General features: G+C 44.7%; 1 protein-coding gene and 1 long non-coding RNA gene across 7 annotated transcripts; one reads left to right on the forward strand and one right to left on the reverse strand.

Annotated features, from left to right (window-relative positions):
• Nucleotides 1–17,266: 17,266 nt before the first annotated feature.
• On the forward strand, nucleotides 17,267–41,112 carry AK2 (adenylate kinase 2). 2 transcript variants are annotated; one of them, XM_036742504.1, is made up of 8 exons: nucleotides 17,267–17,453; nucleotides 27,317–27,442; nucleotides 31,224–31,334; nucleotides 31,485–31,579; nucleotides 36,317–36,389; nucleotides 37,092–37,287; nucleotides 39,624–39,678; nucleotides 40,166–41,112. In XM_036742504.1, the coding sequence occupies exons 1-7, from the start codon at nucleotides 17,352–17,354 to the stop codon at nucleotides 39,650–39,652; spliced, it is 732 nt and encodes a 243-aa protein (XP_036598399.1). In that variant the 5' UTR covers nucleotides 17,267–17,351; the 3' UTR covers nucleotides 39,653–39,678; nucleotides 40,166–41,112. The 2 variants fall into 2 exon arrangements, with proteins under 2 accessions (XP_036598399.1, XP_036598400.1); XM_036742505.1 differs by lacking the exons at nucleotides 39,624–39,678; nucleotides 40,166–41,112 and adding an exon at nucleotides 39,032–39,591 and having other exon boundaries at nucleotides 17,276–17,453.
• Nucleotides 41,113–43,027: 1,915 nt separating this feature from the next.
• Nucleotides 43,028–51,411, reverse strand: LOC118835315. Of its 5 annotated transcripts, none has more exons than XR_005009498.1 (3): nucleotides 51,216–51,411; nucleotides 46,210–46,318; nucleotides 43,028–45,333 (listed from the first exon to the last, which is right to left on the reverse strand). It is a non-coding gene; the product is annotated as an uncharacterized LOC118835315 (long non-coding RNA). The 5 variants fall into 5 exon arrangements; XR_005009500.1 differs by lacking the exon at nucleotides 51,216–51,411 and adding an exon at nucleotides 50,995–51,209; XR_005009499.1 differs by lacking the exon at nucleotides 46,210–46,318 and having other exon boundaries at nucleotides 43,028–45,315.
• Nucleotides 51,412–68,519: the final 17,108 nt, after the last annotated feature.

Below are 68,519 nucleotides of genomic sequence, written 5' to 3' on the forward strand. Positions count from 1 at the left end.
GGTAATAAGGTATAGGCTTATCAAAGTGCTTAACACATTGTAGGCACTTAATAAATGCTCACAGTGTTTGACATATTGTAGGCACTTAATAAATGCTTATTGACCAACTGGTAGCTACATCAATGCTTATTGACTGACAAGAAATGCCATGGTTAATGGATTAGAATAGGCCTGCTGCCTTATAATTCAACTCAATTAAACAAACATTTGTTGAGTGCTTACTGTGTATAAGGCAGAGGTGTCAAATTTGCCTCATGTAATACTCCTAAGAACAGTCAGATTAAAATTTAATTGAGAAATATTTAATAAAATAAACAAAAATACAATAGAACATAGATAATGTTAATCTGTGGTTTTCTAAGTCAATACTAGAGGGGGGAGGAGAATCCTTAAGTAAGATTTAGTGGCCCCTATTTCTCCTTGAGTTTGGCAAAACTGGTGTAAGACACAATAGATACAAAGAGAAAAGCAAACCATCTCTATCCTCTAACACAGGTTCCCAAAGTCGGCAATACAACCCCCTGGGGAGTACTGGACCCATCCAAGGAGGGGCTGTAGTAGCCTCAGGTACAGTTAGGGGGCATTGAATAAAAATAAGGTGTCAGTGGAAGCATAAGGAAAGACTAGAAGAGGAGAAAATTTTGAAAAATTGTTCATACATGTTTCATCTATTGTGTAAAAGAGTTAAAGTTGTAGAAAAGGGTTTTATTTTTTTCTTCCCAATGGGGAGGTGGAGGAAAGAGGGAGAGATTTTCTTATTACCAAGAAATTAAATTTTATAGAAGGTAGGAGTTGAGCTGTGCTTCAAAAGAAGTTATGATATGGTTAATATGAAAATATATTTTACATGACTTTACATGCATAATAGGTATCATAATGTTTGCCTTTTCAGTGGGTGTGGGACAGGGTGGAGGAAGGGAGAGAATTTGGAGCTCGAGATAAAAAAATGAATGTTAAAATGCAAATATATACATATATGTGGGTGTATATATATATATATATACATATACATATATATGAAGTTTGATAGCAAAAAAAAGCATATTCCAGACATGGGGAGGCAGTCTGGTTATGTAAAGGCATGTGGAGTACTGGAGATTAATGATGACAGACGTGGCAGGGAGCTGGTGGGTGGAGAGGGGAATGAGAGTCTAACATTCCCATGTGGCCTTCTGGTGCAACAAATGAAACCCACAAATTCCACTCCTAATTCCCCTTCTTGAGTTCTCTGAACCTAAAACTCAGGACTTGCCTCTGACCAGATCCCTTTCAAGCCTCATTATAGAGTTTTTGCTTTCCACCCTGCTTCTTTCTCAAGCGTCCCCTGCCTCTGAATCTTTCTAGCTTGCCAACTGGTCTTCTGAGTTCCCGGTATTGTTGCACCAGACTCCTCGAGCATCTTCTGTTCTGGGATTCCCCTTCCCCTTCCTCCTTCCTTCTTCGTCTTTCCTCCCCACCCCATTCCTCCCCACCCCTACCCCAGCAAAGAGAATCCACACATGGGAGGTCTTGGATCAGCTGAAACAGAAGTTTCGGTTCAACACATTTCTTTGCTTAAAAAGCTAGAGAAGTTTGCATTTAAGGTGTTCCATCTGAGGCTCTTCAGCCCACCCTAGGGGCAATGAGGAGGAGTCTCAGAACACCTTTATCCTAGAGCTAGGCTAGGCTAGGCTAGGCTCTATCGAGATGTCCTTATCACAGACTCTGCCCCTACCTACCAAAGCACTAATTCCTCAGCCCCTGGAGGACCTACCAGGCATAGCCACAGCACACAAAATGACAAGGAAAGGAAAGCTCTATCGCACTGCTCGATGGCGGCTTTTCTGCTGGTCCACAAACTGGAAAAGATACCAAGAGACACACTCGTGTCAGGAAAACACCTCAAGAAACCCAGACAATGTAGCCATATAACAATAAAATATAATGATCATTATAAAAACAATTAAAATTTATATAGCACTTCAAGATTTGCAAGAGGTATGTGTCATCGCATTTGAGCTTTACAACAACTTTGCAAGGTAGGTACTATTACTACACCCATTTTCCATATAAGAAACTCGGGCGAGGGGAGGTCATGTGACTTGTGCAGAATCACACACAGGTAGTAAGTGTCTGCAGCAGAATTTTAGCCCACACCTTTCTGACACTCAGTCCTCTGCTCTAACCACTAGATTACCTAGCTGCCTGTCCTTCCTGACCTCTGGAGGGTGCCTTGTTCTGACTTCACACTTAAAATAACAAAATCTTCCTAAAGGGAAGGGAGCAAGGCTTTGTTAAGAGCCCATGGTGTACCAGGCACTGTGCTAAACATTTTTAGAATTTTATCTCATTTGATCTTCGCAACAACTCTGTGCTATTTTGAACTCCACTTTACAATTGAGGAAACTGAGGCAGATAGGAGTTAAGTAATTTGCCCAAGGTCACACAGCTAGTAAGTATCTGAGGCTGGATCTGAACTTATTCCTGACTCCGGGTTCAGCTCTCTATCTGATGTGCCACCTAACACCAATTTAACAACCTCCTGGTATGGTTAAATACCATAACCAACGCTTCCTCTTCTATTTCCATGGCCTGACAAAATGGCGGCTTGTATACTCACAGAGCACTTCTCCTGGTTTCCACAAGTCACTTCTCTAATTAGAGTTCAGACACACATTTGCTGTATTTTGTTTATGAAAAGCTTTTAAAATGTCATCAAGAACCAAGGATCGATGTTTATTAAATCGGTCATAGCACATACCCTGGTATCGAGATCACTAGGAGTACATTTCATTACTGATAACTGTTGCCATATTTTTTATTTCTTCTGTATTTAAGATTTGCTCCTCCAGCTAGATTCGTGGCTCTTTGCATCAGCACCAAGGTGTTCATTCTAAGCAGGCTCAGAGATTCAGAGCTGGAGGGGACCTGAAAGAGCAAGACTAAGCCTCTTATTTTGCAAATGGAATCTTGATGGGGACCCTGGTCAACAAGACAAGATGCTGACATCCCCATCAACCATACTAGAAGTGAGCCTTTGCTTGGGACTCTGAAGGACATGTGGATATGATGAGAGACAACATGGTATGACTGACAGAACACTGGACCTGGGGTCAAAGGAACAAGGGTTCAAATTCTATCCCAAGACACTTATTATCAGAGTGTCTTCCCTGCCTTCCTTCAAGTCCCAGCTAAAAGCCCACCTTCTACAAGAAGCCTTTCCCAATGCCCCTCAGTGCTAGCGTTTTCCCTCTGCTAATTTTCTCCAATTTATTCTGTCTATAACTCGTTTATATGTAGTTGTTTTCAGGTTTTCTCCCCAATTTAATTATGAGCTCCTTGAGAGAAGGGACTATCTTTTGTCTTTCTTTGTATGCCCAACACTTAGCACAGTCCCTGGCACATAGTAGGTACTTTATAAATGTTTACTGACTGATGACTTCCCTGGGCCTCAGTTTCCTTATCTGTAAAATGAGAGGATTGGATTCAGTGACTTTTAAGGTCCCTTCTACCTGTGATCCTTGGCCCATTAATGCCTCTTTGAGAGGACTGAGGTCAGTACTTTTTGATCCATTCACACGTCATGCAGGAGAATCCTTCAACAGTATCAGCCACCAGCACCAGAGATAAGAACCCAGCATATGGTCCCAGAACTGGAGGAACAACAAGGTACTGAGATAAATATAGAAAAGCAGAACACTAGACTTTGCCCTTCTCCTCTGAACTATTTGGATTTTGCAGGTCCGGTGAGAAAAAGGGTGCCTTTCTAGCAACCCTAAATCCATTTCCTTTGCAGGGAGAATCAGAGGTTATTCACAGTAGGCAAAGAGGGCTTCCTGATTCTTATTGATTCCCATGAGTCAAGAGATTTTTAACTCATAGATTTAGAACTAGAAAGGACTTTAGAGACCATCTGGTCCAACACCAACTCCAGATCCAGAACTCTATCCACCCCATTAGAAGTCCTTTATGTTTTCTACATTGATTGAAGGCTACTGGAAATCTTTTATATTGTTTAATATATTCTTTGTTGTGAAATAGAGGCTGTTGTATGTCTGATACATGTTCTTACAGAGGCACAGGGGATCCTTTTGCCCATATTAGCGAGTTGTATATTCTGTAGTTCCCAGAGGAGACTCTGCATGGAGACAAAATAAGCCAAAGAGAACAAATTCTTGGATGAATTCCCAACATGGAACCCAATCCATGTAGACACAGAGCTTAGGGCTTTGGGCCATAGTTTACACAAAGATGATGAAACTGAGACATAGAAAGGTCAAGTGACTTGTCAAAAGCCACATAAACACTCAGCAGCAAAGTTTTGAACTTGGGTCCTTTGACACCAAATTCAAGGGTTTTTCCACTTCACTATTTGCTTTCTATTCCTCAAACTTCCCAATTTTAACCAATTTTGATCATGGATAGTGATATAAAAACAATTATAATAAAAATAAAAATCTACACATTTGTTTCATTGTTTTTTCATTGTTGTTTCAATGGTTCAATTGACCCAGTTGTTTCACTGGGTGCATCTTTAGATCAATAAGAAGCTAACTTTTCTGTCATCAATTTCAACCCCCCCCCTCTCTCTCTGTCTCTCTCTCTCCCCCCCCCCCCACCTCCAATCTATCTTACTCTCGTGCCTAGAAATGTGCTCATTTCTCCAATATAAAAAAAAAACAAAAGCTTCCCTTGACCTTGTCATTCTCTCAAGTTCTTATTTTATCTCTTCCCTTCACTGCTAAATTTTTAGAAGGAATAGCCTTCCTTAACTCCTTCACCACCCATTTATTCCTTAATTCCTTGCGATCTGGCTTCCAACCCCACCAGCAGACTAAAACTGCTCTCCAAGGTCACTAGTGACCTCTCAGTAACTTTTAAGTCATAAAACTTAAACGTGTCATATAAATTAATAATAACAGTAGCATTTTCTAAGTCCTCATCCTCCTCAAACTTTCTGCAATAGTTGATGCTGATGACCACTTCCCATTCCTTCATAGTCTCTCCTTGGTTGTCTTCCATGACACCGTTTGGTCCTGGTTTTCCTTCTACCTGCTCCCAAAGTGCAGGATTTCACTAAGTCTTAGTCCTTGACTCTTTCCCCTTATCTCTCTACCCTCTCTCCTTTGGAGATCTCACCAATTCCTATGAGTTCGACTCACATCTGTGCAGCTGATTCTAAAATAGATGCTGAGTCCAATCCCACACCTCCAAGTGCTTGCATGACATTCCACCTGGATCAATCCACAAACATACACTGAGCGTCTGGTCACTATGCTAGGCCCTGGGATACAAAGACTAAAGCAAACAGTCCCTGCCCTCAGGGAGCTTACATGTATTCCATGTATGTATATAAATTGTCTTGATCTGGCTTCCTTTTGTCTCTTCTAGGAGCTTGCTCTATAACAATCAATTTTCCTCTCTCTCTCTCTCTCTCTCTCTCTCTCTCTCTCTCTCTCTCTCTCTTTCTCTGTCTCTCTCTGTCTCTCTCATTCTCTCTGTCTCTCTCATTCTGTCTCTCTCATTCTGTCTCTCTGTCTCTTTCTCTGTCTCTGTCTCTGTCTCTCTCCTCCTGTCTGTCTCTCTGTCTCATTCTGTCTGTCTCTCTATGTCTCTGTCTTTCTGTCTGCCTCTGACTCTCTGTCTCTCTCTGTCTCTGTCTCTCTCTAGTAAATATTTGAAGAAAGTCAAAGTAAATATTTGAGGGGTGAAGCCCTAGGAGATGGAGGGATGAGGAAAAGTTTCCTGGAAAAGATGGCACTTGGACTGAACTTTGAAGAAAGCAAGGAATTCTGAGAGGTGGAGGAGAGGAGGGAATGCATTCCAGTCCTGAGACACAGCCTATGCAAAAGCATGGAGACAAGAGATGTTGTGTACAAGGGTAGACCCATTTGGCTGGACTGTGGGGTATGTGAAAGATTCTGGAAAGATGGTCTATAGCCAAATGGCAAAGGGGAGGTGGTGTATTTGATCATAGAAATAATAGGGAGCTCCTGGAGCTTCCTGAGTCCGGGAGAGACATTGAGCTTTAGGAAGGTAATATAGAGCAAGCCTCAGATTTGAACCTAAATCCTTTGACTCCAAATCCAGCACTTCTGTTCTATGTACTATGGTGCCTCCCCAACCAATTCAATGCAAACATTAAGCACTTACTATATGCAGAGACCTGGCTAGGGACACAAGGATAGACATAACAGAGACTTTGCCTTCAAGGAACCCAATCTAATGAGCAGAATCCACATGGACAGAAATAATTGTAGTACCTAGGAGAGCCGGATAAATACTGGTGAGCACTGAAGCCAGCTCTAACAGCTTTGCAGAACTGACTGTTAAATTTTCAGTGTGAGTACTTATACTCTGAAATCAGAAATCTATAGATCAAAGCCTGATTAATTCTTGTCAAGACCTAAGAAAGTGTTAGTAATACAGATTAAACTTTAAAAATTTTTATGCCCAGAGGACCTGGTTGTTAAAATGCTTACCAGCACACCTCTCTATTGCTCTATAACCATTGCTTGAGCTCAGTAGGACTACACTATGATAGAGGATTGTCCCTTACTTGCAACATGGGGGTGTCATCGCATGGCTAAAAGGGAGGCGGAATAGGTATCTCTAGCCTCTTTCTGGCCACCCTTCTCCAAGGGAACCTTTGTTTCCTGCCAGGAGGGGAAGCAGGAGATTAAGGTCAACAGAAGTTGGCCACTGCTCTCCTCAGTGAGAGGAGGTACCAGACTAGAATAATATCTATCTGTTCTCTTAAATACTATTGGTCTAAGGGATATGATTTCCAAGTTCGAGGTAACTTCTGATCATTGGGATGTATGAGTCTGGGAAGGCTCCCTGGAGAAGTGGCACCTAAGCTGGACCTTGAAAGAAAGAAGGGAGTTACTTCAACAAATGAAGGTGGAGATGGAGGTGGGGATGACTGCATAAGCAAAGGCAAGGAGATACGGAGGATGGAATGAGGACCAAGGATGGAGAACCTTCCTGTTTGAATGGAAGAGAGAACATGAAAGGTAGTACCATGAGATAAGTTTGGAAATTTATCCCACAGTCCTCTATGGGGGAAAAATTTGGAAAGGTAGTTTGGGGCAAAGTTCTAGAAGGCCTCAAATGCCAGGATCAGGAGCCTTTTTTTGGCAGACTGTGGGGAGCCACTGAAGGTTTTTGAGTATTTGAGTGACACAATCAAAGCTGGGCTTTAGGAGGAATCTTCAGGCAAGATGTGCAAAATGGAGTGGAAGGGGAAAAAACTACTGTAATAGTCGAGGCAAGAAGTCTTTCCAATGTCTCAATGGTCTTTCAAACTCAATATATCTAGAACGGAGCTCATCATCTTCCCCTAGCAAAGCAGAATTGAGACAGCTCAAAGGAAATGCAGGATGTGCAAATTTGGAGTATCTACCCCAAATGATCACACAGACTATTTGTGCCCGACCTATGGTAGAGCATTCCAAGCTCACATTGGTTTGATCGGCCACAGTTGGACACATTGAAACTTGACACTAGCATAACAATGTCAATTTGGTCCTCGAGAACAAAGGACAACAACCAATCAACCAATCCTGCTCCCAACTCCCCTGTCTCTGTTGAAGGCACTGACATCCTCCCAACCACCTAAGGTCAAAACTTGGGGAATATTTTTGAAAAACTTCCTTTTATCTTACTCTCCATCCCTATAATTGAACCAGTTGCCAACTCCTGATGATTCTGCCTTCATAATATCTCTGGCAACCATTCCATCTTATCTTCTTTATACTACCACTACCCTATCTCAGGGCCTTATGACCTTTCATGTGGGTAATTACAATGGTCTCCATCATTCATTCTAGTCTCTCCTCTCTCTCATTGGTCTGTAACCCACAACTCAAAGTCTATTTGCATAAGACTGTCCTCACTGGTGGAGATTAATTATTCAATGCTTCACACCTACATAAGGGGTAGAGTTGAGGAGAACAGAAGAGAAGAGACTTCCTGGTCTTCTGGCTTCCAGTTTTGAGAGAGAAGACACATGGTTCCAACCTCTCTTCATGTCCCTGAAGGGAGAGAAAGACTCTGAGAAGAAGTCCACATGTAGAGGAGCTTGAAATCTCTATCATGTCCCTGTCTCCCACTTGCTAGACTAGAGACTTTGGAGAATTTCCTCTGGGGTGATATCTAAGACTTTCTTGGTTGAGTTATTTTGCTCCCAGCAGAAGAACCTATTTATTTTGTATTGGCTGGTATATATTCTTCTGTGTAGACAGTCTCTGATTTCTGACTATTACCTATTTAGATAAATGGTTTATTCACTATTAGCTATGTGTGTTCATTGTAGAACTGGCTTTTAGTGGCAAAGAAGTCAAGCCATTAATATACAGTTTGGGGCACTCCTTCCCCATTAAAGGATAGTGATCAGGAGCACATCTTGAACCTAAAAATTACTTCCCCTAGACTAACAATATTTAAGGGAGCAAATAGATATAATTCTTGCCCAGTATCTCCTCTCTCTCTGGGGAGAGCAGAGTGGGCAGCCTCTGGCACTAACTTCCCGTTTGCCATCTGGGCAGGAATTAAAGACTCCCTTGAAGATGGTTTGAGGGAGGAGATTGTAGAGATATCAGCTCTTGCCTTCCTGTGAGCCATATCTAAACAGACCCATGAGTATACATACAATCACATGGGCAAAACAAACCAGCAAACCCCATATCACCCCTTATATATCCTTCACAAAGCTGCCAAAATAATCTTCCTTATGTACAAGTAGGATCATTTCACCACCACTGAAAACCCTCTAGTAGCTCCCTATTTCCTATAAGATAAAATGCGAACTCCTTGGTCTGGAATTTAAGGACTTCCATCATCTGGCTCCATGTTACCTTTCCAGCCTTTTTTCATATTGTTCCCCTTTACACATTCAATGGTGCTACCAAAGTAGACCAATGATCTCACCCTACATCTTTTTATTTTGAGGGGGCAAGGCAGGGCAATTGGGGTTAAGTGACTTGCCCAAGGTCACACAGCTAGTAAATGTGTCAAGTATCTGAGGCCGGATTTGAACTCAGGTCCTCCTGACTCCAGGGCCGGTGCTTTACTCACTGTGCCACTTAGCTGCCCCCTCACCCTACATCTTACCACCTCCATGAACTTGCACAGGCAACCCCCTTAACTGGAACATACTTCATCATTGTCTGGGTGAAATCCTTCTTTTCCTTCAAGACTCAGCCAAGGAAGCACCCTTCTACTCCTGATCCCCTCACCCAAAACACCCAACTAAAAGTGTCACCTCTTCTCAAGTTTCCTTAAAGTACCTTGTCTGGATTTCTCTTTTGTTCTTACGGATTCTGTGAAGTATATCATTCTTCTTGTGTAAACATTACCTTCTGCAGTAAATTTTGAGATCCCATACTGTATATTTGTTCATTTCTGTATCCCACCTTACAAAACACAGGGCCCTATGCATAGTGAACCCTGGGTTCAAGCCTGGTGCATTTACATGAGATTCTCCTCGTTGGTAGAAAGAAATGATTGCTCAATGCTCAGGGCCTGCATCAGAGGTGGAGTTGCTGAGAGCTTGGGAGAGGAAAGAGCTTTGAGAGAGGATGCATGAGGTTCCAAACTCTCTTCAGAGAGAGATCCCTGAAGGGAAAGACTTTGGAAAGAAGCAGACTTATAAAGACTCCAATGCCCCCACAGGTCTCTGACCTCCAGCTTGCTACATTAGAAACCTTGGGGAATTTTCCTATGAATAGGATGAGGGACTACTGAGATATTTTGTTCCAAAGAAGAGAGCTAATTAACTAAATTGTCTGATTTATTCTAATCTGTATAACTTCTCTTATTTTCATAACAACCCTGAGAGGGAGGTGCTATTATTATCCCCATTTCACAGATGAGGATACTGAGGCAAACAGGTTAGGCAACTTGCCCAGGGTCATGCAGGGCTTCCCCACAGAGTCTAACTTTGAGCATTTACAGGCAGAGCATGTGTTTTTGCTATTAATGTCATAAGTATTTTCCAGGAAACTGGCAGGTTCCATGGAAATCTGCTTTTTACTGCAATGATCTCAAAACAGCAGCTGTTCCTAAAAGGCCGTGGGTATTCAGAATTATGAGTAGATGTCTAGATTTAGCCATACTTTTGTTATTTAGAAACCACCTTTCGATTTTAAATTGAACTGAGCAGAATTGAAAGTCAGAAATGGAAGTTACCTTACAAAATAGAATACAAAATGTCGGCATTGGAAAGGATATTAGGCCATAGACTGTAAAATGACTGAATTGACAAGATTAAAACATAGAATGCCAGAACTGAAAAAAAAGCTTAGGATATAGACGATTAGAGCTGGGGGGGAGGGGCAGGAGAAAGGGAGGGAGAAGGCGGGGCAGGGCTCATCTCAAAACAGAGACAGTCAGTGCTTCCCAGTCATCTCCAGCCCACCTTGGCAGCACAAAGGTTATTAACCTCATCTTCTTCTTCTTCCTCCCCCCAGAATCTTAGATTCTACCCCTAAAATCAGCCCAGGCTCTGATGACTGAGCTTCCACCTTATCTTGCCCAGATCCAGGACCACTTCCTGGGCATTTCTAAACACGCCTTCATGGATACCCATGCCATGCTATTTTCTGGCTATCTTTTATGTGTTTTCTTCCCTAGTTAGAATGTAATCTCCTTAAGGTCAGAGTCTGTCTTATGCAGCATATGCTCTGGAGCTGTTCACTCAATCCCCCACTTGGACTGAAAGGCTGGGTCCTGTAATGGCAAGCAGCATGGGACCTTTGATGGTTTCTGTTTTGGAGTGCTTCTCAGCACTAAGGCAATCAAGTGCCTTTAAGTCTTGCCTTTGTTTCAATTAAGAGTCTGTGATTGAATCAAGAGTCTTTGATGACCTGCTTAAGTCACAGGAAGGCCTAGGTCACATGGGTTTGAATCAAGTAGTTGTGATGCTCTCTGACCCTGAAGAAGTATATATATATATACAGAGAGAGAGAGAGAGAGAGAGAGAGAGAGAGAGAGAGAGATGGAGATGGAGATGGAGATGGAGATGGAGATGGAGATGGAGATGGAGATGGAGATGGAGATGGAGATGGAGATGGAGATGTAGATGTAGATGGAGATGGAGATGGAGATGCAGATGTAGATATAGATATGTATGGATAGCCGTTAAGGAGTCCCCAGGCTTTGAAAACTCAGCTGTTGATGCTTCTCTCTCTGGTAACTATGTATGTAACGCCTTGGACAGACAGCTTGAAGCCTGTCTGCTGATTTGTGTTATTTTGCTCTGTTTATATAATTTCTGCTTGTAATTTCTGTTTGTGTTTTCTCTGAAGTTCAGGGCACTGACTTTTTCCCCTGAACTAAGTGAATGATATATGTATGTTTAATTAAAGTGAGATTGTAAACCCCTTAAAGTTCCTTTTCTTAGAAAAGCAGATCAAAGAACCTGTGCCAGCAGCCCTCCTGTGTGCTGGTGTTATTGGCCTTACACAGCTACAGTAGCAGCAAGTAGTACTGGTGTCACAAGTCCCCAGAACTCATCTAATATATCCCTCAAGGCTTTAGCATTAACCATGAGGGGCTGGGGTATGTCTTTCTAATGCTATATAGTATAATTCCTCCCATGATTATATATTGATATTAATTAGTAAGCCAGACAATTTTGTTGCTGCTGCTGTTGTTGTTCAGCTATTTTCAGTCATATCCAATTCTCCATGATGCCATTTGGGGCTTAGTTGGAAAAGATACTGGAGTGATTTGCCATTTCCTTCTCCAGCTCATTTTATAGATGAGGAACTGGGGCAAACAGGTTTAAGTGACTTGCCCAAGGTAGTAAGCTAGAAAGTGTCTGAGGCCAGATTTGAACTACGTAAGATGAGTCTTCCCGACTGCAGGTTGGGCACTCTATTCACTATGCCACTTAGCTGCCCCCCACCCCCAACTTAATTAGCTTTTAGAAAAGGGTATTTTATGAAGATAGTATAGCAGGAACAATTAGCCTAAAACATTCCCCCAAAAGTCTATGACATATTTTCCCATAAGTACATAAAGAGTCCAGGGGAAGGCAGGCTCAAGCTTAGAGGGCATATTTGGCAAAGGAATAACTTACTGTTCCTAGACGTCTTTTTGTTGGAATCTCCGAGATGTTCCCCCTTTGGTGTTTTCTTATTGCTAACATTTATATAAAGCTTTACTGTTTGCAATGTGCTTGACAAATATTTTACAAATTTTACAAATGAGTAAATCAAGGCAGACAGAAGTTACATAACTTGCCCAGGGTCACACAGCTAGCTAGTAAGTATCTGAGGCTAGATTTGAACTCAGGTCTTTCTGACTCTGGGTTCAGCATTTCACCACCAGGTGTGTAACTTTTCTGCTAGGCTCTTTGTGGAGGCTCACATCTGCTTCCCTCATCATAACATTTGTCCTTGGCGCCAGATGCAGACACTGCCATCAGTCATTCCAGGGATGTTGTAAGGACACTGAAGAAAAAATCCAAGTCCTTCAGACTCTCTGAAATTCACAAGGCCTCTTTGGCCAAGGCACGAAGTGTAGCCCAAGACTTCGGCCAAGGCCTGGAGTCTGAGGTTCTGCTCCTCTCCCCACACCTCAATTGGATCCTTCCCGGGGGTTTAGCTGGGACATCTCTCTGCTGCCAGGCACTGGCATCTCTGCTTCTAGCTACTTTTATCCTTCTATACAGTCCTCAGGGGCCATGACCAAGACCCTCAGCCAACCCAAACAGACTTCCCAAGGGAGGTACCAAGGGAGGTGTCCAGGCCACATTCTCATCTAGTTAAAAACTGAGATGTGATCTCACCCAACAAATGTACCCTATCATTTGCTTTAGGTGGGGCGAGGTGATTTAATGGATTGACTCAACCTACCCTCCACCTTAATCTGTATCATAGAATTTCAGAGTAGGAAGGGACCTCAATGGCCATCTACCTCAATCTGTACCTGCAGAAGAATGCCCATGACAACATGCCTGAAAAGCAGCTATCCAAATAAACCTCTCGACCCAGGGGGAAGCCCACCACCTACTGAGGCCCAATCTGTTTGGGGATGAGTTCTTAGTTTTTCCTTATCAAGCAAGAATTTGCCCTTTTGCAACTCCCACTCATTGCTCCTAATTCTGTCCTCTTGGCCACATGAAACAAGTTGACTCCCACGACTGCCATGACAGGCCTCCTTCTATTAGGTCATTTTCCTGATGTCATGCATAAACTTGCCTCTTTGCTACTTCCACCCATCACTCCTGGTTCCACCCTTTAGGGCCAAATAGAAGAAGTCCAGTCCCTCCCCCATGACAGCCCTTCAAATATTTGAAGATAGTCATCATTTTACCCCTGAGTCTGCCATTCTCTAGGCTATAAAAATCCCCCATTCTTTCAATTGATCCTTACTTGGCATGGATTGAAGGGCCTCCACCATCCTGGGTGTCCTCCTTTGGGTACTCTGAAGCTTATCACCATCCTTCTTAAGCTGTGGCATCTAAGACTACAGACAGTTATAGGACTTAGAGCTGGAAGAGATCTCAGAGATAATCCAATCCAACTCCTAATAAGAAATAAGGAAAACTGAGGCACAGAAGATAGAGAATTGTCCAAGGCCGCACAGCAAGACCTAGAGATCATTTAGCTTATCAGTTCTCAAAGTGCAGTCTGCAGATGCCTGGGAGCCCCTCATATCCTCCATGAGGTCAAAACCATTTTCAGACTAATACTAAGACATTGTTTGTCTCTTTAAAATACTTCCTTTTCCAACTACAATTCTGTGTGAGTCCAGATTTTCTTCACATACTTCAACCAAAATAAAATATCCCAACAGATTTAATGCAGAAGCAAATATGAGAATCCAGTTATCTTCTAATCAGGCTAGATATTAAGGAGATATTCTTAAATATGTAAAACAATGTTATTCTCATTAATTTTTTTTACATTTTGACTCTGCTTTAGGGAAGAATTTGCAGGATCTTAGAGTTAGAAGCATCATAATGTCAGAATATTTAAAGATGGAAGCAACTTCAGAGACCATCTAGGCTTCTTCCCATTTTACAGAGGGGGAAACAGAGGCTAGGGAAAGTTGTGACCTGCCCAAGGTCACACGGATGGTAAGCCACCGAGCTGAGATTCATGCCTTTCTTTTCTGCCTACCATTTTTACTTTTTTTTCCTAATGCCCCAAACAGATTACCTGTGGCAGTGGCTTAGCTTGGATTGCCTAAATACAATGGGCACTTTTTTCAAAGTCTGTGTGATCTACTCCTAAGAGCACTGAATCTGGAATCAAACAGCCTGGGTTTAAGCCTTAACGCTGTCACTCACTGGATTTGCAACCTGGGCCAAATCCCTTCTTTTCTTTGAACCTCAGTTTCCTCATCTGCATAATGAGGGGTTTGGATCTAGAAATCCCCTTCTAGCTCTGATGGCCTCGTATTGTGGGACTGTGAATTCCAGTGGTCAAAACGACTCAGCAGCTCGGCCACCTCCCAATCCCAGGACACCCATCTTCCCTTGGTCCATGTCTTACCTGCTGAATGATCGCTCTGTTCTATTTCCTATCCCATTTAACAGAGCCCTCGACTCCATCCTTTCCCGGTTCAATCTCTAAACACAGATAACTACCTTGAGAATGTTTTGTTTGTCCTTCTTACTCAAAGAAGATCACTGACATCGTGATGTCGGGATCAAGGTATGGTGTGTTCAGCTGTGGCTGCTCAGACCAATATGAGCTCGGGATGCTCTACCACAGGTCGGGCACAAATAGCCCATGTGAACATTTAGGATGGAGATGTCTCTAGATTTGGCATCGTGAGTTTCTTCTGAGCTACTGCAATTCTGCTTTGCTTATAGAACACAGCGCCTTCTTTGATGTAAGCATGCCACACTTGACAGGCCCGTGCCAGCATCTCCAATGTCTCACAATTGACACTAACGTTCTCCAGAGAGACCTTGAGAGTGTCCTTGTATTGCTTCTTCTGACCTCCAAGTGAGCACTTACCTTGTGTGAGTTCTTTGTAAAATAGTATTTTAGCCAAATGTACATATGTTTGGCATTTGGGGTATGGGTCCAGCCCTTCAGAGTTGAAGTTTCTGCAATAGAGTTTGAATGCTTGGCAGTTAGCTCAAGAGAAGACGTCAGTGTCTTGTTCATTATTCTTCCAGACGATCTTCAGAATCTTCCTAAGACAATTCAAATAGAAGCAGTTCAATTTTCTAGCATGGTGCTAGTAGACTGTCCAGGTTTCACAGGAATACCAGAGTCCCAAAGTCCTTTGGTATTGGACTCTCTCCTCACTAGTAGAAATAACTTTTTTTTTGGGGGGGGGGGCGGGGTGGGAAGGAGGTAGAACAGATGAGAGCTCTCTTCAGTCTCCGAAGTTTTCTTTGTTTTTTTTTCAATTCTCCTTGGATTTCTCTTCGAACTCTTGAGTCTCTTCAGGTTCTTCTGGCTCCCAACTTCCAGAGGGAAGGTGATGATGCCATTCCCACTTCAGGTTGCTGAAGGAAGGAAAAAACTCTGGGAAGAAGCCAACATGAGAAGAGTTGGAGGCCTGCATCATGTCCCTATCCCCACCTTGCTACACTAGAGAATCTGGGGAATTTTCCCTTTGGGTGAGATCTGAGACTCTCTCAGTTGAGTTACCTCACTCCCAATGGGAGAGTGCCTTCAGTATTGTCTGGTATATATTTTCATATATATATATATATATATATATATATATATATATATATATATATATATATATATTCTCTGACTTTTGTAATTTATTTGAATAAATAAGTTTCTTTATTAAGGTCAATTCGTGTTCATCATGGAATTTATATTTGGTGGGGAGATACCTTGAATTAAAGCCTGGGTCCTCCTTTCCCCATTAATGACAAAGCGATCAGAAGTTTAGCATCTGAGTGAGGGACAATGGCTCCTGGTGTGGCCATGGTGCCAGGAGCGTGAAACCCCTTCCCCTAAATAAGCAATATTTAAGGGAGCAGACAGATACACTTCTAGCCAGATATTCCTTGTCTCTGAGGAAAGCAGAGTGGCCAAACTTCAGGCCCCAAATTCCTGCTTCTCCTCCTGGCAGGAAATAAAATCTTCCCCCATGGGCAGTATGGGGTGTGGGGGGTGGGGTGTTGTGTGGGAAGAAAAGACAGCCTCTTCACCACTCCCTCCTCCCACCCTTCTCCAAAGGCTCTGGAATTTGTCCTTTTGGATTTTGGTACTTGACATGGGGACTGCTTGGAGAAATTTTAATTATTGCATAATCCTATCCAACAGCAGACCCTCTGGGTGTTCTGCACTATGGAGCACTGGCCTTTGCTCCCTAGAAATGGTGGGTTGATCTTTATCATACCAAAAGACTGTCAAAGTGGTTCAAAGACAAAGTCTGAGAAGAGAATTAAAATCCCCTAGTATATAGTATCGTAGTAGCTGTCACACAGTCTGAGCGACCTTGGACAAGTCACCTAAACTATCTGATCCCAATTTTCTCAATGAGACTGAGGGTAAATGTTCAACAGCCAGCTTTCCAGATTTAATTTGCATCTTCGACACCTTTCTGCATTGCTTTCGTAAGTCTAGACAATCAACAAAGCAATAAATCAAGCTCTGATATGTAGTATTTGTGGGTCCTGGTAGGAGATGGCTCCAGTACATAGCTCCTGGTTCGGTGAACTATATGATCTCTAGGGTGCTTTCAGCAATTGTTCCACTCATCTTGACCCCATTTGCGGTTTTCTTGGCAAAGATACTGGACTGGTTTGCCATTTCCTTCTCCAGCTCATTTTACAGATGAGGAAACTGAGGCAAACAGGGTGAAGTGACTTGCCTAGGGTCACACAGCTAGCATCTGAGGCTGGATTTGAATTCAGGTCTTTCTGACTCCAGCCTCAGGGCGCTCTCCATTGCCCCGTGAGTCTATCTAGTTTCTATATTTAATCAGAATTCATGCAACAGAGGGAGGCCCAACATAGTCTCGGAAATGGGGGTATGAACTTATACCATAGATCTCTCCACCGCGTCAGCCCTCCACCGGGTCAGCCCACTCTAGACTGGATCAGTTCTTCGCAAACCCCTCCTACTCTGAGAGCGACGCTGCCCCGCCCCTTCTCAAAGGTTTCTTCAATCATAAACGAAATCTCACACTATATCGAGCTTCATTGGTACAGAGAAATGTCTGTCGCCGATGTGGGGGGGGGTGGGAGGGGTGGGGGTGGGAGTATAGCCTTAATGGGCGTCTCCATGGCCCAATGGCGGCGTCGGACGCAGTTGCGTCACCGGTGTGCGTGGCGGCTGGCGTAGCGTAACGTAGCGTAGCGTTCGTGCGTGGCGGGACCAGGCTGCCAAAGGTCTCGGAACCCACAGCGTTGGGGTCGAGGCGCCTAGTGAGGGACGATGGCGCCTAGCGTGGCCACGGCGCCGGAGCCGAAGCAGGACCCGCCCAGGGGCATCCGCGCCGTGCTGCTGGGGCCGCCCGGGGCTGGCAAGGGCACGCAGGTGAGCCGCCGGGCTGGGGTGGGGAGCGAGCCCAAGGTCAGCTGGGGCGAAGGGGAGGCGGGCCTCGAACCCAGGGTCCGCAGAGGGGGTAACGGAGTTTGTGGGAGAGCAAGGAGAACCCCGGGCTGAGGGGCTGCGTGAGGTCATAGCCGGCTCCGACCCCCTGACTTTACAGATGATAAAACTGAGTTCTGGGGTGCCGGGGCCCAGTGTCTGCGGGAGCATTTGAACCCAGAGCTTCCCGATTCCAAGTCCAGCATCCTCTCCGCCAAGATAGGCGTTCTTCACCTTTCCCCCTTTTGGTGACAGTCTGCAGCCTCTGGACCCATTCTCAAAATGAGGATTTTAAACGTATAGAATACACTTACAGAGGAAACTACTTACATGGAAACGCAGCTAAACTACTTTTTTCAAGTCAAAGAGCCTTTGCGTTAGGAGGTTGGTTTGGGGGAGAGGGGAGAGACTGAGCTCTTTCTCCCGGGTGAAGGGGCATCCTCATCTGGGAAGGCGAGAGGCCCGGGCTGGCCATGTGCACTTCCAAGCCACCCGAATGGAGGTGGGCCTTGAAGCCATGGGGAGAGTGGAGTAGCCATGGGAGGTGGCTCAGAAAAAGTATTTAGGGTAGTGGGAGGGGGTCATCCAGTCACCGTCTGCTTGAAGATTTCCGAGGAAAGGGACCCCCTCCCCTTCATTCTGACAGCTAGGAAAGTTTTCTAGACTAAATTCGCCTTTTTACAGCTTCCCTCCAGGTTAAGTAAATGGTAAAATGGGAGTGGTAAGTCAGGAGAGTAGTAGTGTCTCTGCCAAGGGAGGGGAGATAATCAGATGGAATGAGGGATGAACTACAATGTCAAAACTGGCTTTCACAACGCATGCTACTCCTCTTCCTAGAGTCCACATTCTAGCAAAACTGGGCTACTCTCTCCCCTACCCTGTTCTCACCTTACCCTCCCTCCTGTCTCTTTGCTTTTGCCGGTGTCCAAATGAATTCCTTTCCCCTCCTTTTCTTTTCCCTCCCTCCTCATCTCTGTTGAAACATCTTTCCTTCAAGGGCCAACTCAGGTGCCGCCTTTTTCCGTGAAACCTCAAATGAGGTAATGTATGTAAAGCGTGCTACAAACCTGAAAGTGCTGTGTAAATGTCAACTATTACCACTTTTTATTAAAATGAATCACTCGCGCCGATCTCTCAGGAATGTCACCTTTGCATCTTTTATTATAATTAGGTGTACATATCTTCTTTCCTCCCTATTATTACAGCTCCTCAAGAGCACAAAGGTTTGTTGCCGTGTGGAGGGATTTGTATCCCCAGTGAGGAACGCTGTGCTTTGCAAACAGTAGTCTCTTAATAAACTTTTGTTGAATACGAAGAGGATTAAGAACAACCAAAAAGGCTGTTGAGTTGGAAGTTTCGGGCGTCACTGATGATCTTAAGGAGGCATTTTCAGTAGTGTGTTAGAAAATGAAAAGCATATTTCGGTGTTGAGGAGAAAGCAAGTCCTAGGGAATTGTAATTATATGTTCGGATAGCTTTTCCAAGAAGTTTATCAGTAAGGAGAAGAGAGTTGCGACAACGAATGATTAGAAAGGAAGTCTTATAGGAATGGGCAGAGCTGAACATATATGAAGGATGAGTAGTTGCTGCCCTTGGCCAAGTCACTATGACTCAGGGGCCTCCCTTGCACAGTGGAGGTTGGGGGGATTTGGTTGTACAGCTAAGTAATCTCTGATTCTGATTTTCAGAATCTCTAGGTCAGTCTTATTCATTCAGTACCCAGGTCTCCAAGGCTTTCTTCAGACCTCTGAGCCCTGGTAAAAATGAGGGTCTTGGGGACTGATCCACTTCCCCTTAATTCGAATCATAGTATTTTTATTTCCTTCATTTTGAATTCCTTAGGGCAAGATTTACACAGTAGTCATGGAGTAATTATTTGTTGAATTGAATGAGGCACGTAGTGTTAGAAGTATATGTAAGGGTGAATAGGGGAGATTTGTTCATGAAACTTATTACTATAACACATTGTTCATTGGCCTCTTGTTATGCCTTACCACATCCTCAACTGCCCTTCTGGAAGATTAAAGCTGGACCCCTATTACCTTGGGATTCTGCTTAAGGGTCTCAGATGTTGATATCCCCCTACCTGCCAAACTCTGGTTTAGAAATCTGAGGCCTGAAGCTCGCTATTGTAGCAGCAGGGGTTGGTGACCTGACTATGTGGTAGGGACACTGTAGGTACAAATTAATGGTTTCTTATTTAGGCTTTTTCTTTCTTGACAATATTTCCCAAAATTGGTGTGATAAGGCGTAACCCGCATTAGCAGAGCATTTTAAGATTTGCAAAACACTTTCTTCAGAACAATCCCCTAGGTCAGGTAGTAAACCAAATCCTTTTTACAGATGTGGAGACTAAGGCTACAAGAAGTTGAGTGATTTACCCCAAAATCATAGATCCAGCCAGTAAGCATTCAAGGCAGGATTGGAACCCAGATAGCATGCCTCTCAAGTCCAGCCCCTTCTCCGCTACACCAGAGAGGTCAAAAACCTGGCCCTTGGGCTCTGAGTGCAGCCCAAACGAGATTAAAATATATTGGGAAATATTTAACAAAATAAATTAAAACATAACAAAATAGATAGATAAAGTCAATATGTGCCTCTCAGGGTTCCTTATGTAGTGGTTAGTGGCTTAATTTCTCTTTGAGTTCGACACCACTGCATTACACCGTGATGCCTCTTATCCAGAAATCATCCTTTTCTGATACCAGCTATGTCAGGACAAAAGGTGGACTTTAGAAACAAGTCATGAGGTTTTCAGAGGCTTTCATACCAGTAACCTGGTGATAAACCTTTAACTACTAACTGAAAAACTTAATATGTCAAGGTGTTTTTTTTAATGATTGTTAGGTTGTAAATATGAAATCTAATTTTAAAATTGCAAGTATGTCATTCCAGGTATTCAGTTGTTCAGTCATATCTGACTTGTGACCCCAACTGGGGTTTTCTTGGCAAAGATACTGGAGTGGTTTGCCATTTCCTTCTCCGGATCGTTTTACAGATGAGGAAACTGAGACATACAGGGTGAAGTGACTTGCCCAGGGTCACATAGCTAGTAGGTGTCTGACTCCAGGCCCAGTGCACTATCCACTGTGTCACCTAGCTGCCCCATTATAACTGTAAACTACTTCTTCTCCAAATGTGCCCCATAGAAAACCTGAATTAGCCTGTCATTCCACTCCAGTTGTTTTCGTCCATAGCCTTGTGTAGTTTGATGGATTCTTTCCCCTACAGCCTGTGAATTTGCCAAAAGTCCCTGCTTGCTGTTGACATTGTCCCAAAAGCCACCAATAAAAGATGCAGTTTAACCCAGAAACATGATTCTGTCCCAGATAGCTCTGGACCACGAGAATAGCTGTTTACCTCCCTCAACTGTCCAACTTTCACAGTAAAAACTTTTTTGTTTTGTTTAACTTTTTTTCACTGTATCCAGGAAAGTCCTGTTCCAGTCTCTAATTGTGGCTAGAGGTGCTCCTAGCTCACTAGGTAGGACTTATGTCTTACCAGAAAATTATAGACTTAGAACTAAAGGAGATCTTCAAGTTCAACTCTGGCCTCGTTTTCACAGATAAAGAAACTAAGACCCAGAAAAGTTGTGGCTTGTCCAAGGTCACCCAGGTAGTAAGGAGCAGAGCTGGCTTATGGACCCAAGTCCTCCACCTCCAAATGCAGGCTTTCAGTACAGAACCAACAGAACCAACAGGCTGTTATTCCTGTTGTCCAATGACCAGCCCCCATGGATGTGGAAAGGTTCACCACCAGCTCGGCTGCAGAGCAAAGGATCTTTCAACAGCAGAAGCTCTCAAATACCATCCTAAGTCACCAAAGGATTGTGATCTGTGGCAGTGACAGTATCCACCCTGATAAAATCCTGAGTCTGGAGTGGGGAGAAGGGAGAGGAGAAAGTGTATATTTCATATATGTGTACTGTATATAAGTTTTCTTGGCCACAAAGTTCTCATTTTAGAGGCACAACCTACATTCTAAGCAAGTCTGTATTCAGACCAATACACTTAAGTATGTTTATATTGTTAACATAATTATGTTGCTTTGTTTGAAAACTCTCTAGAATAAATAAGCTTGTTTTAATTAAATAAAGCAACTTCACCAGCTTATTTTTTGTGATAGTCTTTTCCTTCTAATGATACCTTATGCTTGTGTGACACCTTGGCTATCATACCTGGCCTCATTTCATCCCTCTAACATCCCCTGGAGATAGGGAGGAAAGAGATTGTTATCCTCCTTTTGCAGATGAGAGGATTGAGACTCTGCCCTAAAAGAATGAGGGATCTACCCAAGGGCTCCCCAACAGAAAGGGAGGCCTTCTGACTCCTGATCAGACCTCCCTCACCTCCACCAAGATGCCTACTAAGAGCATCCAGTACTGTGCTGTAATGTTTCAGGGCTTAGAGAAGACTCCCATGAGAACCCTAGGGGAGAGAGAGGGAAGGAGTGGAGCACCTACCTTCCGATGAGGAAGGGAAGAGTCTTCCCTATGGCCATATAATTGGTAACTGGAGCCAAGATTCAAAATCAGGGTCTACCGTCCCAAGTGTTTTGCATGTTCTGCACCAGGTCACCTTTCAGATGTGGTCAGAACAGTCATAAACTATGGCATGTTCAGTCTCCTCATGACTACAACCGTCTGCTTCATAAATCGAGTAATTCATTCTTCTGATAGAGTTATTAGCAAAAAGCTGGAAAATATTAAAGAGAGTTTCTCTTGTGTAGTGGAAACCTAAAAATGCAAGCCACTCCCATTTGTGGATTACAATGATGTGTTCAGTGCTATTTCAAGCAATTGTATTTTTGTAGGACTTAGATATTAAGCTGTTTCTTGTACTCATGCTGTAGGTGCTGGTGATATGAAAGCACAAAAAAGACTGTCCTTGAGGGTTTACATTCTGGTTGGGGAAACAAAGTAGGTGCATGAGGATGAAGAGCTGGACTTTTAGTATACGCTAAAGGCCATATGAGCAGCAGGTCCATCCTTTAATTCCCAATTCATGTAGCCTTTCCTTGAACTTTTCCTGATCCCAAAATAATCTCTTTTTGCTTTGAACCAACGTGATGTTTTATAACTCTTATGCATGTTCTCTTTTGTGCCTCTTTTTGCTCCCTTCCTAGACTGACCCTGAGACTAGGGACTGTTTTCTTCTTTCTTGTCGCCCTCCTAACACCTGATTTGTCAAGGGTCAGACCCCAGCGTTGGCCCAGTGAAGGAGTAATACAAACCGCAGTGGGAAGCGGGGTGAGAGGAAGTGATTGGTGGAGCTGGGCTGTGGAAGGACTAACACAGAGGCAGGAAGACTTGTTAATTTGGAGGCAACAGTGGATGTAAGAGCTGTGGGAGATAAAGAATAACTGGGTTTGCATTCAGGAAACTTAGGTTTGAATACTGGTTTGCCTTGTGTGATCTTAATGTCTAAGGGCCCTTACAACTCTAAATCCTCTGTTCTAATAAGTTTGGAGGGAAAGATAGTCAGATTATGGAAGGCCTTGAATGCCAGACTAAGAAGTGAGTGACAGTCCATCAAAGGCTTTTGATTGGTAGGGTGGTATATACCTTAGGAATATTATGGCAGTGATTTTGGAGGGAAGAGAAATTACATCTAGGATTACACTTTCAGAGACTTAATTACAGTAGTTTAGGCATGAGGTGATGAGGACCTAGACTAAAGTCGTGGTAAATGGAAAGGAAGATTAGCAAGGAGGACATTCTGTCTTCCTGACTGCTAATTTGTCGGTTTGTTCCTACGTACTGAAGTTACTGAATTTTTATTTGGGGGTTGGAGGAGTACCTTTCTGCCAGCCTCTTGGAGGTCATGTGGCTACTGCCTCTTGTCAGTAACCAGAACACAGGATGGCCCAGTGGCCTAGGAGTCAGGTGATCCCAACCCTGCCAGGAGCTCAGGTTGTGAGTGTAGAGCAGATGGTGGTCCACAGATGGGTTGGAATAAGAGCCTGAGTTGTATTTTAGAGATGTGATGTGGTTAAAATCAGGTTGTTTTGATGAGCAGACAAGTGGTATTGTCCAGATTTTCTATAAGTCTCCTCCATAGGGTAGTTGAAAGAGCTCTGGATTGGCAGTGAGCACCTAGGCTCAGATCACAGATGTCTTCACCTCTCTGGGCCTCGGTTTCATTTTATAAAATGGGGGGATTGGATTAGATGATCTCTAAGGTCCCTTCCAGCTCTAAGACTGATCAGCCATCCAGAATTAGAAATTAGCATTAGGTTCCCCCCAACCCTCCTTTTCAAGGCCTGTTGTTGACACACCAGCCTGGCACTCGTTCACTTGGAACAGAGCACTGACAGTTGGGTGCCAGGCATGCATTTGGGGGAAGGTAAAAATGGGAAAGTCGGTTCAGTTGTAACAGTTCTTTTCTGTGGTTTCTCTGCCTTTCCTATCCCATGAGTAAGCACTACCTCTCCCTAGAGTTGATTTCAGCAAATAAGGAGGTAGATTAACAGAAAACTTTGTCCTGCTTCGGTGTAGGGTGTGGTAATAACCCGTTTGGACAGTATGAGAGGCTTTCTCTTGCCCAATGGTGCAAACCAATAGTTATTGCTCAAAGTGTCCTATTTTTAACACTTTAAAATGCAGTTTTCATTTTCATTTTACTTTAATTTATTCCTTTGACTAAATTAATCTGTTAACTGAAAGCTAGAATGAATAGCACCAATTTGCTATATGGATCTCAATTTTTTTTTTTTAATTTTGGACTGTAAGGCGGTGTGGTATAGGAGAAAGGGTGTTAGGCTAGAAGTAGAGGACCTGGTTTTGAATCCTGGTTCTGCCACTTACTACATTTGTGACCATGGGCAAGTCATCTGTCTCCTCTGAGCCTGTTTTCTCATCAATAAAGTGATGGGATTGGATTAAATGAGCTCTGAATTTCATAAACCAGAGTCTCTACTGAAGGAACTAGGAATGTTTAGCCCAAAGAAACCTCAGTAGCCCTGAATCCCATCACCTATGAGTGAGCCAGGAATTTAATTGTTGCTTATCTTCAAATAATTTTTGACTTATAATCATGTGGAAGAAGGATTAAATTTATTCTATATGACTTTAAATCATAATTAGGACCATTCATTGGAAGTTATAGTCAGGTGAATGAGAAAAGCTGTCAGGTAGAATAAACCACCTTGGCAAAGAAAGATTTCTCTGTCATTAGAGGGGTTCAAGCATAGGACCACTTGGTGATGTTAGAGAATAGATACCTACCATATTTCCCCATGCATAAGACGCTCCCATGTATAAGACACACCTTAATTTTGGGGCCCAAAATTTGAAAAAAATGTATTACATAAAGTTATTGAACTCAAGTTTTATTCATCTGCTCATAGCTTTCAGGAATCTTTTGGGCAAGTCTGGTACGTGTACGCATACTGTGTCCTCCTTCGAAATCAGTAACTTCTTTTTCTTTGTGGACACAGGAATTCCAGTTGCCCTTTGCTCTTCAATCCATATCTTCAATTCCCTCTCTAAATCAGGCCATTTTGCTGACTGGCCTCTCATGGCCTTCTGCCGTGGTGTTTTCAGTAGGGTTTCTTCTTCCTGTAGCCAGTCTCAGATTGTTTTCTCAGTTGGAGGAGGACCAAACTTACATTCAGCAGCACGATTTCCATTCACTTTTGCAAACGGGATCACTTTTGACTTGAATTCAACACTGTACGAAAATCTTATATATATATGGGTAACAACAATATATGGGTAACAAATGCGAAACAATGAGCACAAAGACAAGAAGTGGGAAAAAGCGGGAAATGCAAGTTAAAAAAAATCTGCAACCACCGTATAAAGATGCACCCAGTTTTTAGACCCCAAATTTTTTGGAAAAGGGTGCATCTTATACATGGGGAAATACAGTATATGATAATTTTAGGGGAAGAGAGCCCGTTAACTAGGTTAATCAGGAGAAGCTTCACAGACAGGCAAATAGGTGTCTGAGTGGTTCCTTGAAGGAATCAAAGTTTCTAGGAAGTAGAAGTTAAAAAGTTCTGCGTTCCAGATAGGAGGGGACCAGCCTGTGCATAGACCTGGAAGTGGGAGAGGGAGACCCAAGTTTTGGAAGTAGGGCCAGGTTGGCTGATATTTAAAGTGCTTGGAGGTGAATAAGGTGAGATAAGGAAAGATGGGCTGCCAGCAGTCCATGGAAGGACTTCAAAGGCCAACCTAAAGAATGTGTTTCATCCTAGAGGCAATAGGGAACCACTGCAAATATTTCCTAGAGGACTTGTTTGTTTAGATGCGGATGGCCTTCAGATTTTGTGATCCTACAACTGAAAGTGTTTTAATTAATTATTTGGTTCAAGCCCGCGTTAATCGTGGATAATCTGTTCAGTATTTTTATAACTAACTTGGGTGAAGACACAGTAATAGCATTGACAGCTGGCATTTATGTAGCACCTGCTGTGTGACAGGCACCGTGCCAAGCACTTTACATATAGTTTACGTGATCTTCAGACAACCTGGGACGTGGGAGCCGTTATCATTCCTATTTTATAGTTGAGGAAACTGAAGCAAACAGAAGGTAAGTGACTTGTGCAGAGTCACACTGCCAGTAAGAGTCTGTGGCTGGGTTTGAATGCAGGTCTTCCTGGCTCTCACTGCAGGGCCAAGGGCCGCATAGGTAGCTAGCTAATCAGATTTGCCAATGGCGCTAGTCTGGGAAGGATAACTGATGAGCTGGATGATCCAAAGAGACAGCGGAAATATATTCAGTAAACTTTAATAGGCATAAACGTAAAGGCTTGCCCTTGCGTGGCTGGATTCTCTAACCCAAACGCCCGCTGAGGGAAGTAGTTAAACAGCAGTGCTTGAGGGAAAAGATGTGGGGTTTTAGTCAGTTACAGCCAGTTTGGTTTGAATGGGTCGGTTGTGTAACAGCAGCCCAGAAGAGCTGGTGCGCCTCAGACCGCCCTAACGGAAGCAGCATGGTGCTCAGATCCGAGGAGGTCATTGTGCCCGGCCTGGTCTGATCACATCTACAGCAGGAGGAAGAACGGTGACAAACCCGGAGGACTTTAGGAGAGGAGCAATTTGGCAAGGGGATTTAAAGCCTTGTCACATGAGGATTAATTGAGTAAATTGGGGACAATTCCCTAGAAGAGATAAGATGGGGGAGGGTGGGGTGAACTGTCTTCAGTTACTTGAAAGACCGTCTAGGGGCAAAGAGATTAAATTTATTCTGTTTGGCCCCAGAGAACAGAATTGGGATCAGTGAGAAGTTTCAGAGGCAGATTTGAGCTAAACTGAAGGGGAAATTTCCTCAAAATGAGAGTGGTCCAAAAGTGCCCCGCCTGCCTTCCTTCTTGGAGAGGCAAGATAACAGCTCCCTGGGATACTGCAGAAAAGCTTCCTGCCTCAGGTTCAGGAGTGAGACGATCCCTAAGGTTCCCCCAGCTTTGAGATTTTGTGATTCTATCTGCCTGTTGTGCTGGGACAGTTCTTGTTCTAAGTTTCTAATGTGAAGAGGCAATGTCATGTGGTAGAGTAGTGGCTTTGTAGGCAGAAGACCTGGGTTCAAATCCTGCCTCCACTACTTGCTACCTTTGTGACTTTGGAGAAATTACTTAACCTCTGGGCCTCCATTTACTCATCTCTAAAACAAGAGACTTGGCTGTTCTTGAGGGTCCCTTCTAGCTTTTGATCACTGATCCTACCAACTAGGTCTTTCCAATTAGGTGTCCTCCTAGTACATGAAATAGTATCCAGTCTGAGAATTCCAGATGCCTTCCTGTTGGTGTCTAAAGGGTATGATAACAGCTCCTTGCTTTTTTTCCCCTCCTTCTCTTTCCCTCTGCAGGCTCCCAAGCTGGCTGAAAGTTACTGTGTTTGCCATTTGGCTACAGGGGACATGCTGAGGGCCATGGTAGCTTCCGGTTCAGAGCTGGGCCAGAGACTCAAGAAGACAATGGATGCTGGAAAACTGGTAGGTTTGGTGGCCTCGAATGTTTACAAAACAGAACTTTTTTGCCATCTTAAAATAATAGACAAGACACATCTGCTTTGATTGGTTCAACTTTCTCTGAGAAACAGAGACCTGATGAAATTAATTTTTGGCCTTTGGTTTATTCTGAATATCACTTTGTTCGCAATTCTGTTGAGGTCGTTTGCACTGATGTATTTTATAAGTTTGCTAATTATATAGTAAATAAGTGAAAGATGTTTAATCTTTTATTCCTTCTCCCTTCCCCCATACGCTTCCAGGTCAGAAATAGAGGAGAATCCACAGAGCCATCAAAATGTTTTACGTACTAGAGACCTGGTGTGGCTGTTGTGGTCAGTCAGTAGCTTTAAAGTTCCCATGATTTTGTTTCCATGACTTGAAAAGATCCTCGACTTTTGTTGCCCGCCCCGCCCCCGGCACATGAAGACCTCTCCAAGCCTTAGTGTTGCATGAGCCCATAGACGCCCATAGACGCCGCTTCTCTGTGAACCTGTCCCCGGCTTCCCCATCTTCTTCTGTCTCCTGTCCCAAATTGGTTTGCATTTATTTATAACCTGTGCACATCTTGCATTCCCCCAGGAGATCGTCAGCTCTTTGAAGGGAAGGATTGTTTTGTTTTTGTCTTTTTATCTCCATTGCCTTTCCTGTAATGAGTTCTGAAAGTCGCTAAGTCACCAAAGTTCTGAGGACAAGCCTCGAATTCTTAGCTAGGCTGGTGAATTACAGGCACAGGACTTTATTGGGCACGTACTCAAAACTGGCCCTACTTGGTAAAACCTGCCAGAGCTCGTCGTCTGTTGGCGTAGCCTTGCAGAGACCAAGGTCACCTTCAGATGGTGACAAAGCATCGAGGTAGGCCCTTTGCAAAGGTTCATTTTCAACATGTGCTAAAGTTTTCTCTTCAAGTCACAGGACGTCCACATCCACAAAGAGTGTTATATGCTGTCTGGCTGCTCAGCCTCCCTCATTTGGAATAGGAAGTAAGGGCCCGAGAGATTGTTACCCAGCCTTTCATTCCTGTTATGTCACCTTGCCAAAACAAAATTTTAGTCCAGTATTCCTTTCACTATAATACATTGTGTTAGTCTTTCAGTGACTTGATCTCTTATAATTGATTTTACGGGATTTGTGGTTCAATTCAAGTTCAACAGACATTTCTAACAACCTGCTATGTTGAAGATACAGTTATGACAATGATATTCCAAGACTTGGTTTCCAGGAGGCTTTTTTTGCCTGTTTACCCTTTGTTTCTAGTGGATTTTAGCTTTCTAGAATATCACATGGAGGCTTTGGGGGGATTTCCCTTTCCCTGAGAAAGAGAATACTTGGAGATACAACTGTCTTTAAATATCTGAAGGGATGTTATCTGTGGCGCCAGAGGACAGGACAGGGATTAGTTGGTAGGAGTTAAAGGGAAGCAAATTTTGGCTTAATAAGATGATAGAGAGCAGAGCTGGAGTGGACCTTCATTTTGCTGATGAAGACACTGAAACCTCGGCGCTAGGCCTGCCCAGGGTTACACAGGTGATCTTTATCAGACCTAAGATTCTTTTGGAGCTCCTTTGACTCCAAGTCTAGTACCCTTCCTGCTGTCCTCCAAGAAATAACTAGTTACCAGTCAGAGCTGACCAGCAGCAGCATGGGCTTCCTTGGGAGGCATTGGCCTCCCTGGCACTTGAAATGTGAATTCAGCTGGAGGCTGGGTGTCCCCTGATTAGGATTGTAAAAGTGATTGCTCAGGTCCCTTCTAACTCGAGATTCTGTGCTTGCTACACCATTGCTTCCTTTTGAAACAAGTTGTACCCAAGAGTTTTTGATGCAGATTTGGGCTCTTTTTTTCTTTGCCCTATCTCTGCCTCTTGTTAGTATGGCCTTGAGTCACTTTGGAATGCCTTTGTGGACTTTGGTGCTTAGCAGAAGGGCCTTCGGGCATATGCCAGCAAAGCTTATCTCTAGTTTTCCCTTACTCTCCAAGCTTGTACTTTGCCCCTGAGTTGAACTGGCCTTGGCAGATTAGAGTATTAACTGGCAGACTGGCAGCCCCTATGTGGCAGTTAGAAAAAGTGACTTGGAACTGCCTTTTCTATGCAGGCCTGTCTAAACATAGGATCTCTACTCATCTAAATTTTGAGGAGATGTGTTTTAGGGATGTTTTTTTTTTTTCCATCTCCCCATGAAGTAGTTACAGAGTTCTGTAACAACAGTTTGGCTAGCAGCAGCTGTAGGGGTGTAAGACCTAGCAAGACCAGCAACAAGAGCTGCCAGAACAGGTTCTTAGATCTGCTTTTCTAAGGAAAGCAACTGTAAGGGGTTAACAGTCTCACTTTAATCACACACACATATATCATTCACCTAGTTCAGGGGGAAAAGCCAGCACCCTGGACTTCAGAGCAAATACAAACATACATTATATAAACAGAGCAAATAAACAGTAATCAACAGACAGGCCTCTTGTTTGTCTGACCAAATCATAGTAGTTACCAGAGAAGAACCAATGGGTCTGGGTTAGCAAAGCTGGGGAGGGGGGGGGGGTTGAGGGGGAGGGTGGCAATAACAACGGCTTGCCCAGAGTCTCAAAACTCCTTCCATGAGTGAGCCCCCAAAGGCAAACCGCCAACCCTCTGAGTTTATATGCCCTGTTCAGGGTGTCACAAACATGCGACTCAAACCCATGTAAACTAGGCTTTCCCTTGAGGTAAGCAGGTCATCAAAGACTCCTGATTTAATTTAAGAAAAAAAAAAGGCTAGAATCATCAAGGGCACTTGATTAAATAAGTGCTCCAAAAGAGAAAACAGTAAAAAAGTCCCACCTAATTACTCTTAACAAGTTTCTCATGTCTGCATTTGAATCCCTGCTCTGCTGCTACTGCCTGTGTGACCTTGGACAAGTCACCTCAGGAAATCATTATTTCAGTACAACTTGTTTCCTTTGCAATCATATTTAAAAGTGGGGGAGCGTCCCTGGGCTAGATGATCTCTAAACTCTCCATTCTGTGATCTGCAGCATTAACTTCATAACCATGATGTTCACATGAGTATTTCCTAGTTGCCCACATTTATCTGCACCCTTAGTCTCCCACCACAGTTCCATTACTTGGCCCTCTCCGTGTCAGCAAATCCCTAATAGGATATCAAGCCCCTTCCAGCCCACCAAACTCTTGGCACCACACATGGAAAGTCCCAAAGGAGAGAAATTGTAGGCCTGGCATGGTATGCCCAGCCCTGGAGGCGAGAAGGCATGTAGCTTGTAAGGTTCAGACAAAACTACAGAGACATTGGATCTACCTCCAGATTAGATCTGTCAGAGAAACTCACTTCCATTTTCTCAGTTCTCTTCCACGTTGGGGAACGCTGAGAGCAGCCTGCACTGCTGCACTAAGGTCAAGGATATAGTGTTAATGTTTAGTAATTGGGCCTGGAGTACCCAGTGCCAACTAGGGTAGCTGGCCCTTCCCCCAACTCCCAGGCAGCCCATATCTGTCTCCCTTCCCCTTGCCCTCTCCTTCAGAGGGAATCAGGAATCTTTGCTCCATTCCTACCCTTAGGCCCACTTCCCTCTTCCCAGTGCTGGTGGGCCTTTCCATTTGCCTTGCGCCCGAAGCCCTCTTTTATGTGTTGACTCCCCTAGTTAGAGTGTGAGCAGAGACTGTCTTCTTTTTCACTCATATCTCAGTACTTACCTAGTGCAGTGTATGTTCTGACTCACTCGTTCATATCACCACATTGGTGGATAATAAAGTGTTGTTCCTTCTCTGACTTTCAGGTGAGTGATGATATGGTCGTGGAACTGATCGAGAAGAACTTAGACAGCCCTCCTTGCAAGAATGGCTTTCTCTTAGATGGTTTCCCTCGGACAGTGAGGCAGGCAGAAATGGTACATGAGTTTGTTCTGGTGCCTTGGGGTGGGAGGCAGGCCTCACCATGGCCTCTGACTCATTTAACAGTCCAGTCATTTCTTTAGAGAAGATGGGGTCAGGTCACAGCTCCACAGTGTAAGTGCTGCCTCACTTTCCCTCTCTTTCAGCTTGATGACCTCATGGACAAGAGGAAAGAAAAGCTAGATTCAGTCATTGAGTTCAGCATCGCCGACTCTCTGCTAATCCGGAGAATCACAGGAAGGTATTTACTTTCCCTGCACCCCCAGCCCCATCCACTTAACTTCTAAACCCCCTGCTTTCAGACTTTTCTGGTACTTTGTCAGTCCTTAGCAAGGTGGGGTAGACTTAGGCTCTTTCAAAGAATCCCATTGGAACATGAGGTTCCACTGCATCCTGGTAATTGACTGAGAGTGACAGAGATTTGCTGACTTGGTTTCAGCTTCTCGAAGGTGACCATACCTTGTAGTCCTCCTATGGGCTTCATTTATAAGGTCAGGGTCAGCCCGTAATCCTAGCCTGTGTATCAGTTGAAGAAATGAGGGAGTTCCTATCCCTGGGACACAGGCTTCATGCTCCCAGTCCTTGTTCTCTCCATTCCCTACGATGAATCTTAGGAAGTGAGTGCAGCTGCTGTGACCTCCATCCTGGACAAGGGTTTAGATGCTTAGTGTCCTGTTGCAGTGCCAGAGTTCAAACACACCAAGGGGAACTTCTGTGGATGCTCAGAAGACCTGAGGCCTCCCGGGCTACAAGAGGCTGCAAGAACCTCAGAGGTGGAATGTGGATAAAATGAGTGGGTTTATTCAGCACATACTGCCAGGACGTGCTCAGCAAGGGAAGGGATGGCAGGCAGCTGGGGTGGGGCAGATTGTCCTTAGGTAGGGAGTGGTGCCAGAGAATTAGCCATACCTGGGGCTTGTAGAGGGGCCAGGGTGGTCCCCTCTTAACTGACCCCTAGTCAGGATACTAGTCATGGCCAGGACTTAATGCCAGTTAGCCCCACCAAGGCAGGAGTGTTCCCAGCTGGAGATAGTACCATTGGTTCATGATGAGGGTGGGGGTGAATCAAATCAAGTTCTAATTTGCTAATTAGGCAACCCTGAAGTGTCAAGGGAGGATCCCAATAGTGAAGGAGCCACCTCTCAAGACATCCCAGGTGTGGTCCATAGATGGTCCATACAGTTCACTACAATTGTATTTTTATTGGTCTTTAAAATGTTTCCTGTCTTATTTCACCAACTATATCTCGTAAACTTTTACAGAACAGTAGCCAAGTCGACCTAACTTTGTAAACCCAGTGCCTAGCGTAGTGCTGTGTTCATAGCAGATATAATACTTGTTGGCTGATCCACAGACCATAAAGGGGTAAATTGGAGGCATCTTAGGGGCTGGGAAGCAAAGACTAGGAGAAATCATTCAAACCCAGTGAGAAGAGCTTTTGTTTCAACCAGTCTACAAGCACTAATTGTCTCCCATGTGCCCGTTACTATGCCAGACGTCATAGAGAATATATAGAAGTATAAGACAGTAAGTACCACACTCCAAAGAGAAGCAGCTTCCTGTATTCCGAACAAGTAGACATGAAGGCCTCATTGTTGAGACCAGTGTGAGCCGAGCTACTGTGGAACAGTTGCCAATCTTCGGAGCCCAGGTTTCAAACACATGGAAGCCCAAAAAAGCCAGTGCCCACTAGCCCTGCAGTAGAAGAAGCCACAGGAAGGGTCACTCTCCCTGCGTGAAATTTGGCCCTGCTCACACCATGTCTGTGAGCATCCTCAAGTGCATCCAGAGGAACGGACCTGGGATGGCAAGGGAACTTGAAGCTATGACACGTGAGATACAGCATCGTACGGCGTCCTGGCAGAAGGAAAGCTGCTTGAGCAGAGGCTTTTTAGAAGCTTCTGTCTTTGTATCAGTCCCTAACAAAGAGCACATAGTGGGTGCTAAGTCTACACCTGGTTAATCGAATCTCACTTGAACCTACCAACCACCCTGTAGGGTAGAGAATATAGATATTATTGTGTCTGTTTTGCAAATGAGGATACTGAGGTTCAGGCAGATTAAGGGACCTGCCCAAAGTCACCCAAGTAGGAAGTGTCACACCAAGATTTGGGAAGAAAAAACTAGAGGACTTAGTGACCAGTGAGGCCAGAGCCTGAGGAAGAGAGAAGAACCAGAGGGCTAGCTTCCTGTCCTGGGCAGCTGAATGAATAGTGGTTCCGCTGGAGGGAACCTTAGAACTCAGCTAATCCAACTACCTCATTTCATGAATGAGGACCCCAAGGCTGGGACAGGCTAGCCCTTGAGTGGGAATTGTCTTGAGTCAAGTTTGGGACATGTCTTCTCAGCCACCTCCATGGTCTTTTCTTCTACAACCAGTTTGGTGAAAGTGGGCCAGAAATGAGGCAGGGGGAGCAGACAGAATGAACATAAACACATTTGGGCCTTGTTGGCAGTTTGAGGTGACAAGGGACATGGGGGGGAGGCGGGGAAATATCCCTTCTTGGGGAAATCTAGGATTGAAATGCTACTAAATGCAAGTCGAGTTAGAGACTTGGGTGTCGCCTCTCTAGAACCTGTTGTTGAAGTTCTGAGAGTGACTGTGAAACAAAAAGTATAGTAGCAGCAGGTTTCTGGTTAAACATTTGATTTAATGGAGCAGTTTGGTCCATCAAGATTGTTAAAAATGAGATCTTTCTGTCCATCTTATATCCATATTTGTGGTATCACTTCTTGTCAAAAAGCACCTGATATTATTTCTGTCATGTTGGCCTTCCCCCCTCTCTGTTGTGCAGTAGGCATCTATCTTCTATAGGTAGAGAAAGTGAGGCGGCAGAAGGGCGTGCCTTGCAGTCTCTGGCCATGGGCTTAAAATCATCCTGGTCTTCTACTCTCAACACTACAGTAGGGGATGTCGTGGGGACATCACAGAAAGCTGTCCTGGCCAGCATCTGAAAGTTGTAGGTGAGATTCTCAGGTGGGCAGTCCTAACTCAGGGCCTGGTCTGGGGTTTTGCTTTCGGTTGTTGTTTGTGAGCAGAGCAGTTTTGAGCATATACCTGGATGAGTGTGTGTGAGGAGGGGAAGGAGCACAGAAGGAACTGGGAATGAGTAACTGCATGTGGCCAACCATCCTCCTTCCGTCTTGTGTTTGTCCTTCGTTCTCAAAGAGAACCATGACATCAGGGAAATGATGACATGACTTGGAGTTGACTTGGATTTGAGCGAGGGAGGGCTGTGCAAGGTCACCAGCCTCACTTTCTCCTCCAGAGCCATCTGGGTCCAATAGCCTGATATTCATCAGGATGACTGGAGATGGCCCAGGATGCATTGGGAGACTCTGGCCCTTTCAGGCTAAGGCTTTTTTAGGTTCTCACTTTAAGTGAGGTAGAGCCCATTCAGTGAGTAGACCTCTTTAAGAAGTTAATCTAGGGATGGCCCCTTTAATTAAAACTCCAAAAAAAATCAAACTGGAAGGGGAAGACACTCAGGGTTCCTGGCCAAAAGAGAAACTTAATACTATGCTTCCTCCGGTGTGTATCAAACCTCTCCACCCCAACCTGGGGGCCAGCAGTTAGATTATACAATTTGAAGTTGGGAAGTATCTTAGAAATAGTCTGGCCTAGCCTTCTCATTTTGTAGGTAAAGTAACTGAAGCTCAAAGAGGTTCAGGGACTTGGGAAGGATCACAAAGAAAGTAGCTGAGCAGAGATTCAGATACCCAAGGCTCTGCACCACCTCCCGAAAGACCCCAGCACTAGTAAGGTTGTGCTGCTCTCCTCATTGTGATTCTGCCACACTTCAATCACCCAACAGAAATCCGCGTGGAAGAGTCCTTCCAGACCTAAAGAATGCATGATTAGTCACAAATCCACCATACAATGTTGCACCTCCTCCCCAAATACATAGATGTGGACTTCATAGATCCCTTCTGGCCATCTTGTCTCTGTTCTCACATGATAGTCTGTGTGCTTTTAAGCTGGGAAAGCACTATGCTAACATACATCAGGAGCCTCCTGTTTACCTGCCCTCCACTGGAATGCCCAGTTTCTCATCCTGGGCCAGCCCCGGAGAGCACTGGTGAACCCCCTCTTCTTCCTCCCACCCCCATCCCAGGTACCGGTCTGTTGTGCTAATGGGACCATTGATGAAGAAAGCCACTGATTTGAATTGCAGTAGTGAAGGCAGTTAATTCTGTGTGCCAGGCAGAGACATGGTAGTTGTAGTTGTTAACTAAACAAAGATCAGATGTAGATATTTTGTTTTCCAACCTATGTTCCAGTGGTAAGAAAAATGCAAATTGAGCCAAAACCAGAAAGTTTTCCATGAATGTTAAGCTTCAAAGACAGCTTGGCCAAATTTCTTTTTTTAAAAGCCTTGAGGATTACTGCTCTAAAGACATATGATAGGATCATAGATTTTAGAGGTAGAAGGAACTTTTGAAGTCATTAGGTCCAATCCCTTCATTTTACAGATGAGGAAACAGACAATTTAAATGGCTTGCCTAGGGCCCCCACAGTAAGTGACCAGGGTAGGATTTGAGCCCAGGTCTTCCTGACTTCAGTGCCCTATCCACTGTGACATGCTGCTTTTCAATATTTTTTTGGTAACAGCTTTGAGTTCAGGCTATTATTGTCTTTAGAATTGCTGTTTATGTTTTTCATCCAGAGGTTTTAAATGTGTGTTCTCAAAAGGTTTGCTAAATTTTCTAAGGTTATTTTTTAATTACATCCAGGGACCAAGGTTTTGTTTTTGTTTTTGTTTTTCATTTTTGATCGTGGCATCTCAGTGAATAGTCTTCTGATAAGTGAAGAACCCCTGTAGTCATAGTTTCTGCTGATTGATGCCCTTGAACCCCAGCTTCTTTCAGTGTGATGCCCATCCTGGAGTGCACAGAGGAACGGGACCATGCTGGGTCCACTCTCCCAGCCCAGGTAGGAGGATGGCACCTGGGCTCACATTCATTTAATGTTTTTCAGGTTGATTCATCCTGCCAGTGGCCGCTCCTACCATGAGGAGTTCAACCCCCCAAAGCAGCACATGAAGGATGATGTATGTGAATTGGGGGGACAGTTTCCTGGTTTTTTCACTGCCTGAAGTTTTTGTCTTTCCTGTCCCTTCCCCAGAAGTTAAGATAGACATAAGCATCATTGGGGAGTTCAGAGATAGGGAAGGGAAGAGCAGTGTGGAAGTGAAGACTCCTGAGAGAGAGCCAGCAATGTTCTTAGACGTTAACGATCTTGTGGAAAATGTGATGTTTGAAGTTTAACCTGGGGGAGGAGTGGGATCCAAGCCCAGGGAGCACTCTCCTAATTCCTCAGGCCTCCCATACCTGGCAGATAAGTCCCTAGTGGTCAGAGGCAGCCTTATTTGCAGCAGATTTCCTGAACCAGATCAGTCTTACTCAAAAAATAGCAGAGCTTCTTTTAGCAGAGAGGATCTAAAGGTGTGAGCGTCAGCTAGCCTGTCTTCTGTCTGAGCCTCCTGGGATTTGAGGAAGGGGAAAGTTTAGAGATCATCCATTCAGCTCCCTTGTTCTCAGGCAAGGAGGTGGAGAATCAGAGAGAAGTGACTCACCCAAGATCTTACAAGTAGTGAGTAGGAGAGCCAGAGCTTTGAGGGCCACTTTTTTCTACTGTAACCAAAGGGGAAAGGGAAACCATAAGGAAGAGAATCACAGTGGGGGAGGGGGGGATCAGTTTGCCATTTCTTGTCGTAGGCCTGGCCTGCTTACTGCCCTCTTCCTGTTCCCAGATCACTGGGGAGCCCTTGATTCGACGTTCAGATGATAACGAAACTGCTTTGCAAACCCGCCTGAAGGCATACCACTCCCAGACCACCCCACTGGTGAAGTACTACAGTAAACGAGGGATCCATTCTGCCGTGGACGCATCTCAGTCCCCAGATGTGGTCTTCGCCAGCATCCTGGCAGCCTTCTCCAAAGCAACATGTAAAGATGTGGTTATATTTATCTAGGGATCTGTTCACATAGGGGCCACTTGATCCTCCTTCTGTCTCTGCTTGGGGAGAATGCAGAGTGAGGCTTGCCTGCCAGGAAGATACAGTGTTCAATCTGTTAATTAAATCAGTACTTGATCATTTCTTTGGCATGTGTACGACTGTCACACCATCCATTATATGTAATGGTGCTCGCATGTGTGTGTGTGTGAGAGAGAGAGAGACAGGGTGACTTTTGTTTGGTCAGAAGGGAAAGCAGATAATGCTAGCTCCATTTAGAACATACTCGTTCCCCCTCGACCCCAGTGTCTGAGTATTGTCTGCTTATCAGGTGACTGTGCTGGAATGTAAGAGCTGGAAAGGACCATCTCGTCCAGTCCCTTTGTGTAAGTCAGCTGAAGCCCTGAGAGAGAAAGTGGATTGTGCAGAGCTAGGCTTCTCATGGCCCCAAAAGGAGGTCACAATAGTGCAGCTGGTGGGATAGTCCACCTAATCCTGCCTTCACTGTGTGCTGAATGAACCTGCTGACATAGAAGTTCTGAAAGCCAGCACCGAGGAAAGAATGTCTGACTGTTACAGGGGCCCCACTACTGTAGACCAGGAGCCGAGAGTGATGGGTAGAATTGTCTTGGTGGGATATGTGGCCACTGACAATACATGTAGAGGCATCTGGGTAATTAGAATTGTAGCCAGGAGGAGCTAGAGCAGCTGAAAACACCGTTTGGATGTTGTGGATTTCCTGTCACTTCCTAAGGGTACAAACCAGGAACAAGAGAGTGATGGAGCCCTCAAAGGTTTGTAAAGTGCTTTCCTAGAAGGATTGGTAGTGTAAGGATTATCCCCCTTTTACAGATAAGGAAACTGAGGCCTGTAAAGGCAAAGTGACTTGGCCATATTCACACAACTGGTAAGTGTTGCAGCTATGATTGGAACTCAAGGCTTCCACCTAGAAGTCTAGCATTTTGTCTGTTATACATGGTATAAAGTATGGTTCTGGTAACAACCTTATTCCAAAAGGCCTCCTTTCTTCTTGAGGCAGTAAGTCGGTGGTTTGCAAAGGAGCTGTTCTCTGTTTTGATGACTGAACATGATAAAAAAAAGACCTAGAGGAAATGAACAATGCTTTCACATTCAGACCAGCCCCCGTTACTCTGACAGCACGGAGTGCGGACTTCTCGCTGAACAGCCTCCTTCCCTTCTGAAGCTCTAGGCTTCCTCTCCCTGGGCTTATTTCATTGCCATCGTCTGAAATAATGAACTCTGTTGTGAGACCTAGAAATGGCAGAATCTGAAAAACCCATCTTTAGTTCAGTAGGTGGAGCAGTGAGTAACACCCCCTGTCCTTCCTCCATCTAGTCTGCTGATTCACTGGAACATAGCTTCAGGATGCAGCCCCAGCCTGTCTGAAGATACTCCCTCTTCCTCCATGGGTTTACGAGAAGGCTTGATCCCATCAGTTTGGCTATTCAGCCCTGACTTGGGAATATTATTCACTCGGCTTTGTCTCGTCTGAATGTGCCTATATGTGCCCTATCTACTTTTCTTCTCTGGCTTTTGCTCTGAAGGCTAACATCCACTCCTTACTCAAAAGTGAAACTTGGCCTAACAGTGTATATGCTTACTGGAAAACACATGATTCATAAGAAGATTACAATAGGCACCAAAGTGAAAGCAAAACGGTTTTGACGCTGGGTTTTCCCCAGACTTGGAGACCTTGTTTCTTCCTTTTCCCTCAGCACCTGCCAAGGGTCAGACTCCTGGCCAAAAGGCTTGTGGCTCCTGTGACTGGCTGGCCTGCTGAGATGGCACAAATAGCCATCCGCGGGATTGCTGTGGTCACTGACAGGCTCGCCAGTTCAGCGTCCCTGTGGTTCCGCTCCCTGCCTCCCTGGAGCCCCCAACATGGACGTAGACCTTCAGTGACTACTCTGGTTACAAGTGGGAGAGATCCTGGGCCTTGGACTTGTCCAAGAGAAGCAGCCTGGGCCAGTGTGACAAAAGCCCCGGGCGAGCCGGCCGACACTTAGCATTCTGGAGCTGTGGGCACGGCACTTCACCTCTCTCAGCCTTAGTTTCCTGGTCTATAAAAGTACTTGGTTTACCTGTCTCAGAGTCGTGAGGAATTAGACGGGTGTAGTATGCTCTTTCTGTCTCCTACCAGACTATCAGCCCTATGAGGGCAGGGATGTTTCTTACCTAAACTTCCCTAGTGCCTGACACAATGCTCCACATACTCTAGTTGTTCAGTAAATGTTTATTGACCTGAATTTTTCTTTAGAGCTGGAAGGGACCTGTGAGAGCCTCCATTCCTGCCCCTTTGTTTTGCAGGTGAGAAAGCTGAGGAACAGAGAAGTTAAGGAACTTGCTGGAAACCACACTAGTAGTAAGTAGTGGGGCCAGGATTCTGACCCAGTTCTCCTGGTCTTCCTTCCTCCTACCACCTGCACTCCACCTCCTGAAAACGTTAATGATAGGGGTTAGAACTGGGAGGGATCTCAACATTGAGTCCAGCCCCTCATTCATCAGATGAGGAAACTGAGACCCAGAGTTGGAAAGTGGCCGTGCTAGTAAGTAGCAGAGCCAGCATTTGAACCCTATTCTGATTCCCTCCCGAGACGGAAACCATCTCTCTACGGAACCCCAAAGCACTGCTTTGAGTTTTCCGTTGTCCTTACTCTCCTAAGCCATGGCTAAGCGGCCCCTGAGGCATGAGGCATTCACCTGATGCACAGGTCCCATTTAGCACATTGGGTTACCACTGGGTGACATGGGGCTTGGGCTTGTAGGCCAGCCTCATTCTGGTTTGCTTGGTTGTCTTTTTTTAATGCACTTTATCTTCTTGTGTTTCCTTTTTTTTTTTTTTATTTCAGCCAAACGACTGCAGGCCAGGCAAGACCACACCATTGCTGACCAACTTCAGAGCAAGAGTCCAAGCTTTTAGTGTTGGGCAGAGGGGAGGGTGTTGGTGAGGAACAGAAAAGGATACGAGTATTGGGGGGAGATTGTTTTAGCAGGTCATTGTTTTTCCCCATTCAAGCGGGAGTTTTATAAATAGTAGTTAGTTGGGAGGGTATGTTGTGGGAAGAGGAATATATGTTTTTAAGGCTCCGGAGGTGGAGGGTGTGGGAAAGAAGAGGAAGGCCTAGTATTAATTCTGCAGGATCCCTTGGGCACAGTTACCTTTTATCCAGGAATGTGATTGTAATTGAAAAGCCATTGACCTAAGACCTCAGTTGTCATTTATGGACCTCTAAGCTTGCCAGATGGGGAGAGCAATGACTCCCCATGTCGCCTCCTCTCTGTTCTGTACCTCATGCCAGGGTAGGTTTTGGTTGCGGACCAAACACCTTAACACCCCATATAATGTGACCAAATAACAGTCCCCATGTTTGGAAGGGTGGTGAGGAATGTATGTGACTAAGGTGGCCAGGAAAACATTAAGTTTAATGGAACTCCCAAGGGTGAAGCCAGGGAAGGTTGATTCCTCCCACTTTTACTTACCTCTGATATTGACTAACTCCATTGATCTCAAGGGAAAAGCCATCATCAGTTGCTATCTGCAAGTGTGCATCCTCTGTTCTTGCCTTCTTTCTACACACTGTGTAAAGAATCTTTTTTCCTTTTAAAAAAAAAAAAACCTTTGAAGATTGTCTCATTCCAAAGAAATTCCTTCCCCTCCCCAACTCTTGAGGCTGAAACACGGCAGCCCTGTGGTGGTGTGTTTTGTTTTTAAAAAACAAGGTGCCTTTCACCTTTAACTGACCAAATGCTGCTCTTTTTTGGCCCTGGAATCAATAAAATGTATTAGTCATTTGTATCCCTGTGGTGTTGTTTCTGGAGGCTGGATGTGACATTGGATTCTGAGTTGGATTTGTGCACTTCTTGGCAGTAACTCATTTGCCACTGAAGGCTGAGGCCTAAATGTGTGTGTTTTGAAGAGCCTTTACTTAGACTTTTTGCTAAGTGCTGAAAACCTATACCTCAGTTGACCTTGAGTTTGTGAAACTGCTTATTTTTGGTTTGTCTTCTGAATGAAGAGTTTATCATCACTTCCTGCCCTGACAAAGAAAGGCTTTGTGAGTGGCTGTGGTCAGATTGTTCCTCACCTCGTAGCCAATCTGGTCAGGAGCCTCTCCAAACTTGATGAGTCTGGGCTAGCTGCTTTTGTGCCAGTCTTTTATGTCAAGGTTTCTCACCCTGGTAGGACTTCCAGAGTTTGTACTCCTTCATGATGCCCCTCCAGAATCCAAGGCCCCTCCATGCAGTAGTGGTGCTTTGGGAAAGGACGTCTCCTCTGCTAACGGGACTCCATAAATAGCTGCTTCCTTTTAAATCTGACCATCATTCAGCAGGGGAGTTTTCACAAACTAGACCATTCCTAAATTGCTGAGCTAGATTTTCCACTGTTTGCCTTTTCAGCCTTGTCTCTAACTAGGGAGATGGTCCACTTGTCTGTCCTGGTTAAATTCCCCACCCTGTGCCCATTCCATATCTTTTGGCAGGGGGGGTGGGGAGGGTTAAATTTTTTTCTTTATATCTGTACTTAACATTCTCATTTCTCCAAGACCATCTGAGAGGGCATTCATGCCATCACCGTGATTGAAATCTGAGGGGGGGCAGTGTTAAATAAGGATGATGATGACCTCAAGAAATAAGGGAATATTTGGAGAAGGGGGTGGGTTTCAGGGAAGGAAAGAGTGCTGTTCCGTTTTGGACATAATGAATCTGAAATGTCAGTGGGATGTTGAGGTTGAGGTGTGCAACGTGGAACTAGAGCTCGGAATAGAGGTGAGTAGATGGATTTGGGGTTCATCTACATGGAGGTAAGCCAAGAGCTGTTGGTAGCAGAGGGACAATCTGCAAGTGATAGTGAACAGAGACTGAGGGTACACCCATTACTGAAGAGTGATCAGGGAGCAGATTCTTAGAGAGGAATCTGGTTTCTTTTAGCACCAAAAGCTGGAAAGATTGGGAAGTGGAGAGATCCAGGGTGATGGGGAATTGGTTAACAAGGTATGGGCTGGTGATAGCAGAAAAGGAAGGTAGACAAAGCTATCTGCCAGGGTGGTGGGACTGAGATAGGGGAGGAAATGGAGCAAAGGGGAACGGATTTTTGACTTGGTTGATTGAATCTTAGGAATAAGGAGATGGGAGTTTGCCATTGGATGAGGGGAAAGCCAGTTAATTAATTTGAGCCCCTCCACCTTCCAGGCTGTCAGCTTCCAAGTGAGCTTGGGTGCTCACTCTAAACAGGGGAGCTAGTGATGTTCAAAGCATGAGGTTCTGCCCAGGCATCTGACACGGCATAAAGCTTATATTTTAGTCCTCTGGGCCATGCCGAATTCATTCTTGGCTACCATCAAATAACCTGAACTCCAGGATGGCAGGAAATGAGGCATAAATTGGATAGGACCTTTGGAACTCTGAGGTTCAAGGTTTCTGGTGGATGTGTTCAGGTTCTCAGGTGGCTACATGACTCCTTCAAAATAAGGATCCCTCCTATAAGTCTTCACTTGAAAACTTCCAGTGCCAAGAAATTCAACTCATTAGTCCTACTTCCACCCTCAAGGCTAAGCAAATAAGCTGAGTTCCTCTTTGCCCTGACAGCCCTTCAAATATTTAAAAGACAGTGGGCATGTTCTTGCTACTCTCCAGTTACTCATCCAATAAGCACAGGTTAAATTCCAGGGACTGTGGTCAGTTCTGGGGATGCAAAGAATACTGGAAAAGCCTTGCATTTCTATTTTAGCTTTATTTGTTGGTTTTAGGGGAGATACGGGAGGCAGTAGTAGCTAGGGGGAATCAGAAGGAAAGTAGGGATTGCAAGCAGAGCAGGGGAAGGTTTGCATCACAGGCATGGAGGAAAGCCCGTCCAGAGGCATGGGTGGGGGATGGAAACCCAAACAGGACAATGGAAGGAAAGGACTAGCCCAGGTTCACACAGCTCTTCTGTGTCAGAGGCCAGATTTGACCTCTGGTCTTCCGGACTCCAGGCCTAGCGCTCTCTCCACCACACCACCTGCCGCTGAGAGGGCCAGTAGAGCATTTGATGGGGCCATATTGTGTGTGAAGGAGAGCAATGTGTAAAGAGGCTGAAGAGGTAGTAAGGGGCCAGATTGCAAAGGGTCTCAGATGCCCACAAACAAGAGTTTATAGGGAGACTGTGGAGGTGATTGAGAAGTGGGGTGATCTGATCAGCCCTGCTCATCAGGGAAACCTGTCTGCTTTTTGGGAGAATGGACTGAGGTGAACAAAGAACTAAGACCAGAAGACCAGTTGGGAGGTTAGTGCAGTGGTCTTTTCCAAGCTGAACATCCCCAGTGTTTGGCCAGATGACATTGTTTTGAGCCCCCTTCGTAATCCATGGTCATCTAGAAGCAGGTTGCCAGCATCTTTAAAATTTGGTATCCAGAATAAAAATCACATATAAAGCATTTCGGGGTCTACAAAGTGCTTTCCTCACAGCAGTCCTGTGAAGCAAGTAGTGGGACAAGTAGGTGGCACAATGCCTGGAGAGCTGGTGACGGGTGCCCAAGCTGGGCCTGGAATCCAGGAGACCTGAGTTCAGGTCCAACCTCAGACACTTGCTAGCTGTGTGGTCCTAGGCAGGTCACTTAACCTCGATCTTTGCTTCAGTTTCTTCATCTGTCAAATGGAGATAATGGTAACACGGACCTCCCATTGTGAGGATCAAGTGAGATAATTGTATAAAGCACTTAGCATAGTGCCTGGCGCATAGTAGGGACTTAATGTTAACTATTATGATTGTGGTACAGTTGTCATCTCCCTCCATCAGCCCTCCAGGATGTTCAGTCACATACCCATTGGAGCCTGTATTTGGGTCCTTGTCCAGGGCCCGTCTTCCCAGGGTAAAATACACTGGTGCTATTAACCTTTGTTCCATACACTTTGGTTCTATTGGCACCATCTAGGATCACATAGTTTTGCAGGAGGTGGTATCTCACCACTGACTCCTTCAGCTAGGGGTTCACTAAGGCCTTCAGGTCCTTTTCACATGGACTATTATCCAACCCTATCTCCCCCATCCTCTAGTTTTGTTTAATTTTTTTTCAAACCTTGTGAAGGATTTCACACATACCCTTATTCAATTTAATCTTTGTAGATTAAAAAGAGCTAGAAGAGGCCCTACAAGCCAAACTTTAATCCCTCACTTTACAGATGAAGTGCAGAGACTTGCACAAAGGTCACATGGACAGTAAATATCAGAGCCCACAACTGACCCAGGCACCAGGCCCTCTGACTCCACATAAAGGGCACTGTGCCTTGCTGCCTCCACAAATCCCTTGATCATGCCTATAATAAGTTTATTAGAGCGGTGATCAAAGCCAGACAAGTTTTGTTGGCCAAGGAAAGCAAACCAGGAGGTGACGGTTCTCAGCCCTGGCTATGCCATTAACTGCTATATCACCATGGCCAAGTCCCTGCCAGTCAGAATCAAACGGATCCATTATTGGCTCACCCCTGAGAGCCTAAAGCTTTTTCCTTTTCGGAGGCAGTATAGATGGTGTGTCCTTCATGCTTCAGAAGCTCAGCTCCAAGGCAAGGGAAAGGAAGACTCTTAGATTCCTAAGGCCTCTTGCCAACCTCCCACTCAGGGATAGTCGTCCAGAAGTAGAGTCAGAAGACCTGCATTCAGGTCCCTGAAACGTCATTTAGTAGCTGCGTGACATTGAATACGGCACAAACCCTCCGGGATCCTCTTCATCTCCACACTTGGGGTACCAGCGCTTGATACCAGACTCAAAGGGTTGAAGTGAGGAGCAGATTGGATAATGTAATAAGCACAACTTTATGGTTTGCAAAGCACTTTAGAAGAAATCTTTTATCTTCACAACTACCCCAGGCTGTAGGTACTGTTGTCTTCTTGGAGGGATATCTTCTGGCTGAAGGAGGGTAAGAGATCTGCTCAGGGTCACACGGTTAAGAAAGTGAGGCAGAATTTGAACTCAGGATTCCTTGATTCCATATCCAGCGCTCATCCACCAGGCCATCCAGCCACCTGAATGTATGGAAAGTGCTGTGTGAATCAAAAAGCATTATCAAAATGTCAGCTATTTTTGGAAATGGCTGCATAGAATCACAGGTCTAGAGCCGGACGAGGTGTTCCAGGACAACCAGAAAATGGTGGAAGGAGTCCAAGGATCCGGCTATCAACCCCAGCCCTTCTACTTGGGTTACGTGACATTAGGCAAGCCTCTCATTCTCTAGGCCTCCATGTCTTCATCTTTGAAGCAAGAGAATTGGACAATAATCCTTTCCAAATCCAAGCCCTGTAAAACCAGGGAAAGGGAAGGGGAGGGCAGTTGCATGAGACTGGGTAAGGACATTATCTTTGTCACCACAGAGACCTCAGAGGTTACCACAGAGGGAAGCAGCCCCCTGGAGAAACTTAGTAACATCCCCCTTCTGACTAAAGCCCATTGAGGAAGGGATGGGTTTTCATTACTTATAACCCCAAAGACAACGTTGTTCTTTTGTTGTAGAACTTGGAAAACATAGGCATCTGTGTGGTTAGACATCTTTCTTACACTCTATGATAATCTCGCATCTTGAAAAAGGTGAGTTCCAAAGGACAGGGCAGGGGGGATGATGTGCCCTTTTGGGGGAAAAAAAAGGGAAAACAGAACCTTTGTGTGGAAATAACTAGAAACCAAGTAGCCATCCATCAACCATGGACTAGTTGAACAAACTGGTACGTGAACGTAATGGAATATTTAAAGCATCACGGGGGAAAATGAATAGAACATTGGAGGAATGGAAGGACTCATAGGAATTGTTGCAGAGGGAAAGGAGAATGACCAATACAAAGAGGAATGTGAATGAAAGGAACAATAAAAAGAATTTCATAAGATCAGCCTTTGTCTTGGGGAAACTCAGGAAATTCACCTCCTACCTTTTGTTGGCAAGCCGGGTGTCCCAGTGGAGGCGGTGGACCGCCTGTGGAATGTGGCGTACACCATTATCAGTTGGTTTTGTTTCTTCTTGTCACAAGGGACAATCCCCTGGGGGAGAGGGGATATGCCAGGAAATGAGGACTTAAAACGAAAGGCATCAATAGAACTGAGAGAAGGAGGGAGGGAGGAAGGAAGGAAAAGAAAGAAGGAAAGAAAGGAAGGAAGAAGAAATTGAGAAGGGGAGCTAAAATACTTAGTGGCAAAAAGTAGAAGAGGTATGGCAAAGTGGTAAAGGCTTCCTTCTCTCCCATGCCCAGTTCACAAACAGGTACAACGTGATTCAAGGCAGGAATTGTGGACAGGAATCAAGTGCTAACTTGTGAAGCATAAACACAATTATGTAGCGATTAGAGCAATCCCTAAAACCTCCCTGGATGGACTTCCTCAGAAAGCAATGAGTTGCCCTTCACTGGAAGTGTTCTAGCAGAGCCTGGATGACCACTTGTTGGGCATGTAGAGGAGGTCCCTGTGTTAGGTATGGGTCAGGTGGGATGGCCTCTGAGGTCCGTTCCAACTAGAATCTATGACACTTTAGGGGACAAGGAGCAAGATCAATATGGTCTGGGCAGGAAGGAAGAATGGAAAATGCTGGGTGCTGGGGAAACGTCATTGTTAATGGTTCGAATTCCCATTTCACCAGAGACACTGTCAGCATTCTGACTGCGAGCAGGGGCAGCTGTTGTACTGCAGAATGGAGCAGAGGGGCCGTGTACCAGAACACAACCCCAGGGGTTTTCCTTCTGTTAATGAGGCCACCAGCTGCTCTAACAGCCCGAGTACCAGGTGAAGGGGTGATGGGGAGAGGCCAACAATCTGACAGTCCTTGCATCTCACATGGCCCCGAAGGTGGGATGCCAAGGGATCAAGAGCTCCCTGCGTCAGCAGCCCTGTTTCCAAGGTACACACCCACCCCGCACGTCCATAGCCTCGCTTCTCCCTTGAGGGCTGATGCCCAAACCCTGTGTCCTACGAGGATGCTAATTATAGTCATGGCCCTGGTGCCAGGAGATGATGCAGAAATTACCTTGTGGCTTTCTCTGGTAGGAACAAAAGCAAGGAAGTGGGCCCATGCTGCTGCTCCAACCGTATTACACATCACTTCTCCTTTCCATACCCTTAAGTCCAGCTAAGCTGGTCTTCACATCTAGCACTCTGTCTCCTATCTGCATTCCTTTGCCCTGGTGGTCCCCCATGCCTGGGGTGGCCTTCCTCCTCCCTTCTGCCCTCTGGCACCCCCTGCTAATCCACCTTCCCCTTACCTGCCAAAGTCATCTTCCTGAAGAACAGGTCTGAACGTGTCACCCTCCCCCTTCCCGATTGCCTCCAAGATCAACGATGAAGCCCGTGGTTTGGCATTTAAAGACCTTCACATTCTGGCCCCTCTCTACCTTTTTGTCCCCTTGTAGCTTTACTCCCTTACACATACTTCTTGCTGTTCCTCCCACATGGTACCTCATTTCCCATCTACTTACTGGCTCTTCCTGGAATGCCCTCCCTCCTCACCTCCACCTCCTGGCTGCCTCTCAAATCCCTTGCACAAGAGGTCTTTCCCTATCCTTCACCTGCCTTTCCCTGCCCTTCCCCTCCTCCCCTGCAAATGCTTTCCCTATAAGATTATCTCCCATTTACACTGTTTGCATGTTGTCTACCCCCGTTAGGATGTGAGTTCATTGAGGACAAAGACAAAAGTCTTTCTTTGTATCCTCAGTACTGGCACACAGTAGGTGCTTAATAAATGCTTGTTGCCTGAGTTAGACAGTTTCTGGGATCGCACACAAGCTCTTCCTTGAAGCCTGTCCAATTTAGCAAGCCCAGGGTGACCTTCAAAGGAAAGCACATATTACAATCCAGCCTAAAACACTGCTCACGTAAGCTAGGCTCAGCATGGGAAGGATCTGTCACCTGCCTGATAGGCACCACAGGGGTACAGGAGGAATGCAAGAGACAGTCCTTGCCTGCAAAGAATCTACTCAGGGAGGCAAGAGTTATTCATACAATTGTGTTTTTTCGATGCCTTTCATTTTACATCAGTCATTTCCAAATATACCACCCCACCCATCCATCCACCCCCAGAGAGTCTTCTGGAACAGAAAAATAACGAAGCAAAGCCAACTGCTACAGTGGCCGTATCTGGCATCAGATGCCACATTCCACGCCCATCATCCCCCACGTCTCCAACAAAGATGTGAATCTCCTCACCTCTTCTCCAAGAGCCAAACTGAATTGTTCCGATATACGGAAGCAGTCGGCCTTATCGTCAGTCAGCCAACAAGCATTTATTTAACATCTACTGCATGCCGGGCACTGAGCTAAGCTCTGGGTATATAGACAAAGAAAGGCAAAAGACAGTCCCTGCCCTCAAGGAGCTCACAGATTAATGGAGGAGGTAATGTGTGAACAGCTGTGTGCAAACAAGAAAGAGACAGGATGCACAGGAGATCATCGACAGAGGGAAGGCGTTAGTATTAAGAAGGATTCCTTTTGTTTGCAAGACCATAGTTACTTGTATGCTTTCCTGGGCCCCTTGGCATCAGCTCATACAAGTGTGCCCATATTTCTCTGAATTCCTCACATTAGTTGTTGGTTTTTGCAGCACAATAATGTGCATGACATTCATATACTCTGCCAGAATTTAAACGTACAATTTTAGGTGTCTAGCTATGGCACAGGGCAGCTGGGTGGTGCAGCGGGTAGAGTACACAGCCAGAGGTGAGGACCATCCATCTTCCTGAGTTCAAATCCAGCCTCAGACACTTATTGGTTGTGTGACCCTGGGCGAGTCACTTCACCCTGTTTGCCTCAGTTTCCTCATCTGTAAAATGAGCTGGAGAAGGAAATGCCAAACCACTCCTATATCTCTGCCAAGAAAAACCCAAGTGGTGTTACGGAACATGAATGATAAGACACAACAATGGCACAGTAGTGCAGAAGTTTACAAGAAGAGGAAAGAGAAGTGCAGTGATCAGAGAAGCCTTCCTGGAGGTGACACTTGAATTGGGTCTTGAAGAATGAGTAGGATTTGAAGGAACAGGGAGGAGCAGGAAGTGCCTTCCAGGAACCTTATGACCAAGAGACCCAGAGGCAGAATGAGTAGCCCTATTTGAGACACATGAAGGAAACCAGCCCAAATATAGCCCATACGATCATAAGATTTATAACTGAAAGGGATCTCAGAAACCATCTAGTCTATCCCTTTCATTATACAGATAAGGAAACTGAGGCCCAGGGTGACTGTGACGTTACCAGGTTTACATGGGTAGTAAATAGCAGGAAGGATCTTCCAGATAAAGAGAACCTTGTAGGTCAGAGCTTAAACCCCTGACCCGAGATCCTTGGTTCTCTTCATCTGGGGACTCAGAGTCCAGAAGATGAATTCAAATGCCACCCCAACCACTTCCTAGCTGTTTGACCCTGGTCAGGTGACATCACTTATCTGTGCCTCAGTTTCCTCATCTGTAAAAAGGAGAGGATCAGATTCAATGGCCTCTCAAGTCCCTTTTGGCTCCGAATCTATGGTCCTATATGGAGGCAGGAGTGAGTGTTCAAGGGCAGATCAAGCACTGCTGTTTTATAAGATGTCTAAGGTTCTAACTAAAGCTGTCCACCGAGGGAACAAGCTACCTCTCAAAATAGCGAGCTCCCCATCCCTGGAAATGTTCAAGGAAAGGTCACTTGTCCAGGATGCCATAGAAGGAATTCCTGCATTGGGTGAAAGCATGCTCTTGGAGCTCCCGTCCCATTCTGAGGTTCTAGGGTTTTCTGAGTAGAAGAATGATTGACCGTAGCCAGATTTCTGCTATCTGCTTCCAATCAAGCAGTTTGACTAGTGGTACAATAAGAAAAGCAGCCAGAGAATGTATGAATGGGCAGCAAGATGGCACCAGACCCGAGTTCAAATTCTGCCTCAGACACTTGCTGGCTGTGTGACGCCAGGCCAATCACTTAACCTGTCTCAGCCTCAGTTTCCTCATTTGTGAAATAAGGATGGTAGTAGCACCTGCCTCACAAGGTCATTGGGAGGATCCAATGAGAGGACATATATACGGCACTTTGTAAAACTTAAAGCACATGTTATTCAGTCATTTCAGTTGTGTCCTGACCCCATTTTGGGTTTTCTTGGCAAAGTTACCAGAGTGGCTTTTGTCATTTCCTTCTCTAGCTCATTTTACAGATGAGGAAACTGAGGCAAACATGGTGAAGTGACTTGCCCAGGGTCACAGCTAGGAAGTGTCTGAGGCTGGATTCGAACTCAGGTCCTCCTGACTCCAATTCCAGCATTCTATCCACTGTGTCACCCCTCTGCCCACAAAGCACTATCATTGCTGTTACCACTATCATTATGCTTATTATAGGTCCATTCTCTATCCTTATAAAACTATCACAGAATTTCAGAGATAGAATAGGTAATCCAGCCATTACCTCCAACTTGAGAAGGAGTCATTCAGCCCCCTCTACGTGAAGACCTGCACTAACATGGAGCTCATTACCCTTTCAAACAGCTGATTTCACTACTGGACATCTTGAATTGTTAGGAAGTTTTTCCTTAGATTAAACTAAAATCTTCCTCTCGAAAATTTCTAAAAATAAGAGAATTGAAAGTAAAAACACACAGATACACAGACACACACACACACACACACACACACCCCTCTGAGGTTTCACCTCTCACCCAGACAACTGCAAAGACGGCAAAAGATGGAAATAATCAATATCTTAGGGATTACCTGGGCCTGGGTGCTGCCCACTTGAAAAGCAGAACAGAATGCCCAGGCCAGAAGGTCTGCTTTGAATCTGAGCACTCCAACTCTTGGTGATAGCTGAACTCGTAGCAGCTCTTGAGAAAGGCGAACAGCCTGACTGTTCAAAGTTGACCAGTCACGTCCTAGTTTGATATTAAGGGAGCTGTTTGCATTCTGACAGGGAGACAGGAAACAGTTCTTTCTACCTTTTTTGTGCCAAGGTTCTCAAGCTGTTCCCTGGCCCTTCTGCTGGCGCTGATCTCCTCTTCCCACACCACATCTGGGACCCCCAGGGTGTTCCGTGAGGCTGGGGGGTGTCCTCAAACCTCTCCCCACCCAGGAATGTTAGGAGTTCTGCCCCAACCTTCCTTCCCTAGAGGAAACAGAATGGCAGACCCAGGAATGGAAGCAGAGAGGTGCTCTTTGGACCTCTGTAGGGGTCTGGATCCAGGCCAGACCTGCATCCTGCACCAGGCCCCAGCTCCATCACATGCTCCAGGAACCCAGGGAGCAGTAAAGGGCTGGTGATTGTGAGGGTTCTGTCTGAGGGCAGTGAGCCCTTGTAATCTTGTTCAAAGACCCGAAGTTCAGCAGAGAGGGCCAGGCTCTCTAACATTTGCAGACTGGGAAGTCAATTTCACAAGCTCCTACAGCAAACATCCCCTTAGAGCTAAAAGTGTTTTTACATCAGTCTTCATGTATTCTCTTTTTTTGACATTTAATACCTTTAATTTATATGGATTTTTTTAATTCAGAAAAACTAAATGTGTGAAATGGAAAATCCTGGTTTCATATTGAATCCTCTTTTTCTGTTGTGCTACATACATGGAAATGTTCTTTTTTGTGTGTCTCTTTGTATTGAAGTCCAAAATGAATTTTAAAAATTTTAAATAAATAAGAATCATTTCCTTGCATGCCCCTCCCATTGAATCATCCCTTATAACAAAGAAAAATTGGAGCAGAACTCACCCAACAAAGTGGCTGTGCTTGACAGTGTATGCAGTGTCCCACACCCATAGTACCCCAACTATGTTTCCTCCTCTTTTCTCTGGTTTCACATTGATCACTGTAATTAATCTGAGCTCGGCAGCATTCTAGCGCAGTGGCATAGAGAGGTGCTTCCTCTGTGGAGTGAGGCTTCACTTCTGGCAAGACCCTAGTTAGGCGTGCGGCTCAAAGGGAGCAGCAGCATAGACATCTCTAGCTTCTCCTCTCCCCACCCTTCTCCAAGGGAGACTTTCATTCCTGCCAGGAGGGGAAACAGAAGGCTGGAGCCAGAGGCGGCTATTCTGTTCCCTTCAGATCAAGGCATACTATTTTCTCTCTCTCTCTCTCTCTCTCTCTCTCTCTCTCTCTCTGCTTTTTCTCTCTCTTGGTTTTTCCTTTTTGTTCTGATTCCTCTTTCACAACACGACTAATGCGGAAATATGTTTAATACAATTGTATATGTATAACCTATATCAGATTGCATGCCATCTTGGGGAGGGGGAAGGGGAAGGGAGGGAGGGAAATTTAGAACTCAAAATCTTATAAAGATGAATGTTGAAAACTAAAAATAAATACATAAATGAATTTTTAAAAAATATTGTTCATCTAGGGGATACAATCAGGTTCAAACTAACTTTCAATCATTTTGTCATTTTGGAGGGGAAGGAAGATTCCAAGCTCTATATCCAAGGCTTGGCCGCTTCCCCATCTAATCCTAGTTCCACAATGAACACACATAGTGAATAGCAAAGAAACCCATTCACCCAAATCAGTGAAGGTATATATATACAGGAAAATATATACCAGACAATGCAAAGTGAAGGAGTTGTCCCACTAGGAGTGAGATAACTCAACCAAGAGAGGGTCCTAGATCTCACTCAAAGGGAAACTCCCTGAAGTGGCAGCCTGGGAATAGGAACATGATGGAGACTGCCAGCTCCTCCCATGTCTTCCCAGAGTCTTTTCCTTTAGCAACCTGAAGTGGTGTTGGCCTCTTCCATCTTTTCTCTTGAAGTTGGAAACCAACTCTACTCTTGAAGAAAACTTGAGGCTTAACCAGTCCCAAAACTGGGATGGGGGGAGAGAGGGGTGCAGTGACTAAGAACTGAAACTCTCTATCTCTTGCCAACTCCACCCCACCAGGAGGATAGGACCTTCTTCTCTACCAATAAGGAGACCGTCCCATACCAATGGACTTTGGGACAGGGATTTCATTAGTACCACATTTATTCTTCCTGCAGAATCTCAGAGGTCACCCAGACTAACTCCTGCCTGAGCTGGGGTGCTGTCTATAATGTCCTGCTCTACCAAAGTGATCATCCAGCCTCACTGGAAGGTCTTCTTTGTAGCAGCTCTCTGACTGACTCAACGGAATTAATTCCAAAAAGGAACTGCTATTTCTTGGATTCTGTGAACACCGACAAGCTGGTAAAAGAGCTGGAGGCCAGGCCAGAGAAAAACCAGTTAGAAGGAATGAAGATGTTTAGACGATTTATGGGGTATATGCTCCTTGACTTCAAATACCTGAAATGCTATCTCATGAATGAGAGATTCAACTTGTTCTGCTTGGCCCAGAGGGATGAGCTAGGGACAGTGGTTGTAAAGGTTACAGAAAGACAATACAGGGTCAAGCCTCCTAATAAGAAAGCTTTACTAGCTGTGTGACCCTGGCCAAGTCACTTAACCTCTCTTCCCCTCTGTTTCCTTATCTGTAAAATATAAATGTTAGGAGGGTCCATGAATGGGCATTACCTCACTCAAAGTGAGAACCTGAAAAGACCTTAACTTGAAAGGGCCAGGGTCTCCTATTGCATCCTGGGCCATCTCCAATCATCCTGGTGAATATCAGGCCACTGGCCCCAGATGACTCTGGAGAAGAAAGTGACGCTATTGACCTCTCACAGCCCTCCCTCGCTCAAATCAAAGTCAACTGCAAGTCTTGTCATCATCTCCCTGATGTCATGGTCCTCTTCAAAAATGAAGAACAAACACAACCTGTGAGTAGCCTGTCCCTCTCCCTCTCCCTCTCCCTCATTGGCTCCCTAGAGCCTGCCAAATTAAGCATAAACTTGTGATCCTGGCAGTTAAGGCATGTTACAACCTTAACCTCTCTGGGCTTCAGCTTCTTCCTCTATAATATATAATATATACATATATATATACACACATATACATACACATACACATATACATTATACATATATATATATATATATATATATATGTGCATGTATGTGTGTGTATAAATGAGAAGGAGCTGGTTTGGGTGAAATGATCTCTGACAACCTTTCCAACTCTGGGTCCTATAAGCCTAGGATCCATGAACTGGATTGAATTGAAGTGAACTGAATTAAATTGATACTAACCAATTAATTAGGCAGAAGAATGAAAAAATAATTCCCCAAAGACAAACCAGTCCCTAAGCTAAGCTGTGAGCTGCAAGCCTTGGGAACTTCCCATGACTAAGAAAAAAACTCCAGGTTTTGTTTTGTCTGATAGTCCTGGCTGGGAGTGGTTTGGACACCTCCCAGGATCACTGGCCATGACCCTTGGCCGGGCCTGGCCCCTCTGCCACGTGTTGGAGCTGGCTGGCAGCAGAGAGTTAGGGGGTGGGAAGGAAGCTGGGATAGCTGATTGGGGAGCAGCCTTTCAGGGCTGTCAGCATGGCCAGGGCTGGCTCAGCTCTATCTAGCAGGCTAGCCCAGTGTGCCATAGGGGAAAGAGCCTTTAACTGGGAAGTGGAATGTTCTAGTACAGGCTCTTCTGTATTTAATGATAATCCGAGCTTTCATTTCTAGAGTGCTTCATGGTTTACAAAACACTTTTTCACAATAGCCCTATCAGGGAGTCAGTGCAAGTGTGTATTATCTCCCACCCACCCCAGGGGAATCAAAGGCTTCTTTGAGGGTACCCCCAAGCTTAGACCAGTAGCTTATTGGCTTATTCATACTAGAGCTTCAAGGATGCTTGTTGAATGGTTCTTCCCATTTTGCAGATGAGAAAACTGAGGTACACAGAGGTTAAGTGAATTGCTCAAAACTTAAAGCACAAATTTTCAGACTTGCAATCCAAAGTTCTTATCACTACATTATCTTATGTGATATGCAAGTCACTGTCCTATTCCTGGCCCTACTTCCCTTCTCTATAAATTGAAGAGGTTGGACTATATTAGATAAGGAGTCTGTGGTAGACCAGATGTCCCACTGCTGCCCAAGACATAATAGGAAGAGATTATGAGGATCTGGTAATCAGGTGAGACTCATCCTCCCACCTCATGCTCCCCAGAGAGCAGATGATCCTCTTCTAACCAGAGAGTATTCATGGGAGCAGTCTTTTGTGGCTAGCATCTCTGTGAGCTCCTGAGTCATCAGCCAAAAGCTGAAATGCCAAAGAAAAGCCCTTTACTGGACAGGCCCTGTGGTATCCCAGCCAAGGACAGACTGACCTTTGGAAAGAAGCACAGGACCAAAGATGAAGCATGCTGCCCACCTCCAACAGAGAAAGGATGGGCTAAATATGCAGAATAAGACATGACTTTTTGGTTATGGCCAGTGCAGAAATTTCTTCTTCTTCTTCTTCTTCTTCTTCTTCTTCTTCTTCTTCTTCTTCTTCTTCTTCTTCTTCTTCTTCTTCTTCTTCTTCTTCTTCTTCTTCTTCTTCTTCTTCTTCTTCTTCTTCTTCTTCTTCTTCTTCTTCTTCTTCTTCTTCTTCTTCTTCTTCTTCTTCTTCTTCTTCTTCTTCTTCTTCTTCTTCTTCTTCTTCTTCTTCTTCATCTTCTTCTTCTTCTTCTCTTTCTTCTCCTCCTCTTTTCCCTCTTCCTCTTCCTCCTCCTTCTTCCTGTTCTTCCTCCTCTTCCTCTTCCAACAGGAGGGGAGGGAGAGGGAGAGAAAATAAATGTGATCATTGAAAAAAATTAAAATTTAATTTTAAGAAAGGGCCCCGGTTGCCTCCTTCCTGCAGAGGAAAGAAGTCTAGGTCTGGAGTCAGATAATCTGGATTTAGAGTCCCCAGCTCTCCCCTTTCCTACCTATGTGACCCTGGGCAAGTCCTGTCACAACCTCTAGGCCTCAGCTTCCTCCTCCGTAAAATGAAAGCATTGCACTGGAATCTCCAAGCCCCTTCCAGTATTTATTTCCTTGTTCAAAGGAACAACCCCCCTGCCTCAGCTTCTCTGTAGCAGTAAGGCCTAGTGTGGAGGCTAGATTCCCAGAACTCCTGGGCTCTTTTCCCAGTTCTAGCTGACCTTGGTTAGTAAACAAGGCTCTCATTAGCTCAGGTTCAGAGAGTAGAAAGATCACTTTGGAAATGATCAGAAGCCTTGAATTGAAGTCGGAGGTCTGTGACTTACCAGCTGTCTGACCTCAGGCAAGGCCATTCCCCTCTTTGGGCCCTGCACTTTTCTCATCAATAAAATAAAGGTGTTGGAATGGATCAGGGATTCTTAACCTGGAGTCCGTGAATGTGTTTTTTGTAAAATATTTTGATAACCACATTTTGATATAATTGGTTTCCTTCATAATTCTATGTACTTTATTTTATGCATTCAAAAAACATGGTTCTGAGAAGGGCTTCACCAGGCTGCCCGAGGGGTTCAAGACACAAGGAAGGTACCCCTGGGACTGAGGAAGATCCGGTTCCTCTTCTTTGTATCCAGTCCAGATTGCTTACTTCTCCAAAGGCAGAATCTCCTAGGCCTAGCCTTACCTCCAGCCCCAGAAAGCCAAGATTGGAGCAATATCTCCAACGTCTCAGAAATTGCTCCCTCCTTACAAAGAACAGGAAAGAAAATGCTGGTTGGTACAACTCTAGGTACAGTTGCAGCTGCTCATTGTGTACCTCCCACCTGCATCACCCCCTGCCTGGCCCAGAACTGCCTTCCCCAAGCCTTTATTCAATTTTCAAAGGAGTATCCGCCTTCTCTCCTACCTCCCTCCTGCTGGGAAACTGAGAAAAACAAAACCATAGTTACAAACATGTACAGTCAAACAAAACAAATTCCTATATTGACCATGTCCATCGGCTACTGTAATAGATTGTGAGCTCATCATTGTGAATGCTCCCTTGAACCCAGGTCTACCCATCCTTCTGACTTTTGTCCACGTGCTCCCAGAAATCCACCCCAGAGAGACCACTGACATGCTGGGGACTTTTCTCATGTTCTTTGAAGTTACATGAAACTGGCTAGCCTTTGATCTTGACCTGTAAGTGGACCATCATTTTTTCCCCCATCTTATATTTTTCTGATAACATTCTTTGTACCACTTGCTGCTTCTGCTGCAAAGTCCTTATTCATAAAACACTGCAAGCCTGTTCATACCCACCATCTATCTGTCTCTCCATCGCCCTTTGGGTAATCCTGGATTTCAATTTTTGGAGACTGTGGTGCTCCATGATTTCAAGCTTGACAATATCACTAGAAGAAGATAAACATTCATGGAAACCTGGTCTCAGATCTGAAAGGGACCTCAGGGCCATCTACTTCAACCCCCTCATTTTACCCATGAGGAGTCACTTTCCTGAAGTCACAGGTTTAAAAAAAAAAAGATCGGCCTCTGTTTTGAGAAGAATCTTGGGATCATGAAAGGAACTTCAGAGTTTCCCCAAGGCAGTCCAAGCCCACTCCTCTGAGCATAGCACTGGGAAAAGCACCCAGTGATATTGCTACTAGAAAGGAAGAAAGATCAAATAAATTAAAGGAAAAAGAAAATGACTCATATGGACAAAAATATTTATAGCAACTCTTTTTCATGGTGGCAAAGAATCAGAAATAAGGAGGTGCCCAACAATTGGGGAATGACTGAACAAGTTATGGTATGTGAATGTGACAGAATACTATTGTGCTGTAAGAAACAATGAAAGGGATGGTTTCAGAGAAATTTAGGAAGACTCATATGAACTGATGCAGAGTGAAGTGAAAACAAGTTATATAATAAAAATATTGTAAAGATAAACAAGACTTGTAAACACTGATCAAAACAATGACCGGTCAGAATTCAAAAGGATTCATGATTCCACCTCCTAGTAGAGAGAGGTAATGGACTCCCAGTACAGATTGGGCCATATTTGGCAAAGGGGGTAGGGAATTGGGGGAATTTGTTTTGCTTGACTATACATGCTTATAACTTGTTTTGTTTTTCTCAAATTCTCAGTAAGGCAGCAAAAGGGAGGTAGTAGAGAAGGTGGATATTCATTTAAAAATTGAATAATGGTTCAGGGAAGGCAATTGGTGATGCCAGGCAGGAGATGATAGAGGTGGGAGTAACTCATCCATCAGCTGTGTCACACCCAGAAGTGAACTTGGTGGGATGAACTTTTGTCCACTTCCCCCCCCTCCTCCACCCCAGAGACCAAGTGGGTACATAGAGAGGAAGTGTGCCCTTATTCAAAACTATGTTTTTGCAATTCTGTCTTTGCAATACTTTCACAATAAATATCCCTCTGCAAAAGCAAATTGATAACATTTGGTTATTTGACATTGAGAAGAAATCAACTGGTCAAACTGGTGTTGAGGAGATGAGGACTCGTCAATAATACTGTACGAGGGCTTGTAAGTGATAGCTCTAGAGAAAAGAACACAACCCCTCAGGGCTACCCCTCGACTCCTAGGTGTCCCAGAGCCTAGTGCTACGTCAATAAGAACAAACACTAACATTTACAAAATGCTTTTAAGGCATTGAGAGGCAAAACAGTATAGTAGAAGGAATACTGGTTTTGGAATCAAAAGGACCTGATTTTAAATCCTATCTTGTCTTACTACCTGTGTGGCCTTAACCAATCTGGCTCTCATTTTCTCCAATTGTAAAATGAAGGTATTGGACCAGAAGACCCCCAAAGCCCCTTCCAACCTTAAATCCATGTTCCTATGGTCTTATTTGAACCCTGTGAGGGAGATACTACTGATATTATTATCCATATTTCTAAGTGAATAAGCTAAAGGTCTGAGAAGTTAAGTGAAGCTCATGATTACCAGATAATTGATAATATTGATAATAACAACAAATATGGCAGCTTAAGGTTTTAGAACATTTTACACACACTGTCTCATTAATTCTTCACAAAAACCCTATGAAATAGGTGCTGCTGTCCCTATTTTACAAATGGGCTCAGAGAGGTTAAGGTTAAGTACCAGAAGGAGTTAGAAGCTAGGTTTCTTCTGCCTCCAAATCCAGACCTCTTTCTTATAGTATGTGATAGATCCTGGGCTTTAGTCCTGGAAGGGACCTAAAGAGATTATTTCATCACAGAAGCATAGATTATCAGAGCTGGGAAGGACCTTGGAAAAGATTTATCCCAACTCCCTTGTCTTAGAGATGAGGAAACTATGGTGTAGCTAGGAGGAGTAACCTACCCAAGACCACACACATAGGCTCACAAAGGAGCAGAGTCAGGATTCAAAGCCAGAGTGAAGATATGGAATAGCCTTTGTAAGGAAGAGTAAGAAAGCCATTTTGGCTGAATCCTAGAGTGGGGGAAGGTGAATCATGTACAGTAAGTGTGGAAGGTAGGTTTGTGCCAGGTTATAAAGAGATTTAAATGCCTTGCACATAGGAGCTCAAATGATACGAACAAAGCGGGGCTTTAATTTGTCCTCCTCTTGCAATGGCATGGTGGGTAGGGGTTAGGAGATAATAATATCTTGGGGACTTGGGAGGACCCATCTCTTCCAAAGCTTTCCTGGAGGACTAATAACTGTTTATACCTCACTTTGAAGAGGCAAAGTACTTATTACTATGCCAGTCATGGTACAGTGGGAAAGTGTCAGGCTGTTGGAAGACTGGTGCCAGCCTCAGCTCTGCTGCTCACTCACTCTGTGATCCTGGACCAAAACTGTCCTTTCTCCTCTCCCAGATCTGATCCCTCATCTGCAAAAGGGGAAGAAACCCCCTGCAAATGGGAAAAGGCTCCTCATTCCCCATCAAGAGCCAAGCGCATGGAAGGGGTGGGTGGCAGCTGATATCCAGTTGGACAGCCCAGGCCTCCCAGAATCAGAGAAGTCATGTTTTGACTTGTGAATCTAGATGTGGTGCAGTGAGAGAAAGTGCCTGCAGGACGATTCTTCCTTTTCTTCTTTCTTTTTTAAAGACAAGAGTCAGCACAAAGGAGGAAAAACCAGTGGGACTGAATTGGGCAATTGCCTGGGTCAGGCTGGGAAGTCCTCCAGAGGCTAAATTGTCCTGGCAGAGGCCCAGCAGTGTGGGAGGTCCTTCCTCCATCATAGCATAGCCCATTAATCCCTCCCTGCCACCAAGACATGATGGGGAGAGTGGGGATGTACAGGGCAGAGGAGAACATAAGATCATAGAATTGGAACTAGAAGGACCTTAGAGGTCAAATCCAACCCCTTTATTCTACAGAGGCAGAAACTGAGGCCCAGAGAGGTTAAGTACTTTGTCCATGGTAAGCAACAGAGTAAGGGATATTGTTTCTCCAGCTGGTGATAAAATATCTATGACACTCATTTACATACCATCGACCCATCCTCCACTGTCGAAAGACTATTCCCCATCCTTTTGACCACTTCTTTTCTTATTCTCTATATTTTCCCCTTCAAGGTTATCTTGGCTAAGAAAATTTTTTAAAATTTTTAAAGTTACGAAAAAGAAAGGAAAAAACATGGAATCACACCAATCACGGATGTCAATGGGTTACCATGGAGTCAAGCCCTTCCTGTGATGCTTCCTACCTCTATGGCCCTGACCCAGTCACTAAGTCTCCCCCATGAGACTCGGTTTCCTCAGCTGTGAAATGAGAGGGTGGGACTAGATTGCCTCCAGGATCCCTCCCCGTTCTAAATCTACGCTCCCAGGATTTACTATCTACGGGACCTGGGCAAGTCACTTAACTCCTTAGGCATTCAGTTTCCTTCTCAGTAAAGTGAATGACCTCTCTCTAAAGCCCTTTCTGGCTCTAAATCTAAGGTCCTGAACCACAGAACTCGGTGCTCCTTGCGCTATTCTATGAGCCGCTTGCGAGCTGGGCTAATTACTGAGCTGGGTGACATTGGACAAGCCATTTCATTTCTGAGTCTGTAAAATGAGGACCATATTCCCTGTTCCACCTTCCTCTTGCCGTTGTTGTATGGAAGCCAGTATGGAAATATGAGAGGTTAGGACAATCACCACCTTCTTTGGGTTGACAGATAAAATGACGCCTGGGCTCACAGCTCCAAGGTAGACCCACTGGAGTAATAGTAGCTAACATGTATATAGCACGTATTGCATGTCAGGCACTGTGACAGGGACTTCATGACTATTTGCCCAACAACCCTGGGGCTATTATTACCTCCATTTCGCAGTTGAGGAAACTGAGGAAAACAAAGGTTAAATGACTTGCCCAAGGTCACAAGGCTAGTAAGTGTCTAAGACTGGATTTGAACTCAGGTCTTCCTGACTCAGAGTCTAATACTCTATGCACTAAGCCATCTTTCAGAGAGTTCCCATCCTGGGCCTCAGTGGAAGCATGAAAACGTATGGCCAAAAGAGCACAGGGCCTGGGGTCAAAAGTACAGGTCCCAGCCCTACTTGCCATTTGATCTGGACCAAGTCACTTCCCTTCCAGGTCCTAGTTTCCAATCTGTAAAATGAGAGGCCCAGTCTAGACAGCCTCTGAGGTCTTAGAGGTCAGTTCTCACATCCCGGCAATCTCTGTGAGCCAAAGAGAAACCTCAATGCCCCAACTGTAAACAATGGTTTCTGGGGGATGGGGTCCCCAAGTGAAGTGAGAGGAAGGAGGGAGGCCTATGTGATTTCCTCTGTCCTTGAGGTTCTGTTTGGGGCTGGTTTTGACGGAAGTGGAGAGGAGTGTTCACGGAGGAAAGGGAGGAAGAGGATGCTGTGGGCTATAGCTTCTCCCTGACCTGAAGGGCTCCTACAAGTAGAAAAACAGGAAGGAGCTGGGTCCTACATAGAACCTCCTCTGAGCGGCTCTTCCCCCACTACTCACAAGTCAGACTCCCCCACAGGGTGACTACTCTGAGGTTCAATTTATTCTCTACCAAAGCTTCCCCCTACTACTGGAATGTAAGCCTATCCCTATTCAATAAATGTTCTCTTTGCTATAATACCGTGTTTCCTACTACCCTGGTGTTCTCACAATTCAAACGTTACTCTCATTTGCAGCTTTGTTCCATAGAGAACTTGGGTACTTAGTAGGCCTGCACTCCTAAATTTATAAGCCACAAGCCCCCACCAATGTACTTATTTTTAATAGTCAGTCAGTAGACTAAAGAAATTTACCGAGTTGGCATTATTAGAACAACAAACCTGGGAAACATTCCTTCACAATTACTTACATCAGTGGGAAAAGACGCTTATACTTAGAGGACATATGTGGCTAAGACAACTCACACTACTGGACCTGCAGAGTCCCAACGTCCTTTCTCTTTTCATGCTCTTAGTACTCCTCCTGGGTACAGCATTTCTGCTGGGCAGATCACTCAGCTGGGCTCCCCAAGTCTGTTCCTCTCCATAGCTCAACTCCCAGAAGCTGGGGTTTGCTCATTTAACTCACAAAGGTTACATTCATCAAAACTGTCTCCTGCCCAGACTCTCAACTATTCCCTAATAGGCATGAAACTCCAACAAGACAATGAACTTCACCAAAAGATGTATGGCTAATGGGGAATGAGCAAGGATAAAGAGAAAGAAATCCCCTCCCTCCACTAAGAGGCAAAGGATGATTCCCTCTCAAGGGCTAGGTTCTTCTTCCATAACTGGTTTTCTTCTGCCAGTGCACTTCAGGGCTATCTCCAGCCTAGACTAACTCATTAAAGGGTATGTCCTGATTTTTAAAGGGCTTTCTGCCAACCAATGGCTAGCTGCCATCTGATCCCATCAAGGAGAATGGCACATCTTGTAAAGGGGTAACCAAGTTACCCCTCTTTATACTTCATTTAAGGCCTTAATACTTCATCGTCTCTATTACCTGACCCTGTCTTCTGTGATTTCATCAACTGGACTAGAGGGAATCAATTGATTGGGACGTCCTGATAAACTCCCTTCTATACACACTTTTCTTTCATTTAAACATTTGCTATCCCCAGCAAATCAACTAGAGCATTTTGGGCAGGTTTCTGTATAGTCCCAATCTTAATAGCTTTCTAGGGACTTGGGAAGGTTTGTGCATGGCCTTTTGAGCACCTTCCTCTGGTGCCTTATACTAAATAGTCTTGACAAAATCCATGTGGCACAGTTCTTACACAATCCAAAACTGATCACCCTAGCTAGTAAGTCTAGCGATTACATTCACCCCCAAATACATGGTTATAAAATTCAACAAGCAAATGACATCATACAAAATTCTTATCTGTCACCATCTGATCTAGTGTTTGTAAAGGCCTACCACACCCAAAAGACGATTTTAAAAACGAAAAGAGAAAAATATATTCATCTATCTAGTCCCAGTGGAGGTATATACTTATTTCCTAACAGAAATAAGAGACCTAGGGTTGTCAATAAGTTTCTCTCTGTCAGTAAGTGGAAATCAAACTCTCCCAAGTGTAAATTCCTCTGGGTCCCTACAATACAAAGAGCACCCATTGCTTCTCCAATGGACTCCTGCAACACAGAGCATTCCAACTGAAGGTCCAGCTACATATTTCCAGAGAGTCCCTAGAACACAGAGAATACCCAATGGATCTCTACAACACATGTGACATTACAAATGGCTGTTAATTAGGACAAGCAAGATAGCTTAAAAAGAAATCCAACTCAGCAAAGCCCCAGAAATGTGTGTGGCTCCCAAAAAGTGATCAAGCCCTTGGGTTTCATTACTTGGGGCTTCTAGGCCATCAAGAAAACCTTCTTCCAAGGACCTGCAGTTTATAAGGATCCCAAGGAAGCTGTCCAAGACTTGTGCCACAATAAGACAAGAAATCTAGCTCTGCCTAAAAATGAACTTTTTTTAAAAAAGTGAACATGGGTGAGCCCCATGTTGTTCTCTAGATACATTACCAGGTGCCTGTATTCTAGAGATGAAACACAAGTTATCTCCAAGAAATGAATCAGGCAGCCTAGAAATCTGTCTAATTATAAACTAAAAACAAAAGAAAAAAAAAGGGGAATCACTCTTTTTTTTTCCAGTGGATCCCTGAAAACCTAGAACATGACATGTTGATCCTTGATAGAGAATAGCTCCGATATGTCCCCAAAAATGCACAGGACACACCAATCATACCCCAAAACAACCCCCTCCACACACACACACACACATAGCATGCAGCAGTTCCTCTGGACTCCTCCTTGTGAGAGACAGGGAGTCTGCAAAAGACTATGTATGGAAATGTAGGGTGAACAAAAGCAATGCTTGCTGTGGGAGAGACTGTTGTGATCTGACCTGGGGCAGCAGAATTATATTCCATTCTGGTTCAGCCAAGTAGTGGCATGAATGTGGGCAGGTGCATTCCCTTATCTGTAAGTACCTAGAGCAGAGGCCAGCAAACTACAGCCTTTGAGACAAATCTGGCCTGCTGCCTGTTTTTGTATGGCACGATTTCTTTAAGTATAATTTTAAATAAAATTGGATTTAAAAATATAAAAATAATTCTTAGCTCAAGGGCTGTCCCTTGAGTCAGAATATGCCAAGCGTGGTCCATGTGACTATCTAATCTGTATACCCAGGGGCCATCTGCATTAAAGTACCCCTCTCATTAGGCTAGTGGGAGCGTCTGTCCAGATCCAGCCTGTGATACCTGAAGGTGGTAATTCACAGAGTCTCTCCTAGAACTTCCCCCATTGCTGCTAGAAACATGAGCTTATTCCTATTCAGTAATAGTTCTTTTAGCTGCCATGATGTAGTTGTTACTCTCACGATTTGAACCCAGGCCTGTCCCCCATCACAATAACAAATGACGTAATCATGGCAGAATCATGGCTCCTGGGCCAAGACCATGCCATTGCTCAGAGCAAAAAAGAGGGGAGGAGAAAAAGGGGGAAGTCATATCAAACAGTCATTTAGTGGTAGGGGCTGACTTCCTGATGTAGACACTTTGTACATCCCTGGGTAGTTGGTGTGGTCCCCAGGGGCGGACACCTAGTCCAATTTAGAGGAAGCTGTTGCCAGCTGGCACTATGTCACAGGAGCTAGGGCAGGGAATGAGAAGTCCAGCAGAGCTGAAGGCAAGAAAGAATATGGGATTAGGGGTGAGGTACTGCTGACCACACTCCACCACTTAAATGAGTCCTCATACCAGAAAAAGCCTAAAAGCAGGCATTTGTGGGAGGATGTTGAAGTCTTAGTTGTTCAGTTGTGTCCGACTCCTCATGAGTTTTCTTGGCAAAGATACTTGAGTGGTTTGTCATTGCCTTCTCCAGCTCATTTTACAGATGAGTAAACTGAGGCAAACAGGGTTAAGTGACTTGTCCAGGGTCACACAGCCAATAAGTGTCTGAGGATGGATTTGAACTCAGGGAGATAAGTCTTCCTGACTCCAGGTCCAGGAATCTAACCACTCTATTACCTAGCTGTTGAGCCTTAAAGAGACTCATACATAGAGAGGCAATAGAGATTGCCTCTAGGATTACTGAGCAGTGAAAGGATGAAGAAGATGAGGAAGTGGCTGTTCAGATGAAGCGACCCCTCAGAAGTGATCACCGTGACCCTCTAAGATTACAACCAGGCTGAAATATGGCTGGTGTGAGTACGGGGCAGCAGTAGATACTCGGTGCTCCGAATGGGAAATTTATGGCTGGAAGGGAACCATCAGCATCTTTGCAGCATTCCTATGAGGGCCTTAAAGTCTTATAGAGAGGCTCTGATGCTGCCCCTGAACATGCAAGAAGCTTGGGAGCCAGGAGAGTTATGAGGACATTCAATGAAAGAGCCTCGGAGACACTGTGGGGTATGTGTAGATATTCTGTAACTGCTTCTGATTTCTTAGAACTGTTCCAAGAATTTTCAGGGTCCTTGCTGGCCACTGCATGAATCGGCCAGCACAGGTTACAGACAGACAGGTACACTGCAGCCTATTTATCCATGCAACAGTGTGACACACGCCATCAGGGGGATATGAACATGTGTGTCTCACAATTCCACAGTGACACACACGTAGTCTCTTCTCCTGAGATATTTGTCCCAGAGTTTTGGCTAAGATCAGTTGGGTTCCATAGGCAAGATTCATAGCAGTTTGGGGAAAGATTAGGAAGGGCAGTAGATAAGAAAAGGTACAATTTTAAGAAAAGAAAAAGGATGCTTAAACTGCTACAAAGACTGCTGCTGCTGCTGCTGCTGCTGCTGCTAGGTCAAGACAGTGAGCCTCTGGGAGCCCAGGAGTCAGAGGAAGTCCATGCTGGGCTTTGCAGCCAGCCTAACATTAATGTTCTGAGGAGCAAGAAAGGACCTTCAGACCTTCAGGCCCCAGTCCGATAGTAGCAGACACAAGGACTCCTTTGACAATGAACATTTGGACATGAACTTGGTGGGGACCGAGCCCACTCTCCTCAGAGACACCCCAAGATGGGATAGAGAAGAGTATCCCCAGAGGTGTTGGGGTGGGGAGAAGGGATGGAAGAGATATTTGTACTTTTTATTGCTATATATTCAAAATAAATATCCTTTTTAAAAAGCTAATCAATATCAAGTGGTTAAGTGGAATTAGGATTCTAATCACTGTGGGTTTGCAATGGGTTGAGATCTAACAAACTGGGACTTGAGCCAATGGCATCAGTGAAAAAGACCCCAAGGCTTTCAGTGGTACCCTCTAGAGCCCTGAGGAGGAGCTGTAGCAGCCTGACCTTGAAATAATGAGCCAGAGCTACATGGCTTTTCTGGGGTTTCTCTAAGAATCCCCAGTAAGACTAGATCTGGGACCGGGGAATAATTCCATACTTCTCTGGAAAGAAAACTTTCTTTTTGATGCTCTGTTGATTTCCCTGGAGAATGGCTTCCTTTGGTTCAAAGAATTCTTTGGGCCCATACTGCTAAAACACCACTATGTTTACCTTTAATAGTATTATTCAGTTAGTTCAAAGCAAAGGTATTTCCTGATATGACGTCAAGAACAAAATATTTATCCCATAAAGATGAGGAGCATTCTCCCAAAACTATATATGACATTGATGGAAAAAGTAGACACACCTTTAGGGAACACCTGTGACAAAAGCAACCCCTGTCAACAACCCTGCAGGGCCCAAACCCCTTTCCATTCTCACGGTGTTCCTGTATTGCTCCCCCCAGGCACAGAATCTCTGCTGGGAAAGTCTCTTGTCTGGGCTCCCTGAGTCTGGAAAAGTACAGGTCAATGAGTTCCAGGAAACTAAGAGTTAGTGCAGTGTAGGGGGGAAAAAAAGGTGGCTGTCATGAAGTCAGACCTGAATGAGAGCCCCAGGATTTGACATTTACTAACTAACAGTGTTATTCTGGACACGTCTCTTAATGTCTTTGAGCCAGAGATCCCAGCGGGTACAGGTGCTGAAAGGAGAACTCATCTTACCTGCACCAGCCTACCACCTCCCTGCTAGGCACCAGAGGGCCCAGCAGAACGGGTCCCACAGGAAGCCTTACTCCCCAATGCCCTTTGCCTCCTTCTACCTTCTAACTGAAGCCTGACCTCCCATCCCCAGTCCCTCAGGAGGGAAGACAGGACCGCAGTTCTACTCCAATCATCAAGAATAATCTCTCTTTAGAAAAATCATGGACTTCCACCCTTCCACCCCATCTCCTTGGCCCCTCACACCTGTTGGATTGGCACAGTCATCTATTTACAATCCTTCAGTAAGTACAAGACCATATGCCCTACCATTGTGGTTAAAGGACGATTGGGCCTCCTCATCTGCCCTGCTACTATGCCCTCCACACTCCAAGGCATTGCCAACTGACCTAGTCCCTCACTCTACCCACCATAGGGCCTTGCTATCAACCATGCAGGCATACTCTCTTTTATGTGTTGTCTCCCCCAATTAGAACGTAAGCTTCCCAAAGAGACAGACTTCTTTGCATTATTCCTACTCCACAACACTAATACCAGAGTCATAAGACCTGGATTTGAGTCTTGGTTCTGATACTTAACTTGCTTTGTGAGCCATTTCTCTTCTCTGGGCCCCCTACTGCTTTATCTGTAAAACAGGGATGACCATTTGTACTACTTACTCATAGGATTCTTGTGAGCAAAGCATTGTGTAAACTTCAGAGAGCTACAAAAGCATGGGATGAATTTTTATTTCTGACAAGGATTCTTTGGGTGGTGATGGAGGAGATATGAGATCCAATCTCTGCTTACTGTTTGACCTCAAACAAGTCACTTTTCTGTGAAATGAGGAGATTAAACTAGCTAAAGCATAAGATCTCTTTCAGCTCCCATGTTCAATGGTTATTTGATTCTGTGATATCTGGGGATTTATTGGGAAATGTGGAGAGATACATTCTCTGAGACTGCCTTGGGTCTTTGCTTGGGAGATTGCACAATGCTACTATGCACAACAAAATGGGCCAAGGAGCAGCAAAGGAAAAACAGATGACTCCACCCAACACCAGTGCAGGGAGGCCAGGAGGATTAAGTCCATAATCCCAGGTATTCAGAAGGAAGAAAT

Source organism: Trichosurus vulpecula, chromosome 2 (genome assembly GCF_011100635.1).
Source record: "Trichosurus vulpecula isolate mTriVul1 chromosome 2, mTriVul1.pri, whole genome shotgun sequence".
NCBI classification, from domain to species: Eukaryota; Metazoa; Chordata; class Mammalia; order Diprotodontia; family Phalangeridae; genus Trichosurus; species Trichosurus vulpecula.

What these genes read in the sequence shown, in the direction of transcription:
- AK2 (XM_036742505.1), top strand. Translation starts at nt 17,352, where the DNA reads ATGGCGCCTAGCGTGGCCACGGCGCCGGAGCCGAAGCAGGACCCGCCC. An exon ending in ATCCGGAGAATCACAGGAAG is followed by an intron (nt 31,580 to 36,316) that starts GTATTTACTTTC and finishes AATGTTTTTCAG; the next exon opens with GTTGATTCATCCTGCCAGTG. An exon ending in AGCAGCACATGAAGGATGAT is followed by an intron (nt 36,390 to 37,091) that starts GTATGTGAATTG and finishes TCCTGTTCCCAG; the next exon opens with ATCACTGGGGAGCCCTTGAT.